We start from the raw sequence: 72,089 nt of genomic DNA, 5'->3' as shown, positions 1-72,089 counted from the left end.
TGAGTCAAGCAATTCTAAACCTTAGGTCAACCCTAAGATGATTAAAAAGATTGGCAAAGTTCTATAGTAAAAATAAATACAGGTGCAACAGAATAGGGAAGACCCTATCACAGCGTTCGGCGACAGAGTTATTTCTTGGTGCTAGAGATCTCAGCAACGACAGAGCTCAAAGCCTCTCAGAAAGGTGATTTCGACCTCATACAACAATTTCGGGTTCCTTGGTACGCCAGTTAGCCCCTATAAGCAATTTGACATGATTAAGTAGTCAATTTGATTACAATCACAATAAGTGGTCGACCTGATGAAAGATCGTCTCAGTTAGCTTACAGCGCCTAAGAATTGGCTCATCACGGAGACACCGACATACTGGTTTTAGCGGAAGCAAAGTTCAGGCGAGCTTTAGAGATCGACAAACGTTGGTCTTCGGAAATTTTTTCTTCAAAATATTATCGCAACAAAGATTCAATCATCAAAGCTCTTTGCTCCAGAGACGCGTGGACATATTATTCAAGCTCTTTTGTTAAAAGACGCGTGAACATCTCCATTCAAGCTCTTTGCTCTAGAGACGCGTGGGCATATTATTCAAGCTCTTTGTTCAGAGACGCGTGAACATTTCCATCAAGCTCCTTTGCTCCAGAGATGCGTGGGCATATCATTCAAAAGCTCTTTGTTCGGAGACGCGTGGACATATCATCAAAGATCTCCTATTTACAAGCTCTTTCGCTCAGAGACGCGTGGGCATCCTATTATCAAGCTCTTCATTCAGAGATACGTGGACACATCATTCAGAAGATCATATAAAAAGGAAGCTCTTTGTTTAGAGGCGCGTGAACATATCAAAAAGAAGCTCTTTGTTCAGAGACGAGTGAACATCGAAACAGCAAGGTGGCGTTCCGTAGATTGTGGAGAGTTGTCACAATCAACTGAGGATTGTTTCAAGAGAAGCAATCTTCGATAGTATTCCCTTGGATTTGGAATATTATCAAAGCGGAAGAGGATCGTTTCAGGCGATGCAATCTTCTATATTGGAAGCAGTTACAAGCGTAGCGGTTTTCAAGCGGGATGGCATTCTCTAGCTTGCAGGAGGTCATCAAAACAACGGAAAGCGACAACAATCGATTACTTTCAGAGACGTGTGCTCGACGGTGCAATATACGCGCTTCTTAACTCTTTTATCTATATAACTAACGCTAGTTTGCAGGTATCGGCGTTACAAGAGTGGTTTAGGATCGCATAAAGTTCTGAATCATTCTCCGCCCCTATCGATACTTTGACTTTTGTTTTCGAAACTCGCGTTTCTCCAAACTCAGTCAAAGTGGAGGCTTCTGTAGACACCCATTTGTGTCTCCCCAAAACCAAATCCAGTGATGAGTACCTTTCACGTCAAATCATAATCGAATGAATCCAAAGTGTGGAAAGTTTAGTGTTGCGGATAGTTTTAATTTCTTTTCTCTTCTCTAAATTTCTGAAAAATTATTTTAAGAAAACATCCAATCCAGTTTGGTTGGTCCATGATATGGGTCCAATAGTAGTATAGTTGGATGGGGCTTGATAAGAGCTTTCCAACGATATATTATAAGATCAATTCCGATGAATATTGAGGAAGTTATGGCCAATTTACTAAACTGGGCCCAGTTTGAGCCTTATGTGCGGCCCAATGATCTAGGATAGGGCCTAATATAATTTATCATTCCTAATGCAATTAGGAATGGTTTTAGTCTTCTAGATTCTTCTAGAAGGTTCTTTTCATTCCTAATTCAATTAGCATTGATAAATTGACTTTTATTGACTTTTCAGAGTTTTAATTAAAATCAAAGAGCATTTTCGAGGAAAATATACGATTTTATCCTCCTGAACGGCAAAATTTATCTGATTTTCGAAAACGCGTTAAAAACAAGCCTGACACCTGACTCCTGGCATTGGCGCCTTGAGCTAGGCCTGCCATTGGCGCCTGGCGCTAGTGTTGGCGCCTGACTCCAGTTAGCCAGGGTTGGCGCCACCTTTGTTTTGCGTGCGCCAGGACTCTGTTTTGTTAATTTATCTTTTTGGCTGATTTTCTCAATAAATAACTTATTAAAAACTCCGTTTTCGATAACCAGATTTCATCAATTCTTATTTCAATTCACCAATTCTCATCAACAATCAGTTTTCAATTATATTCACCTACAATCAATTTTTATTCATTAATTCTCTCTCATTCTATTCTATAATCAATTATATTCACATACAAAATTCCGCATTGGCAAGATCTAGAAACACCTAGCCATATTCGAATTTGCCTTCTCCCTAGACGTGAAAGGTTTTAATTTCTGTGGGTTTGGTCCTAAATCTCTATTTCAATTATTTAATTTAATTGTTTGATTATTATTTTCATTGAAGTTACTAACGTGCGTATTTTGTTATTAGAAAGTGGTACGAGGCATCAAAGTAAGTACTTTAACGATTTTTAATTGATGTTATGATGTAGAAATCATGTTTAAATTGCTTTTTATGATATTCCTAGTATCATGTCTAGGGTAATTTTGATATTAAATACGATTGTTACGATGCTTCCTATTTTCTTCCTAATATTTATGATCGTTAGTATCATGTTAGGGTTAAAGATTTGATTTTTATTGCTTTGTGACATGCTAGGGTTTGTTATTATTCTTGTTAGTATCATGCCTAGGATCTTGCTATTATTATTATGCTTTAATATTAACATGAACATGATTATGATTATAATTGTTATAATTTATGATGATTATGAATATTATTATTATTATTCATATTTTGATGATGATTATTTCATTATGATGATTATTATAATTATTCTAATGAACATGATTATTGTTATAATTTTATTGTCATGATTATTATTATTTATTATGTTGCTTGATATATTTATTTGTTATTGCTTGATCACACCTTTTATGCATGTTTAAAGGGAATTGGTACTTGTAATCACGCTTAATAAGATATTTAATAATCTTGTTTAGGGTTAATTTGATTATAACTCAAGTGATCGCCAATAAAAATTTATTTGTGCATTAATATTCAACCAACATAGATAAATAGGTTTAGGGTTAAACCTATTGATTGCATGTTAATTAGAAAGCGCACATGAATACGATCAGAATAAAGTAGAGGCCTATTATTAGGGCAGGTTCAATCTCTATTAGGTTTGATTTGTACCATCATCCCCGAACCCTTATTTGGTTCAAGACCTTATGGAGTTGACGATCTCTTGGATCGTTAAGGGGTGTAACCTTCACCCCTTGAACGGTTTACAAGTTCCTAAAACTTGTTGGCGACTCTTTTGCTCTCTCTTCTTCCCTTTTGGACGCCACCGTACTTTAGTGTATGATCACAGTAGGGTTCAAGCAAGGGGATTAACGCTTAAAAAATATTCCCTACACCCGTTAAATCTTTTTTAAAAATAAACCTATAACATTGAACAACAATAAAATATTAAATGTAAATTCAAAGCCACAAGTGCTGCTGCATAGTTAATAGTATCATACAAATTAATAACAATAAAAAATTAAAACGTTCAGAATTCTAAAGTTCAAATCCAGGTTTAAGCTAAGTGTTTTTCTTCTTTGATGTATTCATTTCATGATATTCAGCAACTTCATCATCTGATCGTTTCTTCGGAATCAGCATGTTTAATGGGTTTAGGAGGAACAGGGCTATAAGCCATCTGTTGATTAAGAATAAATTAGATAAATCGTGAAAAAAATCTCATAATTAGACTACTAATACTAAATTCAAACTCATTATCTGACTCAAAATAAGATGAAGAAATCAATTAAATCACATAATCTCAGTCATAAACTCTGAGAACTGAGGTAAAATACAAGTAATCTTGATAGGAATGATATCTTTCGAACAAGCTAATTATTCCGATAGAGGCTTCGAAATTATTAGAAAGCTAATTATTCAGTGAGTTAAAGTGATTGGAGTGTCTGGTAAAGAAATATTACTGTATAATTAATATTATAGCTTAATCTTAACTGAACCCTTCGAATCACACCCAAGCAAACTAACGATCCGTCACGGCAAATTAATCCAAAAAAAATCAATTAGTTGCTCGAGTATTATGAACATAGACGTCAGAAAATAAGCTAGCAGCATCGAGACCGAGTGTCTCAAGTTGAGCCAAATAAATAAAAGACGAGATGATAAAAATCAATTAATCAACAATTACCAAAATACCCCTATCATCGAAATGCCCCGAGCAAACCGAGTGCTAGGGGCAGGTGGTGTTAGCATTGCAACTAGCATGCACACCGCACCATGCAAGGCTGATGGCATTGCTGGCTAGTTTTTGGTGCAGCTGATAGGAATGGTGTCCTTCGAACAAGTTTATTATTCCGGTAGAGGGTTTTGAGCTATTGAAAAAAAAGCTATTCATTTAGTAAGTTCAAGTGATTGGAATGCCTAGGTGAAGGTCGTTTCCGATCTATAATATTAATAATCGACTGAACCATTTGAGTCACACCCAAACAACTAACGATCCGACACGACGAATTAATTCGGAAGGAATTAATGAGTCGCTCAAGTAATAAATATTAAGACGTCGGAAATCGACCTAGGAGCGTCAAAACTGAGCGTCGCAAGTCGAGTAGAATCAATAAAAGATGAGGTGGTAAAATCAAACTAATTAATCGAGAATTAGAAAATACCCCTGGCATCGGAATGCCCCGAGCAAACTGAGTGCTAGGGGTAAATTGTGCTAAGTGCACGTGGCTAGCATGCACCAAGCCACACACATATCAGCAACATCTCGCATATGCTTGTGTGGCTTGCTGCACATATATGCGGAACAGGTATGTTAGGCCATCGCTGCTGGCGTGCCAAGCAAAATACACCCAGCAGCATTTGTGCACGTGGATTGCTGGGCGGAGGCAGCACACACTCCACCAAGAAGCTAAGGCACAAGGCTGCCAGCTGGGCGCACCTTTGTGCCTAAGGTCAAGGTGTCATGTGGCAGCAGCCGATTTGAGGAAATAGGACATGTGCCCGGTTATGGGGAAGCGTTGGGGATCAAGTTTTGTCCTTCCCTAGTGATCTTTACCTAACCTCTTCTCTTAGTGTGCCACTTGTTGGTTAATTAGTTGTTGACTATTTTCTTTTATTGTTGATTTAAAAATAAAAGGAGAAAATTAATTTTACCAACTTTCCCACATTGACGGGAAAGTGGATTTCTCACTTGAGTTTCCTTATAAATACCCAACTTGGGATATGGGAAACCTCACTTGAGTAAGAGCTCAATTAGGTATCTCAACTTGAGAGAAAACCTATAAGCTCGTTAATTAATCGGGTAGTCTTTTAGGTTGGACTTGGCTAACTTTCAAGTATTTGACCGGTCAGGTCGAGTTGCGGGTGGACTTTCGTTGGAGGTCCTTGCCATTTGTGAGGCTCGGCTTCTCTCAAGTAAGAGCTCTGTCCGCGTTAGAGAAGCACGCTACCAGGGTAATTTAGTCTTTTCTCTATTCTTGTTATTTATGCATTTTGTTAAATTAATTGTGAGTTTAATCTAGGGCTCGGTTTTAATTTCCGCGATGAGTCGGACTCATCGAAACCTAACAGTGGTATCATAGCCTTGCTCATTTCATTTTATAACAAATAATTTTCAAGGTGTTTTAATTATTTTTTTTCTTGTTGATGTTGCTAATTAGATTAGTAGCTTGGTTTTATTAATTTTAAACCCATTTTAAAGCTAATTATGGCTCTAGAACCCTGAATTTCTCCCAAAATGGTGAATTTTTTGTGGAAACAACGTTCGGGAATTTTTTTTACCCATTTAGGGCTGTAAAAAAGGCCAAATTTGACAAGAAATACCTTTTTTCGCGGGTTTTTCGTTTTGACGATTTTTTTTATGATGATTACGTTTACGATTCATTTCTTAATGTTTTTGCAACTTTTGACCCCTTTAAGCATGGTTACTTTGCAATAATTAGTGCTTGAAAGATTGGTTAAATTTTCACCTAATTGCAAATCTATTGCATTAAGTGTGAAAAATTTATTCTTTGAGAGTTCAAAGTATTAAAGATCAAATCTTTAATTGTTTGAGGTTGTTGGAACTTTGAGTTACTAAACTCCATGAATTTTTGGTTGAACTTTTGATTTAATATTGTCTTAAATTGATTGGAATCATAACATTTGAATCTTGTGATGGAAATTTCACTTATCTTCATATTTGAAGATATAATTTTTCAAGGATTCAAAAGTTATAGTAGGAATCTTTATTTGAATTTTTTGTTCATGATTCCAACTCCCCCTTATTTTGTCAAATCTCATGATTAATTTAAATTAGTAAAATTATTATTGAGTATTGCCCTTATTTTTTATTTCACCAAATCAAACCAATTTTATTAAAGAATAGTTATTGGGAATAATTTTAGTTGTGTGCACTTTGATGATTTTTTATTTAATTTGAACTTGTTATAATTTTTCATTTTCACTCTTTAAACTAATTCTAAAATCAATTTAGAATTAATTAATTAATTAAAATCACGCAAAAACTTAGATTTAATCCCGAGAGTGTGGACGCAAACCAAGGCATATCACCCTCGGCCAGCCAGGCTGCCAAGCAACCCTCATGTGTTTTCCAAGGGGGTTGGTGCGCTTGGTACATGCCACACACCTCAAGGTGCAGCTGTTGCCTGCTGACAAATAGCATGGCACATCATGGCCAGCTAGCAAGCGCAGCCCATCATAGCGCACTGCTTTGCGTGCATGGGTGTGCATGGCTTTGCTAGGTGCGTGTTGCTGCTGTGTTGTGGGGAGTGAGGGTTATGTGTGTGCATTTTTGGTGCGTTGCAAAAGGGCAAACAATCTTGTACGTGCTGCCTTGCACCTTAAAACTCATAGCAAACGCTTCTAGGCTTGGCCTAACACGCACTGCATGGGGTGGTGCGGGAGCACCCACCAAGCCACATTCCCCAACGGGTGCTAGGCACCCTTGGCTAGCAATGGTGCACACCTAGCTAATCTAGGTGGGGAAACCAATTGTGTGCGGTAGACTACGTCTTTGCTAATTTTTCCGTTTTAGTTATTCTAATTAATTTAATTATATTTGGTTTTAATTATTTTAATTAAATTTTAAGGCTAGGCCTCGGTTTATAACACATTGGAAAAATTTTATTTTGGCAAAATTTGGTGTTGACCGGTTTAATCAATTAGATTTATTAAGATAGATGCGGAATTTAGTGGGAGCTTCAATTTTAATTTCACTGAATTACATAATCGGTTAAATCACTTTGACTAGTTTTAATAAGGCGCGTTAATCGAATTAACAACCTAAATTAGTTACTAGTTTACACGTATTTGTTCATTGTTACTTGGTTATCGTTGTAAAATGCATGTGTCATTCAAATATAGTGAATGGATGAATGGAATGTATATTCTATCGCAAATTTTATAAGTATGGCAACTAGTGGGACCCGATTACGATAGAGAATACAGACTGCGTTCTATCTCGCATTTTTGTAAATCTAGATACGGCCTGCGAACCGTTGAGTATTTTTGTACCTTAATATTTAGATTAGTCTTAATCGTGGATACTGCATAATTTTGTTTATGTCTTAAAGATGGAGGTTCTTGGAAGACGAAGCCATGAAGTTGCAAATGACGACCCTTGAAGACATGAAGACCCAAGGGGTCATGCTAGTTGCCAATCAAATGCATTATTATTTATGTTTTCAATATATATTTATGATTATATATATGAATTATATGTTAGATGCTTGTTTTGGATTTCGAATGTTGGGATGATTAATTAAGCCCCCTTAAATCAACCAACATAGAAACCCTAGGTCCCTAAAATATTGAGTAAAATTGTCATTCCAAAACAGCACTGATCGACCTATTGAGAGTAGCGATAGGCTACGCCAAAATAAGGCATCTCTATTATTCCATATGATAGGTAAGGCATACTGGGTATGCGAGTTAGTTTTTGTTATACTCAATGATATGAGTGATGAAGTCCTAACATGTCGTGGCAAAGTGGATAAGTTGTTGAGAGAGCATTAGATGCCATGAATTATGTAACCAAGAGTGGCTTGGAGCCATTAACAAAGAATTTCTTACCTTAGAATATTGAGTGTGAAGACAAGCCAAAGAATGCTTAACTACTCATTGTTTCTTTGGATCTTGGAATCGACTTATTCTCACCAAATGGGGAAAATTTAATGTGTGAATAAGACGTTTAAATACGTTGGTTAATATGCATGATTTCAATCTTATTTAACTTTTATGAATGGATCTTTATTTCAAATTCTTTCAATTATAGAATCATGTCTTCAACTAACGACTATAACAACCTAATGTTCCCGGAACTTCCCAAAAAGCTACCATTTTGCTTGAACTTGGTGAACTTTAAGGAGAGTGAAGATAAACTCTGTAAAAACCTCCGAAATTGCTACCTAGAACACATTCTTGACATACCCATCCTGACTTTCTACTGAAAAGGGGTTAGAGCGATGAGGCTCATGAGTAATGAAGTTGTGATTGCAAAAAAGTCTCACGACTTATGGAAAACTATGATTGTCTCGTGGAGGAAGTGATTAGGTCACTCTCTAACATGAAGATCAAGCCACCTCAAGAGGGGTGCCTAGACAAGGAGAGGCAAGAGGTATGGGCATCAGTCTACAATGCTAGACTAAGACCCAGAATGTCACTTCGTGCCCACGTGATTTGAACGACAAGGCTAGTCACTCACTTGGCACTCATTGGCAAGCTAGTGGAGGATGAGCAAATTGCTCTCATGCTATTGAGTTCTCTCCACTTGGGCTATGTCGCATTTAATATGAGGCTAACTGCTAATCTTGAAAAACACACTTTGATGGAGGTTGTCAATGAGCTTCAAATGGTCAATCCTTGCAGAAGTGATAGACTCGAGCTTTCTCTAAAAGCAAAGAAGAAGGAGTTCAAGAACAAGGAAAGAATGCGATGCTTCTACTATAATAGGCGGGGCGACTACAAGAGAGAACGCAGCATGTACCTGGAAGATGAGGATAAGGGAAGAGAAATATCCACCTCAACTATTTTCTTTATAAACTACACTTGAATACAAGCAATTCATAAGGTATTAAATACTATGAATGACTCACTATATGCTCCTATTTTAGGAACCAAGTTAGAAGGCCTTACTAAGTGGATTTGGATGTACAAGCGGAAGAAGAAGTTAATCTTTTTGGAAGGCTTGTAATCCCATATTTTGTCTTGACACAGAATTTGTATAAGTTTTTTTTATCAAGCATACATTGGTCTTTTGACGTTGGACGTCATGGTTTTATTTTGATCTCGAAAATATAGTTTAAAAATTATTGATGTTTATGGTATGACATATTTTATCTAAAATGTGTGCTTTCAATAGAAAAACAAGTTTATAATGTAAATAATATCGCTAAGAAAGCTATGACCAGGGAGTCAAATCAAACATACTTGTTGCATTGTCGTCTTAGCCACATGAACATCAAACGCATCAAGAAAGTAGTACAGGAGGATGTTCTATACTCATTCGATTTGATATAATTTGAGAATTTTGAAGGATGTTTATAAAGCAACAATTCACAAAACTAGGAGAAAGGGAAGGTAACTTGTTTTGCCTAATATACACTGATGTATGTGGACCAATGAGCTCCACCACAAGAAACGGGCATCGATATTTTATCACCTTCACACACAACTATAATAGGTATTTTATTGTTATGTCTTCCTTATGTCGCATAATTGTAAATAGTTTTAAAAGTTGAAAGAATTTCAGAGTGAAGATGAAAATTAGCTTGGCAAGAAATTCAAAGCCCTTTGATTAGATCACGTGGTGAATACTTGAGCCAATAATTCGATGACCATCTGAAAGAAAAAGGTATACTTTCAAAATTGACACCTCCAAGAACTCCACATTAGAAGCGATTATCCAAACAGAGAATTCGAACCTTATTGGACATGGTACGATCAACAATGGGTCTTAGTGATCTTCTTATCTCTTTCTAGGGACACGCACACACTTCTATCTATGGAACTAACACTGAACCATGGTCCATCAAAAGCTATTGAAAAGAATCCATACGAGCTATGGACGAAGAAACCTCCTAGGTTTTCTTTTGTAAAGATATTGGGATGCAAAGCATATGTCAAGAAATTAATTTCTGACAAGATTCACCCCAAATCTGACAAGGTTTACTTTGTGGGCTACCCAAAAGAAACCAAAGGGTATTATTTCTACAATAAATGCGAGAATAAAGTATTTGTTGCTCTCAATGGTGTCTTTTTAGAGAAGGAACACCTTTCCAAAATGACAAGTGGGAGGAAAATCGAACTCGATGAAGTTCTAGAGGACGAGCAATAAAATCAAATTGACAGTAAAAGTGCTCAAACAACATCTGTTGACGCTGGCTAAAATTTGCAAAGTCAAATCGACAATGCAAATGATCAGTTCGTTACCCTGCGTAAGTCGTAGAGGTCGTGCTCTTAACCTGATAGGTATCTTGGTATTGTATAAACCAAGAATCAGGACATACTGGTAATGGATGGAGACGAATCGGTAACCTACAAGCAAGCGATGACAAGCACTGACTTGTCTAAATGGCAAGAGGTTATGAGGTTGGAAATGGATTCCATGTTTAAAAATCAAGTCTGGAACTTGGTTGACTTACCCGACGGTTGCCCGCCCATCGAATGTAAGTGGATTTTCAAATTGAAAACCAACAAAGGTGAAAAATGTAGGAAATATTTCATGCATCTAAAACTTGAGTCCCACTGTGATGATACACTTAAGCATGGTGGCGTCTAAAGGGAAGTAAGCTAGAGTAAAAGAGTCGTCAACAAGTTTTAGCAACTTGTAAACCGTTCACAGGGTGTAAGTTACACCCCTTAAAAATCCATGTGATCGTTAACTCTAATAGGTCTGGAACCATGAGTGGAAGTTCGAGTATGAATGTACAAATCAAACCTAAAAGAGATTGAATTTTCCCTAAAAATAAGCCTCCACTTTATTCTTCTAGTATTCATGTGCGCTATCCAAAACATGATTATTAATTATCTTATTAAGCGTGATTACAAGTACAAATTCCCTTAAAACATGCATAAAAGGCATGATCTAGCAATAACGATATTAATATATATCAAGCAACAATAACAATAACAATCATCATTTTAATAATCTTAATAAAGCATAATAATAATAACAAGACCCTAGGCATGATGCTAACAAGATAAATAACAAACCCTAGCATGTCACTAAACATTAAAGAGCAAAGCTTTAGCCCTAGCATGATTCTAACATGATATTAGGAAAGAAATAGGAAGCGTCATAAGCATACATAATATCGTAAATATTAGTCAACCCTAAACATGATCCTAGGAAGCAATAAAACATCTTAACATGATACTAGGAATCAAATAAATGATTTAAGCATGATTTCTATAACAAAAGATCAATAAAGTAATTAAATTACTTACTTCGATGCCTCGTACCTATTTCTAATTACACATACGTTAGTAAATTCAAGGAAAATAATAAATCAAACAATTAAATTAAATAATTGAAATAGGGATTTTGGACCAAACCCTTAGAAAGTATCAACATTTCACGTCTAGGGCGAAGGCAACTTCGAACTTGGCTAGATGTGTCTAGAACTAATGAATGTGGAATTTTTTGAGAAGGAAGGTTTAGAAAAAGAATAGAGAGAGAAAGATTCTAGCTTTTAGAGAGAGAGATGATGATAGTGAATAATGATTGTGAATGAATAAAAATATGGAGATATGATAGAGGAATAAACTAGTACAAGTATAGGTAAGTATAGGGTCGAACCCAAAGGAGTTAGTTGGTGTTATCTTTAGCCTAAATCAAGCTATTTCGGAGATTGAAGTGAGAAAATGGTTGGTGTTATGATAGCAAAATTAGACTAATCAAGTAATTCAATAAGCTAAATGCTAGGGATATTGGTTCCACATGCTAATTCAATAATCGTGCAAATCGACAATTTCTTCGTTTGATTCAAGCATTGCAAAGGACAAACAATAGTAGCAATCAAGAGCGTTCAAGAGCTATCTCCTAGAGGCCAAAGTAGGGGTCACTATGAATGGCTAATCAAGGAAATTCACAATCAAACTCAATCAATTAAAGCAATTCTCAAATTGATGGGTCATGTCATTAAGAAATGCAATGCAATCTAGATTAATCTTATAGGTTGATCATTCCTAATCTAATAATCACATGCAAAACTATGTCAACCAATTTAATTGCAACAAATCAATCAATCAAAGATCATCAACTAGCACAAATTATCAATCAAGCATGCTTCCCCTTCTCCCTAGCAACTAATCTACTCACTAATCATGGTGTAACTCAAGAACAAATCACTAGAATAAGCATTGATTATCATTCTAAATCAAAATAAAGAGAAAGCAATATCAACTACAATATCCAATTCAATCCAAGCAATACAAACAATCAAAGTTGAAACTAAATCAATCAAGTAAGATATGAACTAGAAGAAGAAAATCTTACTAACATTAATGATTGAAAATGAAGAAATCCAAGCACAATTGATCCAATGTTGAAATACAAATCCAATACCAAGAAATTCTCTCTAACTTCTCTCTCTAAAATTAAGCTAATTAAAATTATCTAAAAGTTATCTTCAAAAAGGAATTACAAGTGTATTTATAGGCAAAGAAGAAAAACGGGATTCCCGCGCCCTCTCCAACAAACCCCGCGCCCGCGGAAAACTGGTATGGAACCCATTAAAAACTCCGCGGGCTTTCTGGGCAACACCCGCGCCTGCGGGTCTTCTAGCCCGCGCCCTCGGCAAAAGCGTGGCGAATCCCCTACTCCCAAAGGGTGATTAGAGGGTCGCGGTCTCTTTGGTCGAAATCTGCCAATTTGGTGCATATGAGCCCACGCCCGCGGCAGACTGGCAGGGCTTGATACCCTCTCTATGCCGATTATTTCCTCCTTGCTTAGTTAATATAGCCCATCTTGATTCCCTTGCAAAGACAAATCCTAGGTACCTACAAGAACAAACAACGAAAAGGAATAAAAGGGAAAAAGAACCAAATAAAAGGAAAACACGAAAAACACAAGGAATGAAATAAAGGAGTTAAAGGAAAAAGGACCAAAAATAAGATAAGAAAGCATAAAAAGGAAGATGAAATCATCCGAAAATACTACCCTATGAGTGCCATAAAAGACATGCCATTTAAACCCCTAGATTGCTCTAAAGGACGCGTAATGCTCTTGTAAAGGTTTCCTAGAGATAACCTATAACTCTTATTAAACAAAAAAAAGAAGGAAAAAATGAGGCAAAATACAAGAATAAAGAGTAAATAAAGAAAAACAAAATAAAAATAAAAATATTTGTGAAATGGACTTTACAAAGTGACTATAGTTCAAATGAATAACAACCTTTCTAAAGTAAGTAATGGTATGCACGTTATAAGATAACTAAGGTTTATTTAAACATAAATATGCTAAGCATAGGAACTAGTTGTTATACTCCACTTTCATCCCAAACGATTTTACCACGTTCCCCCTACTAATCTCATATCTCCCCTTAGTGAGCGTCTCATAGATTCCACGAAGGAACAGGAAAAAGATCAAATTTTTGGCTTACTCTACATCTTGACTTCGCATCCCCTTTCCTTAGGCTATAACCCATGATTCCCTCCACCGATGAATGACTCAACCCCTAGGTCAAAAGGTCTTCCCAAAGGTTGTAACGTAAGGCAAAAAGGGTTAAGGTAGGCTAAATTTAATATTTGGTGGTTTACCTAAATTGTGAAGCAAAGATTGGCCAAATCTTAACACCAAAATCGAGTAATCACCAAACAAAAACATATTAACACCCCCAAGCATATTCAAAGCAACAATCTACAAACATAAGAACAAAAAGCGCAAACGCTTTCCCCCCAAGCTAAAAGGAGCATTGTCCTTAATGCATAAAAGGGAGAAAGACACTTGAATTTTTATGGTTTTTTTTTTTTTTTTGAATTTTATCTTACTTTATCAAAGCACTAGTCCTTACCTTTTTATTTGGGATGGCTTTTACTTAGTCAATTTCCATTATTTTCCAAATATAAAAAACTCAACCTTGGTCACCAAATTGCACCAAAATCCAAACTTATACACCACAATCTTCAAGAATTCTAAATATGTGGCTCGAAAAGAGGGAAAAATGGTTCAAAGGGGTAGCAAGAAGGCAAATGTTTCCCTAAACCCAAAAGTAAAAATAAGAAAACTATCCTAGAAAAAGGAAAAATACCTCCCCAAAAAGATTCCTTTGTCCTCCCTAGGTGGTTCGGTCTTTGGAATCATACGTTAAGATTCAAGATTAAGTTTGCGAAAGTCAAGGATCCATGCCGCTCATGCAAGAATATGATGAAAGCTTGAAAAAGGATGAATCTCACATGGTTGTAGCAAAAACTCACTAAGGTTGTCAAATCAAAGATAGGGAGCAACTACCAACATGCCACAAACAAGTAGAATCCGGCTTCATGATCCCCTTAGTTCTAGACAACTACCTTAGCATGCTTTATCCTAGAATCAACCAAACGTATTCTCAAACCGTGCAAACCATGACCACCTAGTAAGGTTATTATCCAAAAGAAAGAGTCCATTGTTTACAAATCCAAGTCAAAAAAGAATGAAAGAGTGAAAAATAAAGCCTTAAAAATCTATGTACAAAACCAAGAACAAAAAGAAGAGAAAAGAAAATAAAATATGGAAAACTAAGATAAAGGAAAAGTAGGAGAACAAAGAAAAGGACAAAGATGCACTCATAACACGTATATCCCAATCGACAAAAAAGCGGTCAAACGGCCACATCGCCAAAGACCCCAAACACACTAGGTGTTATAATCATACATCCTCAAACCGTTCATCTCTCCTAAAACTAATCCTAATCTAAGCAACCAAGAAAAGTAAAGGAAGAAAAGTAAAGAGATAAAACAAGAAAGGCCTCACCAAGCGTCCATGCTATGCTACAATAATAAAGGAGCAAGAACGACCTCCTCTAAGAAGCTTCGAAGACCAAAGCAGTGGCTATGAGCAAGGTGAGAAAAAGAAAAGAAAAGGACTATATACAAAATAAAATTGTTATTAACTTCCAAACAAAAGCAAACAAAAGTAAACTTACGCGAAAACAATGTACAAAGAAGCAGAGAAACCATCATCATCATCATCAATAGAAGGGACCACAAAACATCATCATTAAAAACCAAGACAACAAGATAAACAACATACCAACGAGACTACCAAGAGCGAACCAAGAGAAATCTATCAAAGCCCTTTCAAACACATCCCCAAGAGTCCAAGGTTCCTCCCCAAAAACCTACCCTAAAACATCCTAATTGATTTCCCCCATACAAAATAAGGGCATCGACCACGATGCTTAAAAACATGCAAAGCTAAAAGGGAGGAAACAAAAAGGGAATCAAACAACCAAGGGGGAAACTATTGGCAACTAGGGAAGGCACCTCCATCATCCACATCCCAACCTCCAAGTCGGGGTCACCCCGATAATCACTCCCCCCCCGAGACCCGGTAATCATAATGATCGGACTCATCTGGGAAGTCACGCCTTGGCCCATCAGGGTTCGCAACCCCGGGACAATATGGGTACGTGGGGAGGTTGTCACCACCCCAAGATCGCACCGACCCTTGTTGGGGCGGCACATAAAGGTAGTTCACCAGAGGAGTGACCTCCCCGCTACGCACACTAGCGTCATATAGGGTGCTAGTTTGAAAAGACAAAGTTTGATTGTTTGAATACATACCTTCCATGCTCAATTGCATGCGCTCCATATGCTCACGCATAGCCTCCATCTCTAGGAGATATGCATCTCCTTGGTTGTCTTGTTGGTGATGTTGTTGTCTTCTTCTTCCTCTTTGTTGCGGTTGTTGTTGTTGTTCATGCTGAAATTGCCATGGGTGTTGTTGTTGCTCTTCTTCATCTTCTTCATCTTCACCACCTTCTTCTTCTTCACCTTCACCATCATTCCCATCATCATCATCATCGTCCTCATCACCAGCATCCTCCTTTATAACATTCTTAACCCTCCCATCATCCTCGGGAATCTTCGAAACAATCCTAGCCTCTCGAGTGATTAAGGTGGCAGCCGGGTTTGGGAGCAAACACTGGTGCACATTACGCACTAGCCAAGAGTACCCACCGTTTCCCTTAGTCTTAGAAATGAAGCGCAAGGTGTTAAGTTGCTTGATATCCAAATACATGTCTTCACTTTTCACAAGCGCACTTTAGGGCGCGCTTTAGAGCATATTTTAGGATGATTTTGGATGTATTTGGGGCCGCTTTGGCCGGTTATTACCTTGTTATGCTTACGTTCCCCATATTACTTGCTTCACGGGTTTTCGGTTTGTTTTTGATGTGTTTTCAGGTAATATCAACCGAGTTTAACCGGATCCCGAGCCCTTGATGCATAACCGAGCTAGCCTTGACCGGAGTCCGAGGAGTTAAGGAAGTTCAAGTGTCGTGCATTGATTACATAGCACAGGCAGCACGGCCGTGTTACCATAGGCACACCCGTGCTGGCCTATAAGCAAGCAACCCCAGGCAAGGCAGCACGGCCGTGCAAGCCAATAGCACGGCCGTGTCAGTATCCACGCACCCGCACGGCCGTGCAGGCCATTAGCACGGCCGTGCCAGATGTTGCCCGTGCCCGTGTCAGCTTCAGTATGAGCCCCGTGCTAGAGCATATTCAGCACGGCCGTGTCATTGTTAGCACGGTCGTGCTAGGAAGCTGCACGGCCGTGCCATATATAGCACGGCCGTGCCAATTTGAAGAAGAAATCTGGTTTACTTACTAACAAGCTAGCACGGCCGTGCCAAATACAGCACGGTCGTGCTGATCCAGGGTTAACTGCGCGCTTGACTTCTCCGCATTAGAAGACGTATATAAGGCCCAACTTTAAGTGGATTCCTCAGACAGTTTGAGAGATAGTTTTTGAGAGCCTTTGTAGAGAGTTATTGGAGAACGTTCTTAGTATTAGAGATTCATTAGTTTTCTTAGAGATATTTCTAGAGATTTTAGTTTTCTTGGATTGATTTGAAGCAAGATTTGAGAAGATTCTTTGTATTATTCATTGACGACGGATATCAAAATTATGAACTTTTCCATTGATTCGCATCAATACAATTGGTATTATTCATTATTATTCCTTAATCAGAATTCATGTTTATATCTATTATGCTTTTGGAATTCATTATTGCTTTGATTATGAATATGTGTGAGTAGTCTCCTAGCTAGGGTTTTGGGATGAAACCCGGCCTAGGTAATCTATGTAATTGAGGATTGATTTTGATAAACGGATTGTGATTAAATTGATTATATGCGATTGCATGTTAATTCATTATAATAGGAGTAGCTAACCTAGAATCTTGAATTTGATTGCATGATATTCTTGATTTGAACAAGAGATTGTGAATTGAGTATTTCATTATTGAATGTGGTTTGATTATGTATCGAGTAATGTTAAGTGCATGAGAAATCCAAGCTTAGTATTGACCGTTGTCTTCCTATCACATGATATTGATCAGACTTATAGTCTTTGCAAATCCCGTTTGTCTCTGTGATTCCTTGTTGCTTAGTTACCAATGGTTAGGCGGATTCCCGTTCTCCCTAGTGTCTTAGTTTATTGATTTATTCCATCTTATTAGTAGTATTTTAGAACACTATTTTCCAATTATTTCGAACTAGCTTAGCTTTAAGATTGATTTGCAATTACTCTCGTTCCTCGTGGACCGAACCTTTATTTGCCATTGTACTTGGTTATAGGGTGTTCGTATAAGTATTGTTTGATTGAGAGTTAGATTGTAGCGACCGATTTAACCCTCGTCAAAATGGCGCCGTTGCCGGGGAGCGGTGTTTGTTAATTCCTTTTTGAATTCTTGAGTCTAGTTCATCATAAAAAAAAAAAAGCACAAAAAGATTTTTCCCTTTTGGCTACACTTGTAGCCCTGCTATTTAATTGGTTTGGTTAGTGTGTATGCGCAGGTCTAAACATAGAGAATCGTAAATCTCGATTGACGTCATCAAACTCTCAAGGAAAGGAACACAACACACAACAGGTTCCAATGGAAGACATACCGCGCCAACCCAATTGGCCAGCACCACGACCCCTTAAGGAGTTGGGAACTCCTGGGGCGTATAGAGCTTCAAGTGGGATTGCTCCACCCACTACTGAGGCCAATGATTTCGAGATCCGGCCGGCTATGATCACCCTCATCGAGAGAAGGCAGTTTAGTGGTGCCAAGCATGAGAGTCCTTTGGCTCATTTGAACGAATTTGAGAAGTACTGCAATACCATCAAGGTTAATGGGGTGAATCAAGAGTTCGTGAGATTGAAGCTTTTCCCCTTTTCACTTATTGGGAGAGCTCTCGAATGGTTAGAGAAGGAGGTGAAGCCGAACTCTCTACACACTTGGGATGATGTCACGACAGCATTCTTGGGAAGATTTTATTCCCAAAAGAAGACGACCGATGCTAGGGCTTTGATCTAGGGATTTCGGCAAAGGAGTGGGGAGTCAATCTACGAAGCATGGGAAAGGTACAAGGAGTATCAAAAAGAGTGCCCACACCACAGAATCCCAACATATCAAGTTTTACAGATTTTCTATGGAGGATTGAGTCCTCAAGGGAAGCCCAGTTTGGATGCGGGAGCAGGTGGCCCCATTATGAACAAAACCGAAGAAGAAGTCATTGATATCATAGAAGATGTGGTACGACGCCACATGGATTGGCAAGATGGAGAGCGAGAGGCCACGAGCAAGAGTGGAGGAGCGGTCTATTCGGTAGACCATCTTAATGCAATCGGGAATTTGACATCGCAAAATGTAAATCTAGGTAAGGAAATGTCAATTATCAAAGAGAAGCTCAACGCTCCACCGCATCAAAATCTTCCATCCTATTCTAAGGGAGCAGGTATGCACTCTAACTCTAATAATATGCCTGCTGGATGTATATTCTGCGAAAACTGCGGGTCTTATGACCATGATACCTCTGCCTGTAACGTAGATTCCCAATTTCAATCCAACTATAATGATGGTAATGAGTGTGATAATGAACAAGTCAATGCCTTGTCTTATGATAATAGACCCGGGATGGACAATAACAGATATTTACCACCTAATCAAAGAGGGAACAATTATAATCAACAGGGTAATAATTCTGACTACCAACAGCAAAACCAGTGGGGAAACAGGAACCAAAGGGACCAAAATCCCCAAGGGTCTTATAATCAACATGGTAATTTTGGTAATCAGAATAATTACCAACAAAATGCAGGTAATCAAGGGAAATACAATCAGAACATGAATGCCAATAACAGGGGAAATTGGAATAACAATGGTAACAGGAACAACTTCCAAAATCAAAATCCCCAACAGTCTAATGCGCGTGGCTCCCGAGCCTCTAATGACAACTACAATGCTCAAGGACCATCTCAAAGGACTAGTTTGGAGGAGATGATGGAAGCACAGACCAAAATGTTCAACACTTTCATGGCCACTAGTGACAAAAAGTTTAATGAAGTGATGACACATAATAAAATGCTTGAAACCCAGATTTCTCAGTTGGCTAGTGCTATAAAGGATGGGGTTGGAGTGTCAAAACTCCCACCTCAAGGTATTGACCCTAAAAACTTTGTAAATGCTATCACCACTAGGAGTGGAAAGACATTGAGGGGGAGCGATGAAGTAGTACCCCCTAGGAGTCAATCTGTGACTACACCTACCACTGATACTGTTATAGAGAGTGAGGAGGAGAGGACCGGAGAGAATGATAAAACTGTAGAGGTCCTAAATGAAAAGGAAGTAACACAAGTCAAAGAACCCAATCTATTGCAAAAACTTCCTTACCCCCATAAGTTTGTGAGACATAAGTTGGATGTTCAATTCGGTAAGTTTTTAGATACTTTGAACAAATTCACCTTTCCATACCATTCACCGACGCTATAAAACAAATGCCTAACTATGCTAGGTTTTTGAAAGATATTTTGAATGGCAGGAGGAATTGTGATGGGGTGGAAACTGTTAACCTCACCGCGAATTGTAGTGCAATCATCATGAACAAGATGCCTCCCAAATTGGGAGACCCAGGTAATTTCTCAATCCCTTGTGCTATTAATAAAATGAAAATTGATAATGCATTATGTGATCTTGGGGCTAGTGTTAGTCTTATGCCATATTCTGTATATCAAAGATTAGGGGTAGGATAACTTCTTCCTACCAACATTACCCTACAGTTAGCTGATCGTTCGATCAAATTTCCTAAGGGTAAGGTATAAGATGTTCCCCTACGAGTTGGGAAATTTGTGATACCTTTGGATTTTGTAGTTTTGGAAATGGATGAAGATAATCATATACCTATTATTCTTGGGCGACCTTTCCTAGCTACCTCTGGTGCTCTCATTGATGTGAAGAGTGCCAAGATTTCTTTAAAGGTAGGAGAGGAGGTCCTTGAATTTGATCTGAACAAAAGCATGCAATATCCTTTGTCTACTTCCGAAAACTGCATGATGATTAACACTATTGATTCGATTGTCTCTAGTATGCATACACTATTGCTTTCTACTAACCATGATCTTGAGCCAAGTGATACCGATGAGAGCAGGTACATAGAGGAGCAAATGCTAGAGGAAGATGATGGTGATAACGGTTTCAAGGAAATTACAACCATGTATGCACTTGCTAAGGCCACCACAAAAGAGGTAAACGAGGCCCCTAAGGTAGAATTGAAACCTCTACCATCACATCTAAGGTACGAATTTCTTGGCCCTGATTCAACCTATCCTGTCATTGTGAATTCTTCTTTAGATGCGGATCAAACTCGGAAGTTGTGTGATGTATTGAGAGAGCATCAAAGTGCCATAGGCTATACCATTGATAACCTCAAGGGTATTAGCCCCGCTATATGTATGCATCACATAACTCTCGAGGATGGTGCGAGGCCCTCTATTGAGAGGCAGAGGAAACTCAATCCTCAAATGGGGGAGGTGGTGAAGAAAGAGATCACCAAACTTCTTGATGCAGGTATCATCTTCCCCATTTCAAGCTCTAGATGGGTTTCCCCTGTGCATGTTGTCCCTAAGAAGGGGGGAATGACTGTAGTTGAGAATGAGAATGGTGAGCTCATCTCAACTAGAACGGTGACCGGTTGGCGGATGTGCATAGACTATAGACGTCTAAACGCATCTACCAAAAAGGACCATTTTCCCCTCCCTTTTATTTATCAAATGCTCGAAACACTAACTAGGCACAAGTATTATTGCTTTCTTGACGATTATTCGGGGTTTTTCCAAATACCTATAAACCCGGATGACCAAGAGAAGACGACTTTTACTTGTCCATATGGTACTTTTGCCTACAGGAGAATGCCTTTTGGACTTTGCAATGCACCGGACACCTTTCAACGGTGTATGATGAGCATTTTTAGGGACATGTTGCAGGCCGAGATGGAGGTTTTCATGGACGATTTTTCTGTTGGAGGAGCCTCCTTTGATGATTGCCTAGTGAACTTGGGGAAGTGCCTACAACGGTGTGAGAGAGTGAATTTAGTCCTGAACTGGGAGAAGTGTCACTTCATGGTTGAAGAAGGTATTGTCCTCGGTCACAAGATCTCAAATGCAGGCATAGAGGTGGACAAAGCAAAGGTTGAAGTTATAGCAAAGCTACTACCACCGGTCAATGCAAAAGGGGTAAGACAATTCCTAGGGCATGCGGGGTTCTACCGGCGATTCATAAAAGATTTCTCTCTTATAGCCAAGCCTTTGACTGCCTTATTGAAAAAGGAAGTCGACTTCAAGTTCGACAAAGAGTGCCTACAAGCTTTTAACACACTTAAGAAAGCTTTGATTTCGTCACCGATTATGCAAGGACCACGGTGGGATCTACCTTTTGAGTTGATGTGCGATGCTAGTGATACGGCTATTGGAGGTGTTCTTGGGAAACGAGTTGAGAAGAGGGTTCACGTGATCTATTACATGTCCAAGACCTTAAATGAAGCACAAAGGAACTACACCACTACAGAGAAAGAGTTCCTAGCCATTGTTCATGCATTTGAGAAATTTTGGGACTACCTCATTGGTACCAAAACGATTGTTTATACCAACCATGCTGCGATCAAGTACCTAATTTCGAAGAAGGAATCCAAACCACGCCTCCTCCGATGGGTCCTCTCTTTACAACAATTTCATGTGGAGATCCGGGACAAGAAGGGAGCCGAGAATGTGGTTGCGGATCACCTTTCGCGCATGGAGAGGGAGCAACAAGAAGATGATGGGCTGCCCATTTGTGATGAGTTGAAGGATGATGTTTTATACCTCCTCAAGGAGAAGATTCTACCATGGTTTGCGGATTTGGTAAACTACTTGGCTTGTGAGGAGTTTCCCCCCGATTACTCCAAGAACCAACGGAAGAAGATTAGGAGAAATGCAAGGCATTACATATGGGATGATCCAATTTTGTTCAAGAGAGGTGTAGATGGTCTCCTAAGAAGGTGCGTTCCGGAGGAAGAAGTTCATAGTGTGCTGAAAATGTGCCACTCCGACCCTTGCGAAGGTCACATGGGGGCTAATAAGACAGCCCAAAAGGTTTTGCAATGTGGGCTATGGTGGCCCCATATCTTTAGGGACGCGTGGGAATTTGTGAAGACTTGCGATGCTTGGCAACGGAGTGGAAACATTTCCAAGAAGAATGAAATGCCTCAAAAACCCATACTTGAACTTGAGATCTTTGATGTGTGGGGCATTGACTTCATGGGACCCTTCCCTTCCTCCCGTGGGAACAAATACATACTTGTGGCTGTGGATTACGTGTCTAAGTGGGTGGAAGCAATTGCCTCCCCTACAAATGATCACAAGGTGGTGGTGAAACTCTTCAAGAAGATTATATTTCCAAGGTTCGGGGTTCCTAGGGCGGTTATAAGTGACAACGGGTCACACTTTGTGCATGGGGCCTTTCAAAGGATGCTTCGAAAGAATGGAGTACATCAAAGGTTCGGGACAACCTATCACCCTCAATCTAGTGGGCAAGCGGAAGTCTCCAATCGACAGATAAAGTCCATCCTTGAGAAGACAGTGGCGAAGAATAGGAAAGATTGATCCGATAAGCTTGATGATGCACTTTGGGCATACCGGACTGCTTTCAAGACCCTAATAGGCACCACCCCATACCGCTTGGTCTACGGGAAAGCATGTCACCTCCCGGTCGAACTAGAGCACCGCGCTCAATGGGCTATCAAGAAGATAAATTTTGATCTAGCAAGCGCGGGAGAGCAACGGATGTTGGACCTTCATGAATTGGAGGAGCTTCGGATGGACGCATATGACAGTGCGAACCTATACAAGTCCCGATCTATGGAGTTCCATGACCGGAAGATAGAGCGGAAGGTGTTCAATGTTGGTGACAAAGCCCTCTTATATAACTCTAGGATGAAGCTCTTCCCCGGTAAGTTGATGTCAAGATAGAGGGGTCCATTCACTGTCAAAGATGTTTTCCCTTCCGGTGCAGTTGAGCTTTATGATTCTAGTGGGTTGCAATCCTTCGTGGTTAATGGGCAAAGGTTGAAGACATACTATGAGGGAGCCCATGTTGGTGTGATAGATGTGTTCGAATGCGGTCACAAGAGTTGAATGTGACCACGTCAAGCTATCGACGTTAAACTTAGCGCTTCCGGGAGGCAACCCGATTTTCTTGCTTTTACTAGAGTAGTTTCTTTTGTTTTGTAGTTGGTTTAGCTCCTAATTTGTGTGAGTTTTGTGTGCTCTTGTGTGTTTTGTGCAGGTAGAAGATTGGTTAGAAGTCGGAATGAAGAGAGTGATGCGTGCCTTGAAGGAAAAGAAAACCTGCAGACTGTAGCAGACAACACGGCCGTGCCAGAATCTAGCACGGCCGTGCCAAAATCTGCACGGTCGTGCCAAATCTCAAAAGCCCACTGCCATTCTAGCACGGCCGTGCCATTTTTAGCACGGCCGTGTCAAGTAATAGCACGGCCGTGCTAATTCTAGCACGGCCGTGCCATCTGAAATTCAATTTCGCAAAAAGCCTGCCAAGCCAACACGGCCGTGCCAAATTTGGCACGGCCGTGCCAATCCTCAGCACGGTCGTGCCAGTTATAGCACGACCGTGCAGCGCGCCTTCCGGATAGTTTTTCGTGTTTTTTAAAAACGATTTCACTCACACTCTCTCATTATTCCCCAACTCTCTAACACTCTTTCCTACCCTTTTTCTCTCTAAACTAACCCAAACCCCCAACCTCCTCCCTCAATTCCTCAAATCAAACCCTAATTCCCCATATTCTTCTTTTAAGATCTCGGCACCCTCCTTGCATTGGAGCATTTTTCAAGTGATTGGACGCAAAATTCGGCCCTCTTTGAGCTCGCCACAACTCCACTTCGTGGAGTCCTCGGTGAATTCGTTCTTAAACTCATTGATTTTCGCAATTTTTGTCCAATTTCATTAGTTTTATTGAATATTTGTTGTTGAATTGTGCTTTATTGTTGCAAGTTTGGGTGAACTAGTAGTGTTAGGGTAGTACATTGCATGCTAGGATAGTTTCTTGCTTGTTAATTGGTATATTGTGCTTAATTTCTTGAATCAAACATGCCTAGAACAAAGACATCGACTAGGAGACCGGGTCGGGACGATGCATCCTCATCCATGGTTCCACCCACGGTGGACACCATGGGTATTGTTTTTAATAACCCGTCCTTTCTGGACAAATTTGTAGGATTATCCCACCGACCGATCCGGCCTACCAAGTTCTACGACCCTTTAGCCGCTAGGGCTCTAGGGATCGAAAGCGACATGGTTCAACTATTTTCATTTACCAACTTTGATTCTTTCCTTACCATGCATGCTCTCACTTACAAGAGGCTTACCCTCGAATTTTTGTCTTCTTTGTACGTGCATCGAGATGAGAATAACTCACCCCGGTACTTGTCCTTTCAACTAATGAACTCGGGCACCATTCAAATGTCGGTGGCCCAAGTTAATGCTGCCTTTGGGTGGACTTCCGACCTGAAATATGGTCCTAAGGATGGCCACTCAAAACACTACAACTCCGGGTTGTTTTGGCGGCAAATCACGGGGAAAATGGATAGAGATCCCCGTAGGGATAAGGCGACTTCCATCGTCAATCCCGCCTTTCGGTTGTCCCACAGGACCTTCTCCTCTACTATCTTGTCTAGAGGAGATAGTTCGGGTGTAGTCTCCATTAGGGAGTTACAGTTTATTTGGCACCTCACCCGTGGGGACGGGCGTCTAGACATGGAGCATGGTTACGAGACCACCTCGACGGTGTAGCCCGGGGTAGGGGTGATATTACTATCGGTGGCATGATCACCATTCTTGCGCAATATAATGGGATTGATTTTTCTGAATTGCAAACTATCCCAGGCACTACGAGGCTTGATATGCGCACCTTGAGAGCCATGCAGTGGCTTGAAGGGACATCCTAGCCGGATTGCTATTTGTGGCTCGTAGCAGGCAAGCCATACGCCTACTTGCCCGATCCGGAGAGGACGGTGGTTTACAACAAAGACAACTGGATCTTCGACCCCGACTTCGCCTGGCACGAGGACGGAGGCACGAAGTTTGTAGACCGCAGTCCCCAGCCTCACCAGGGGATGAGCAGGCCCACGGGGGCCAAGGAGGTGACGATGCTGATGATGATGATGATGACGAGGAGGGTGGCCCGGATGCGGCCCAGCAGATCCTGGCGCAAGACTTCGCCTGGCTCCGCCAAGGAATGGAAGATTTGAAGCTCGAGGTAGCGGATTTGCGCCGGTCGAACGAGGATATGACCTCCGCCTTCAGTGACCTGAAGAGGAGTGTTGATGATATGGCCTCCCGTTTCCCTTATGGCCCGGGCGGGCCTAGCTCGTGATCCCTTTCCCTTTCCCTTTAGTTACCTCCCTCTCCTTACTATTGTAAGTCCTTGATGTATAAACATTGAGGACAATGTTTGATTCTAGCTTGGGGGGGGGGGTCTTACTTGTATTCATTCTAAAAAAAAAAAAAAAGATTTATTCTAGCTTGAGGACAATGTTTGATTCCCTTTCCTTTTTGCAGATTGGGAACATTCGAGACGCGGCATGAGTTTGAAGAACGATGCTATGGCCGTTAATTGGAGCTCCCGGGAAGCAAATTTGGTGAGATCTTTTCCTTTTTTTTCTGTGCTTAGGATAGTTTAGTTTAGGAAGAAGTTGAATGGTTCGAGGATGTTTGATCGGTTCTAAGGAACCTGGGATCGTTGATGTTGATATCATTCGATCACTTGTTTGTCGATTGGGATTTTATGTGATTTTTATGCCTCGTTATGTGTCTTTCAACTTATTCAGTTGGCTTAGTTGTACATATGTTTGTGTTAGATAGGAAAATCTTCTATTATGAGGATGTGTAGTCTAGTTTATATGATTTGCCTTATAGTCTTTTCCTATATTTTTGGATCGTGATAAACTTGTCTAATTGCATAAACATTTGGAATAATGCTCATATTTGGATTCGAAACGTGAATGAATGTGTGTGGAATATCTATTTCTACTTAAGCCAGTGATGAATACACAGTTTGAGTCTATTGTTGATCAATGTAGACGAGTCTAGGCGAAGGTAGTTGGTTAGAACACTTTTGTCATGTGAAACTCTATGCCTTTGGGCTGTGGTAAGATGGAGTCGCTTCCCATTTGTGGATTTGATCCCCTTAATTGGTAGTTGCTTTGTTTTTGAATCCCGTGAGGTTTTATTGTTCTAGCCTTCATCATTCTTCTTGAGTGGCATATTTGGATCCTTGATTACGCATGTTTCGATCTTTGTGTTGACTTGTAGCTCCCAAGACCGACTTGACACTTTTAAGGGAGGAACAGGGCACCTTTTTCATTTTTCTTATTCTTGTTCCTTTTGTTTTGTTACAAATTAATTTTCTTTTTACATCATCTTACTTGCTAACCATGTTGAGCCTTTAATTCCATTCTTGGTTACCCATGTTACAAACCCGATGGCCGATGTTTTACCAACCCTTAGTTGTGAAGCGTTTACCTCGCAAGGTTTGTTTGAGCTTATTGTGTATAAATCAAGAATAATGATCGATAGTTGGTTTGAGCAAGTTTGAAAGTGAGCTTAATTGTAAAGATGTAATATGAAAATTTGTTTTTGAAAAAAAAAAGAAAAGAAAAAAAAAAAAAAAAGAGAAAAGTCGTTCGAATTGTGAAAAAGGCGAGGACATATGAATAAAAGCTTTGAAGTTTGAAAAAGGTGATTTGAGTGTGTATAACATAGAGAGTTTGGGATGTGTAAAAGTGTGATCAATGTTTATTGTGGAATGTGAATTGCATCTTTTGAACTATTGTTTATGAGAATTGTGATTCTTGCGCTTCATTTAGGAATTAACCCCATTTTTAAAATTGTTTTCACCTACCTTACCCATTGCCAATACATTACAACCCTTTAAGACCCTTAGACTTTAGAGGTGTTCGGTTCTCAAACGGTGGAGGGAGATACCTTTCAACCTTATGGAAAGATTATGCGTAATCGAGATGTCGGGTTACCTTTGTTATTTCCTCAAAACATCACTTCTTCCGGTTCCTTCGAGGAATCACGAGGGGCCAATTAGGGTGGTGATTTGAAGCAAAAGGGGAGGAGGTGGCCAGTTTGGTCGGGTTTAGAGGGAAGCATGATTTCTTTGTTCTCTATGCTTGGTTTAGGTTTTGTTTGCATTTTGATCAACGATACCTTGGATTGTGTGTCTCGTTGCTTGTTTGAGTGAGTTTTCCTTCCGTGCATGGTTGTTCTAAGTAGGATCCATTGATTTCATTCCGTGCTTAATTTGATTTGTTCGCAATGGCATAGTTTATTTGATCTTGTGTGTGTTTCCCTTGGTTTTTGCTCGAGGACTAGCAAAAGTGTAGCTTGGGGGGTTTTGACAAGCGCACTTTAGGGTGCGCTTTAGAGCATATTTTAGGATGATTTTGGATGTATTTGGGGCCGCTTTGGCCGATTATTACCTTGTTATGCTTACGTTCCCCATATTACGTGCTTTACGGGTTTTCGGTTTGTTTTTGATGTGTTTTCAGGTCATATCAACCGAGTTTAATCGGATCCCGAGCCCTTTATGCGTAACCGAGCTAGCCTTGACCGGAGTCCGAGGAGTTAAGGAAGTTCAAGTGCCGTGCATTGATTACATAGCACAGGAAGCACGGTCGTGTTACCATAGGCACACCCGTGCTGGCCTATAAGCAAGCAACCCCAGGCAAGGCAGCACGGCCATGCAAGCCAATAGCACGGCCGTGTCAGTATCCACGCACCCGCACGGCCGTGCAGGCCATTAGCACGGCCGTGCCAGATGTTGCCCGTGCCCGTGTCAGCTTTAGTATGAGCCCCGTGCTAGAGCATATTCAGCACGGCCGTGTCATTGTTAGCACGGCCGTGCTAGGAAGCTGCACGGCCGTGCCATATATAGCACGGTCGTGCCATATATAGCACGGCCGTGCCAATTTGAAGAAGAAATCTGGTTTATTTACTGACAAGCTAGCACGGCCGTGCCAAATACAGCACGGCCGTGCTGATCCAGGGTTAACTGCGCGCTTGACTTCTCCGCATTAGAAGACGTATATAAGGCCCAACTTTAAGAGGATTCCTCAGACAGTTTGAGAGATAGTTTTTGAGAGCCTTTGTAGAGAGTTATTGGAGAACGTTCTTAGTATTAGAGATTCATTAGTTTTCTTAGAGATATTTCTAGAGATTTTAGTTTTCTTGGATTGATTTGAAGCAAGATTTGCGAAGATTCTTTGTATTATTCATTGACGACGGATATCAAAGTTCTGAACTTTTCCATTGATTCGCATCAATACAATTGGTATTATTCATTATTATTCCTTAATCAGAATTCATGTTTATATCTATTATGCTTTTGGAATTCATTATTGCTTTGATTATGAATATGTGTGAGTAGTCTCCTAGCTAGGGTTTCGGGATGAAACCCGGCCTAGGTAATCTATGTAATTGAGGATTGATTTTGATAAACGGATTGTGATTAAATTGATTATATGCGATTGCATGTTAATTCATTATAATAGGAGTAGCTAACCTAGAATCTTGAATTTGATTGCATGATATTCTTGATTTGAACAATAGATTGTGAATTGAGTATTTCATTATTGAATGTGGTTTGATTATGTATCGAGTAATGTTAAGTGCATGAGAAATCCAAGCTTAGTATTGCCCGTTGTCTTCCTATCACATGATATTGATCAAACTTATAGTCTTTGCATATCCCGTTTGTCTCTGTGATTCCTTGTTGCTTAGTTACCAATGGTTAGGCGGATTCCCGATCTCCCTAGTGTCTTAGTTTATTGATTTATTCCATCTTATTAGTAGTATTTTAGAACACCATTTTCCATTGATTTCGAACTAGCTTAGGTTTAAGATTGATTTGCAATTACTCTCGTTCCTCGTGGACCGAACCTTTATTTGCCATTGTACTTGGTTATAGGGTGTTCGTATAAGTATTGTTTGATTGAGAGTTAGATTGTAGCGACCGATTCAACCCTCGTCAACTTTTTCCAATCGGAATGCAAGACCTCAAGAAACGCTCTTGTTTGAAATAATGCATCAATCTAGTAATCATACCACCACAATGAATCTCACCCGTCTTCTTCCCATTAGTGATCAATTTACAACAATTCACGAAAAGATACCCAAAATTCAACCTTGGCCCCAAATCCGGCCTTGTAGCCATCCAAAGCACCAAGATCTCCTCCCTCGAAAGCTTCCCAAGATCTTGCTTACTAAACACTGAATACCCAATAATCCGATGGAGAAGACGAAGAACAGGGTGGATAATCTCGCTAGCAAGCGATTCCTTAGAGTCAAATGACTTCTTCCTAGATATGGCTCTCCACCAAGCAACCTCATTGTATTCGGTCTTGTGAAGGGCAACCAAGGGCTCAAAGATGTCGGTATTTGGGTTGAAACCAAGGGCTTTATTGAATTCCGCAAGGTTCATGGTATGCTTGGAATTGAAAAGTTTAAAAGAGATGATATAGTCGGTATCCCCCGTCATATTAAACTCAAACGCGGAGAAAAATTCAATGCATGGTTCCAAATAAGTTCGGGGGGATGACTTTACAAACTCAACCAAACCAAGATTACATAGCAAAAGTTAAGATCGACATCAACACCCAACTTTTCCATATCCTCGGGAAAATAGTTGCGGGACGGTCTAAATTTCCGGGATTTCATTTTATTATAGATAAGGGTGTGTTTTGCCCGATTATGAAATTTGAGAGCGGGTAAAGGAGAAGGTTGGGCATTATCTTAAGTAGTTTGGTTTTGAGGGGGTTCGGTGTTTGAAGGTTGGCCATGAGAGGATTGGCTGGGGATTGGTTTGAACTTCTCTTGCTACTCTTAACTCTCCTTAACAAATCCATAGTTTCAAGTTCAACCAACACAATGAATCATAATAAACATCCAAATTTAACACTACCACCAAAGTGAACAAACCTCCGTTCACAAGACCACCCAAAACCACCACAAACTACAAAGTACTTGTTACAAGCAACAAACAACCAAAAATCCAACAACAACCAACAATATTAACAATCTATCACAAAAAGAAGCACAAAAACATCCAAAATAATTCCAAAACCACCAAACAAACAACCAAAAACACCATACTCAAGCTTAATCAAGGCCACCCACAACCAATGCATAAAAATCAATTGAAATTGACAAAATTAAAACAAAGGTGAGAAGTATACCAAGATTGAAGACTCAAATTAAGCACAAAACCGAGTAGACTCGAAATTCCCGAAGAAAACCACGAGAAAGAAGAGCAAACTTGATGAAAATGGAGTATTAAGGAAGTTTGGATGGAAATTTAAGAGAAAACAAGGGTGAATTTGAGTAAAATTGAGTGAAAGAGATGTTTTGGGGGTTAGAGTTTGAGAGGAGGAAGAGAGAGAATGGGGAAAATTAAGAGTGAAAGGGAAAATAAGAGAGGAGAGAGAAAGAGAGGGGAACCGGGTCTATTAAAAACAAAGATCCCCGCGCCCTCTCTAGACAAAGCCGCGCCCGCTCCAATATTGTCGCGCCCGCGGAGAGACCTCGGGGCAACCACGAAGAGTTTCTGGAAAAATCCGGAAATTTCATACCTGACCATGTGTCGCTCCCTCTCTAATTCGCCCGCGCCCGCTCAAAAATTGTCGTGCCCGCAGAGAGACTGCGGAGAGTTCCTGATCCAATTTTTAGAAAATGAGTCGCGCCCTCTCTGAATTTTCCCTGCGCTCTCTCTAAGGCACCCGCGCCCGTGGAGAGCCCGCGGATAGACCGCGGAGAGCTACTGATCCGATTTCCACTTGTTGAAAGCAAGGGCACCTGAGGCCTCTCCAAGCCCGCGGGGTGCCCTCTCCCCTACACTCTAAAACCTCTTATCACCCTGAACAAACACATTTAGTCCATATATGTTGAATGAAGGCATCCTACAAAATAAACTAAAAACACAAGGAAGGGTAAGAGCAAAAATCAACAAAAAAACCAAAAATAAAAGAAAGGAAAGAAAAGAGAGTAAAGGTGAGAATCCAGGTTGCCTCTCGTAAGCGCTTTTGTTTAACGTCATTAGCTCGACGTTTACCACTCCACTAAGGTGGTTTGAAAAGAATCATTTTAGGAATAAGACCAACAAACACTCCTTCAAAATATTTCTTAAGCCGATGACTATTAACCTTGAAAGAAGATGAGGAATCCAAAGCAGAAATCTCCACGGTGCCATTAGCAAAAACATCCTTCACCAAGAAAGGACCACTCCATTTTGACATGAGCTTTTCGGGAAATAACTTCATTCTCGAGAGGTAGAGGAGGACTTTATCACCCACACAAAACACCTTTTTCTCAATAAGCTTATTATGAGCTTCTTTGGAACGAGTTTTGTAGGTGCTAGCACAGTCATAAGCTTCAAGTTTAAGCTCCTCTAGCTCATGAAGATCCAACCACCTTTTCTCCCCCGCACTTTCTAAATTAAAGTTTATCTTTTTGATTGCCCATAAAGCACGGTGTTCAAGCTCCACCGGGAGATGGCAAGACTTGCCATAGAAAAGGCGATATGGAGTGGTACCAATAGGCGTCTTGAAAGCCGTCCAATAAGCCCAAAGAGCATCATCTAACTTGTCCGACCAATCCTTTCTATTCCTTGCAACTGTCTTCTCAAGAATGAGCTTTATTTGACGATTGGAGACCTCGACTTGGCCACTCGATTGAGGATGATATGGGAATCCGAACCGTTGATGCACTCCATGTTTCCTCAACATCTTTTGGAAGGCGTTGTGAACAAAATGAGATCCATTATCGCTTATCACTGCCTTAGGCACGCCAAACCTTGGGAAGATGATTTTGTTGAACAACTTCAACCCTACTTTGTGGTCATTAGTAGGGGAGGCAATGGCCTCAACCCATTTAGAAACATATTCCACAGCCACAAGTATGAATTGATTACCATATGAATATGGGAATGGTCCCCTGAAGTCAATCCCCCAAACATCGAACACCTCTAATTCAAGAATAAGTTGTTGAGGCATCTCATTCCTCTTGGAGATATTCCCAACCCTTTGACATCGGTCGCATGACTTTACAAAGCCCCATGAATCTTTAAAGAGATGCGGCCACCACAAACCACGTTGAAGAACCTTAGTGGCGGTTTTTGAAACGCCCATATGACCGCCACTTGGATCCTAATGGCACATCTTTAGAACACTTGGCACCTCTTCATTCGGGACACAACACCAAAGCAAGCCATCCACCCCGCGTATATACAAGATTGGTTCATCCCACAAGTAATGTCTTGCCTCCCTCTTGAGCTTCTTCTTTTGGTTCTTGGAGAAATAAGGTGGAAACTCCCCACATGCTAGAAAGTTCACCAAGTCGGCATACCATGGGATATCCTTAACCTTAATGGCATACAATACATCATCAAGCATTCTATCTTCAATTGGTAGACCATCATCATGAATTTGATCACCCTCAAGGAGAGAAAGATGGTCCGCCACAACATTTTCCGCACCTTTCTTATCCCTAATCTCTATTTCAAAAGTTTGTAATTCAAGCACCCAACGAATCAACCTTGGCTTGGACTTTTTCTTGGCAAAGAGATACGTGAGAGTCGCATGATCTGTGAAGACAATGGTCTTGGAACCTAACAAATAACACCAAAATATCTCGAAAGAGTGGACAATGGCCAAGAATTCTTTTTCCGTTGTTGTGTAATTCTTTTGGGCCACATTTAGTGTCTTGGACATATAGTAAATCACATAAAGCTTCTTGTCCACACGTTGTCCCAAAACACCTCCAATTGCCCAATCACTAGCGTCACACATCAATTCAAAGGGTAAATCCCATCTTGGGGCTTAAACAATGGGGGTAGAGATTAGGGCCTTCTTTAATCTATTAAATGCTTCCAAGCATTTATCATAAAAAACGAACTCAACATCTTTTTTGAAGAAGATCATTAAGGGGCTTGGCAATGAGTGAGAAATCCTTGATGAATCTTCTATAGAAACCCGCATGAGCTAAAAATGATCTCACTCCCTTGACAATCACCGGAGGTGGAAGCTTCTCAATAACCTCAATTTTGGCCTTATCCACATCTATTCCTTTATGAGAGTTCTTATGCCCAAGCACTATCCCCTCCTCCACCATGAAATGGCATTTCTCCCAATTAAAGACAAGATTAACCTTTACACACCGAGCAAAACATTTCTTAAGATTAACTAGGCACTATTCAAATGAAACCCCACCTAGGGAGAAATCATCCATAAATACCTCCATTTCTTCCTCCAACATGTCTCCAAAAATGCTCATCATGCACCTTTGGAAAGTTGCGGGGGCATTACAAAGGCCAAAGGGCATTCTCCTATAGGCAAAGGTCCCATAGGGGCATGTAAATGTTGTCTTCTCTTGATATTCGGGGTGGATTGGAATTTGGAAAAATCCCGAATAGCCATCAAGGAAGCAATAGAACTTGTGCCTTGTTAGTCTCTCTAACATTTGATCAATGAATGGAAGGGGAAAGTGATCCTTTTAGGTGGATGTATTTAGACGTCTATAGTCTTTACACATCCTCCAACCGGTGACCGTCCTAGTTGGAATGAGCTCACAAATCTCATTCTTCACTACCGTCATACCCCCCTTCTTAGGAACGACATGAACGGGAGAAACCCACCTAGAGCTTGAGAAGGGGAATATGATTCCCGTATCCAAGAGCTTGGTGATTTCTTTTTTCACCACCTTTCCCGTTTGAGGGTGTAGCTTTCTTTGTCGTTCAATAGAAGGAAGGGTGCCTTCTGTTGGAGTTTGGTTAGTCCGACTCACCGCGGGAACAAACCCTAAAACAAGACCGCACTCACAAGATTAAGATAAGCTAATTACCTTTGCCGCGTGCTTCGCTCCAAAATGAGCTCTTACTTGAAAGCTTCAAGTCCCGCTCACACAGAGACCTCCAACGAAGACCACCCGCACCGACAAAACCGACTAGGTCCAATGTCTTGGGGTTAGCAAGACCCGACCAATAAAACCCGAGTAATTATATTGAGTTCAAAGGTTTTCACTAATTGTGATGCCTTTTTCAACTCTTACTCAAGCATCATTCCCAATGCCCATACTTGGGTATTTATAGGAAATAATGGGAGTATCATTTACTCTCCCATCAATGTGGGATAGTATGATTTTTCCATTTTATTTTAAAACTAAAATAAAATCAATAATCAAGCTAGTAATAAATCAACAAGTGGCAAGCTCATGTGAGTGGTTAGGTGAGCACCACTTGGAGAAGGGGGGGACCAAACTTGCTCCCCACTCCCTCTCCCATAATCGGCCACCTCACTCCACACACACTCAAGGACCACTAGCCACATGACACCCACCCTTGGGCACTAAGGCAGCCAAGGTGGGCTGCCATGTGCTGATGTACGTGGCAACCACGCCCAGCAAGCCCAGAACTCGCATGCGGGCTGTCAGGCGCTGCTGGCCAGCAAGCCCAGCATGCTTGTGCGGGCAGCTGCTGGCCTTGTGCCTTGGCCAGCGCTGCTAGGCAGCAAGCAATGGCCTAGCCATGCTGCTGCTAGCTGTGGAGAGCTGGCGCGCCTAACGTGCTAGCTGCTGCAGCTTGTTGCGGCATGGCTTACTAGCCATTGCGCGCACAAGGCTGTGCCTAGCATGCTAGCACGCACTAGGCAGCGCCTAGCCTTGCGATGCTAGCATGGGTGCGCTAGCACGTACCAGCCAGCCTAGGATTGGCTTGGTGCGCATGCTAGCCACCATGCTTGGCCATTCGCCCTTAGCACTCGGTTTGCTTGGGCATTCCGATGCTAGGGGTATTTTGGTCTTTTGTTGATTTATTACTATTTCTCGTTCGTCTTTCACTATTTTTCGACTCGACTTCCGACGCTCGGTTTCGACGGTCTAAGCTTGAATTTCCGACATCTAAATAAATATTACTCGGTCGACTCATTAATTCTTTCCGAATTAATTCGTTGGTTCGGTTTGTTGAATGCTTGGGTGTGACCCGAAGGGTTCAGTCAAGATTAAGCTGTAATATTAATTATTCATTAATATTACTGATCGGAAGCGGCCTCCACCCAAGCATTCCGATCGCTTGACCTCACTGAATATATATTAGCTTTCTAATAATTCTGAATCCACTAACGGAATAGTACACTTGTTCGAAGGACACCATTCCTTTCAATCTCCCACTTGTCCTTCCGGACAAGTGCGCATTTTGTGTACAGCCTTTTTCCAATGTCGCTTAATGTCTCTTCATGAACTATAAGGTAAGATTTATTTTGTCATCCTTATTACGTCCAGAAGTGTTTCCCGATTCCGAGTCCGATTGTCAATAAACAAATGATTTCCAAAATCCATCCGAGCACGACCATGCATTTTACAGTCTCGCTCTATGAGAGGCCTTGTATACAACAAAGACATCTTCCCTATTTTAGTAGGGGGACATTCCCAGTCTTGTAATGTAGCTCCTCTTACTGAGAGGACCTAGTCGCCCGAGTGTTTCCGTTATAATCCCCTATTACGGCAGTCGTTTGACAACATCAAAGTGAACTAGTACTCAAACAAGAGAACTAACAATACTCATGGTCGAGGAAATAGGTTCCGATAGCCATAATGAGAAGTATACTTATGACAAATTTTTTAATTTCTTAAAGTATTCTCATAGGTCGATCCAGTATGGTTCTAAATCAATACCTGTGCAATGATTTATGACAATCATGTCCTTGTAGCACATGAAATGGTGCTATAAATCAAACTACACACTAATCTCAATCGGTCATTAATCGTCCATCGTTTAAATGACCTTGATTAGGGATAATTTTCGATTATAATATTCAATGTTCACTTAATAGGTGTTTCCTTACCAAGACTGGTCTTGATACCCTATTTTGAATATTCTCATAATCGAATGGACTCATTATTTAATCCTAAATCAAATTAAATATCATAACGGAGTAATAAAGTATTGCATGAAATTTTATATTACTCCAAAACTTGAATGGTTTTCCTTAGCGTCTTACATTAATTTTTCTCAAAATTAACTAAAACACTAAACAAGGAAATCAAAGCCAGTCTCTTACATGCTTGATTCCCATTGCCTCAACCTGCTTGTTGTGCTTCACTTGAGGCAAAGGTTTAGTAAGTGGATCGGCTATATTGTCATCCGTTCTAACTTTGCAATTTCTGATTTCACCCTCTGATTTCCATTCTCAAATCATGTGAAATCACCGCTTGACATGTTTGACCTTCTGATGTTCCCTAGGCTCTCTGGCCTGAGCAATGGCTCCATTGCTGTCATAATAGAGGGCTATTGGACCCTTTATAGAGGGTACAACATCAAGTTCACCAAGGAACTTACGAATCCAAACAGCCTCCTTAGCTGCTTCAGCAGTTGCTAATTATTCGGCTTTAGTTGTAGAATCTGCAGTTGTACTCTACTTTGCGCTCTTCCAACCAAACGCCCCTCAATTTAGACAGAACACATACCCAGATTGCGATTTGAAATCGTCTCTGTCTGTCTGGAAGCTTGCGTCGGTATAACCTTCCACAACTAATACCTCTACACCACCATACACCAAGAATTTATCCTTGTTCCTTTTCAGGTACTTTAGGATATTTTTGGCCACAGTCCAATGCGACTCTCTTGAGTCTGATTTGTAACGGCTTGTAGCACTCAAGGCATACGATACATCTGGCCTAGTACATATCATGGCATACATGATCGATCCAATAAGCGAAGCATATGGAATCTGATTCATTCTTACCCGCTCATCAAGTGTCTGTGGACACTGCTTCTTGCTTAGGGTTATGCCATGTGACATTGGAAGGTGAGCTCTCTTGGCCTCCTCCATGCCAAATCGAGCAAGTACCTTATCAATATAAGTACTCTGAATCAATCCAATTATCCTTTTAGATTTATCCTTATAGATCTTGATGCCTAGTATGTACTAAGTCTTTCATTGAGAAGCACTTTCCAAGCCAGGCCTTCACAGACTCTAACAACAGAATACTGTTTCCAATGAGCAATATGTCATCGACATATAAGACTAGGAAGGCGATGTCACTCCCACTGACCCTCTTGTAAATACAAGATTCATCTGGATTCTTGATAAAATCAAACTTACTGATGGCTTCATCGAATTGCAGATTCCAACTTCTTCTTGCTTAATTTAATCCATAAATGGACTTCTTAAACTTACAAACTTTCCTAGCATTGTTTTGGTCTACAAAACCTTCAGGCTGTGTCATATACACAGTTTCTTCCAAATAACCATTAAGGAAGGCGGTTTTGACGTCCATCTGCCATATTTCATAATTGTAATATGTAGCAATCGCTAGGAGGATCCGAACGGATTTAAGCATTGCGACTGGTGAAAAGGTTTCATCGTAATCAATACCATGAACTTCTCTGTAACCTTTTGCCACCAATCTAGCTTTTTAAATGAATACATTTCGATCTTTGTCGGTTTTCAACTTGAAAATCCATTTACATCCGATAGGTGTATAACCTTCGGGTAAGTCAACCAAGTCCAAGACTTGATTTTCAAACATGGAATCCATTTCAGATCTCATGGCCTCTTGCCATTTAGCAGAGTCGGTGCTTGCCATCGCTTGCTTGTAGGTTGCCGGTTCATCTCCATCCATAATATGGATGTCCTGATTCTTGGTTAATACTAAACCAAGATATCTATCAGGTTGAGATCTCGGCCTCTGAGACCTACGTAGGGTAATGGATTGAGCATTTGCATTGTTGGTTTGACTTTGCACATTTTGATCATTTTGACCTGCGTCAACAGATGCTGTTTGAGCACTTTGACTGTCGTTATGATTTTGTTGCTCATCCTCACGAACTTCGTCGAGTTCGATTTTCCTCCCACTTGTCATTTTGGAAAGATGCTTCCTCTCCAAAAAGACACCATCGCGAGCAACAAACACTTTGTTCTCCGATTTGTTGTAGAAATAATACCCATTGGTTTCTTTTGGGTAGCCCACAAAGTAAACCTTGTCTGATTTGGGATGAAGTTTGTGAGAAATCAATTTCTTGACATATGCTTCGCATCCCCATATCTTTAGAAAAGATAACCTAGGAGGTTTCTTCGTCCATAATTCATATGGAGTCTTTTCTACATCTTTTGATGGATCACGGTTCAGTGTTAGTGACGTAGTTAGAAGTGCGTGTCCCCAGAAAGAGATAGGAAGATCACTAAGACCCATTGTTGATCGTACCATGTCTAACAAGGTCCGATTTCTCCTTTCAGATACTCCGTTCCATTGTGGAGTTCCTAGAGGTGTCAATTCTAAAAATATACCCTTTTCTTTCAGATGGTCATCGAATTCTTGGCTCAGGTATTCACCACCTCGATCCGATCGAAGGGCTTTGATTTTATTGCCAAGATGATTTTCAAATTCACTCTGAAATTCTTTGAACTTTTCAAATGATTCAGATTTATGCGACATGAGGTTGAAATAGCCATATCTACCATAGTCGTCTGTGAAAGTGATGAAATATCGATGTCCATTTCTTGTGGTTGAGCTCATTGGTCCACATACATCGGTATGTATAAGACCCAATAAGTCACTTGCCCTTTCTACAATGGTTGTTTAATCATATTTCCTAATAGACATCCCTCGCAATTCTCAAACAATTCTAAATCGAAAGAGTCAAGAACACCTTCTTGTAGAAGTTTCTTGATGCGTTTGATGTTGATGTGGCCAAGACGACAATGCCACAAGTAAGTCTGATTTGACTCTATGGTCTTAGCTCTTTTGGTATCATTATAAACAATTTGTCCAAAGACACAAACGTGTCATTCCATAAATTTAAACAAGATGATATGTCTTGTAATCAAGTTCAAAATAACATCCAACGCCACAAGATCAAAATATGGTAAATAAAACTAAACACGTTTTAAATCAAGACAAAATATGAGATTACAAGCTTTCTTTGAAAGATTATCTTCTTCTTCCACTTGTGTACTCATATCCACTTGAAAAGCACTCCTCACTTTGTTCCTGAAACAGGAGCATATAGTGAGCCAATTTTCCGGTATCTAATACCTTATAAATGGCTTATGTTCAAGTGTAAAGATGATACCTGAGATTAAGGTTACTTTTCTTTTCGCCTCATCTTCTAGATACTTGCTACATTCTCTTTTGTAGTGTCCGGGTCTACTACAATAGATGTAGCGCATCTTAGCTTTGTTCTTGAACTCCTTCTTCTTTGGTCTCAGAGCAACCTTAGCCTTCATGCAAGAATAGGTTTTCTGGAGCTCTTGAACGACATCCATCAAGGACAGTTTGTTTCGCTTTGCCGTAAGTTGCATCTTTAATGCAACATACCCCGAATAGAGTGAGCTTAGTAGCATGAGAGCCGCTTGCTCATCGTCCACTGGTTTGCCAATTAGCTCCGGATGGGTGAATAGCCTTGTCATGTTGAGCACATGAGGTTGAAGTGGCATCCCGGGTCTAAGTCTTGCATTATAGACCTTAGCCCATACTTCTTGTCTCTCTTTCGTGAGACACCCATCTTGCGGTTGCTTGATCCTCATGTTCGAGAGTGACCTAGTCACATCTTCCACAAGTCCATCATAGTTGCCTCTGGTACTTTCGGTGACTCTCAAATTGACTACATCTTCTAGAGCTTCGAGCATCATGTCCGGAAAATAGTTGGAGAACTTCCCCTTCCATTGTATCGGGATGGAGTTTGCCATGAGTCTGGAAACTCTTTTACAATCCACACTTGTAGGGAATATTTTCAAGCCTTTAAAAATCCCACTTGCTTGAACCCCACTGTGATCATACACTAAAGTACGGTGGCGTCCAAAAGGGAAGAAGATAGAGCAAAAGAGTCGCCAACAAGTTTTTAAGGAACTTTTAAACCGTTCACGAGGTGAAGGTTACACCCCTTAACGATCCAAGAGATCGTCAACTCCATAAGGTCATGAACCAAAATAGGGTTCGGGGATGATGGTACAAATCCAACCTAAAAGAGATTGAACCTGCCCTAATAATAGGCCTCTACTTTATTCTGCTTGTATTCATGTGCGCTTTCTGACTAACATACAAACAATAGGATTAACCCTAAACATGTTTAATCTATGTTGGTTGAATTTAATGCACAAACAAACTATTATTGGCAATCACTTGAATTATAATCACAATTAACCTAACAAGATTATTAATTATCTTATTAAGCGTGGTTGGAATACCAATTCCCTTTAACCTGCAATAAAAGGTGATCAAGCAATAACAATATTATAATAATATGCATATCAAGCAACATAATAAATAATCATCATCAATTATAATCATAAATATTAGAAAGAAGATAGGAAGCATCATATTCTTAATCACGCTTAATATTAAAAACACCCTATACATGATACTAGGAACAATAAAAATAATATAAACATGATATCTACATCATGAAATCAATTAGTCAATAAAGTACTTACTTGGATGCCTCGTACCTCTTTCTAATTACAAAATACACGCGTTAGTAACTTCAAGGAAAATAATAAACAAAGCAATTAAATTAAATAATTGAAATAGAGATTTGGGACCAAACCCTCAGAAATTAAAACCTTTCACGTCTAGGGCGAAGGCAACTTCGAATATGGCTAGGTGTATCAAGATCTTGTGAATGCGGAATTTTGTGTTAAAGAATAAAGTTTAGAAAGAAAGAACGAAAGATGATGAAAATTGAAGAAAAGAGATGAGTGAAAAGGATTATTTGACAGTAGACGAATGTTAATTGGTGAATGATGAAGATAGTTGATGAAGACTTAAGAATAAAGAGAATTGGTGAATGATAGATGTAAATCCGTCCTCCAAAACGGAGTTTTTAATACGATATTTATAGAGAAAATCGGCCAAAAAGATAATTTATCACAACAGAGTCTGAAGATCGCAAAAACAACTTGGCGCCAGCCCTAGCTCATTGGCGCCAGGACCAATGGCTAGCGCCAGGCGCCAATGGCTGGCGTCTGGCGCCAATCCTGGTTCCAGGCGCCAAGGCCTGGGGTTGGACGCCAAATCGGATTTTAACACGTTTTCATAAATCTGATAATTTTACCGTACTGGAAGATAAAATAATATAATTTCAGTCGAAAATGCTATTTGATCTAATTAAAACTCTAAAGAATCATAATTGAATTAAGAATGATAAGAACCTTCTAGAATGTTCTAGAAGACCAAAACCATTCCTAATTACATTAGGAATGATAAATCATATTAGGCCCTCCCCTAGATCATTGGGCCGTACTTAAAACTCAAACCGGGCCCAGTTTAGTAAATTCGCCATAAATTCCTCAATATTTATCGGAATTGGGCTTATAATATATCGTTGGAAAGGTCTTTGCAAGCCCCATCCAACTACAACATTATTGGACCCATATCATGGACCAACCAAACTTTATTGGCTGTTTTCCTTAAAATAAAGTTTTCAAAAACAGAGAGAAGAGAAAAGAAAAGAAATAAAACTTTCCGCAACACTAGACCTTTCCACACTTTCGTTTCATTCGATTATGATTCGACGTGAAAGGCACTCTTCATTGGGTTTAGTTTTGGGGAGACACAAATGGGTGTCTACAACACTCCATACCTCATGTGCCTCATCACTCATAATCCCCTTTGAGTAGAAACTCGGGATTTGAGTGTCTAGAATGTGCTCTAGGTAGCAATTTCGGAGGGTCTTTTGGAGTTCCTCTTCCCATTCTTTAAATTTTACCCAATTTCGGAGAAATTGGCAACTTTTCGGGCAATTCTGGGAGCATAAGGTCGTTGACATTAGTTGAAGACATGATTCTACAATTGAAAGAATTTGAAATAAAAAACCATTCATTATACTTAAATAAGATTTGAATTCATGCATTTTAATCAAACTTCTTTAAAACGTCTTATTCACACATTAAAGATTGTCCCCATTTTAGGTGAGAATAAGTCAATTCCAAGATCCAAAGAAACAAAGAGTTGTTAAGCATGCTTTGGCTAGTCTTAACACTCAATCTCCTAAGGTAAGCAATGCTTTGCTAATGGCTCCAAGCCACTCTTGGTTGAATAAATCGTCGCATCCAAAGCTCTCTAAACAATTTATTCACTTTGCCACGACATGTTAGGACTCCATCACTCATATCGTTGAGTATAACCAAAACTACCTTGCATACCCGGTATGCGTACCCCACCACTACCCTCGTTTGGTTGGTAAGTGTGTTTTGGACTGGCGAGTTTTACTCAATATTTTAGGGACCTAGGGTTTCTATGTTGGTTGATTTAAGTGAACTTAATTAAACATCTCAACATTCGAAATCCTAAACATGCATCTAACATATAATTCATATATATATAAACATAAATATATATCGAAAACATAAATAGAGATGCATTTGGCAACTAGCATGACCCCTTGAGATCTTCAAGTCTTCAAAAGGTTTTCATTTGCAACTTCATGGCTTTGTCTTCTAAGAACCCCGTCTTCAAGACTTGACCAAAATATTACAATTGCTAGTATCTACGATTAGGACTAATCTAAATATTAAGGTACAAAAATACTCAACGGTTCGCAGACCGTATTTAGATTTACAAAATTACATCACGGATCACATTTCGTATTTTCTATCCTAATCGGGCCCCACTAGTTGCCATTTCATAAAACCTGTGAGAGAATTTTACATTCCATTCATCCATTCACTATTTGTGAGGCCATGCATTTTACAACGATAAACAAGTAACAATGCATAAAACGCGCGAGAACTAGTAACTAATCTAGGTGGTTAATCCAATTAACACGCCTAATTAAACTAGTCAAAGTTGTTTTAACCGGTTATGGTAATAACTTAGAGACGCTCCCACTAAATTCCGCATCCAACTTTACTAATCCAATTAATTAATTCGGTGAACCCAAATGTTTGCCAAAATTAATTTTGCAAATGTCGCTCAAAACCCGAGGCCTAGCCTCCAAAATTTTTAATTAAATAAACAAAATAATTAAAATAATTAAAACGACAATTTACGCAAAATACGTATTCCAAAATGTCTAAGTGCCTAGCACTAAGACTTGGAGTCCAAAAATTACCTTTACTTACATATTAAGCAACGCTAAAATTAACTTTAAAATAGCATCGCCTTAATAACTCGGGGTTATTGTGCCAATTATTGGATTGTACGTACCGTACAACAAGCACGTAGTATGCTCATGCGCACCCCCGCAACACCAAGCATGCATGTGGGCCGGTTGTGCTCGCATGCGCTACGCCCAGCCCAACCAAGCGTAGCAGCACGCACAGCGCGCACAGCATTATGCTGCTGCTGCGCCATGCTGCTGCTTGCTGCTGGCTGGCGCGCTATGCTGCTGGCAGCGACCAGCAGCCCACGCCCTTCCTCGCACACACACACGCACAGCACCAAGCACCTAAGAACGAAGTGCCCAGCAGCCTCGGCAGCCACATATGGGTTGCGTGAGCAGCCCAGCTGGCCGAGAGCTAGCTCGGGGCTCTTAGGCCTCGTGTTGCGTGCTAATGCTTCGACAATTATCGATTTTTTTGTGTGACATTATAAATCAATTCTAAATTAATTTTAGAATCAATTTTGAGGAAAAATGAAAAATAACAAGTCCAACATAAATAATTCATCCAATTGCAATTAACCAAATTTATTTCCAAGAACCATTCTTTAATAAAATTGGTTTAACTTGGTGTAATAAAATAAATTAGGGCAATTCTCACTATTAATTTAATCACTTTAAATTAATCTTGAGATTTTGACAAAATAAAAGGGAGTTGGAAAAATGAACATAAGTTCAATAAAGACTCCAACTTTAATACTTGTGACTCCATGAAAAAATTATATCTTCCAATATAAGGATAAACCAATTTCAATCACAAGTTTTAAACTTTATGATTCCAATCAACTGAAAAATGATTAAATCAACAAAGTTTAACCAAAATTCATGGAATTTAGTAACTCGAAGTTTCAATCACTTATCATAAATAAAGATTGAATCTTTAGTACTTGGAAGCAACAAAGAACAACTATTTCTGGTCGTTTTTTGGCTAAAAACCGAACCCTAAAAGGATAAAACCATTTCCAGAACGCCTTTTTGACAAGCGCACATTAGGGCACGCTTTAAGGCATATAAATGGGTGATTTTGGATGTATTTAGGCCCGTTTTGGTCGTTTATTGCCTTGTTACACTCGTTTCCTTCATATTACGTGCTTCACGGGTTTCAGTCTGTTTTTGGTGTGTTAACAGGTATAGTTGACCAAGTTATGTCGAGTCCCAAACCATTGGTGCGTAATCAGGCTATTATCGATCCTAGTCCACCAAGCTAAGGCTTTGTTGCGGTTCTCAAGGCCTTGAAAGGCAAGTTAAGTAGCAGGCAAGGCAGAACAGTTCACAAATATGACACCTGTTCACTATTTTTCTCACAACTTTCGGTATAAAAATGATAATGGAGTGATTTTAATTGCATTGGAAAGTATACTTGAAGATCTTTCCAACGATATATTGCACGCCTCAAACGGAGCTCTGGATAAGAAGTTGTGACTGTTTTAAGAAGACCAAAGTGACTGCAACCTTCCTGCCTATGCTGCACGGCCGTGCCACTTTTAGCACGGTCGTGCCAGGCATTAGCACGGCCGTTCCAGGCCTTAGCACGGCCTTGCCAATCCAATTTCCATGCCCGTTCTAGTGCCAGATTCAGCACGGCCGTGCCAGATTCAGCACGGTCGTGCCAGACATTAGCACAGCTGTGCCAGATTCAGCACGGCCGTGCCAGGCATTAGCACGGCCGTGCCAAATTCAGCACGGTCGTGCCATAATTGAAGATATTGCGGATCAGCTACTGCCATGCTTGCACGGCCGTGCCACTTCCAGCACGGCCGTGCCGATTCACGAAGGGCAGCCTGCGATTTACTTTCCGATTTAAAACATATAAATATATAGCCCGATTGTAAGGATTTAGAGAGACAGTTCTAGAGATAGTTTTTGAGAGCCTTTGTAAAGAGTTATTGGAGAACGTTCTTAGTATTAGAGATTCATTAGTTTTCTTAGAGATTATTCTAGCGATTTTAGTTTTCTTGGATTGATTTGAAACAAGATTTGTTAAGATTCTTTGGATTATTCATTGACGACGGACATCAAAGTTCTGAACTTTTCCATTGATTCGCATCAATACAATTGGTTTTATTCATTCTTGTTTATTAATCAAGCTTTATTATTCCTTAATCAGAATTCATGTTTATATCTATTATGCTTTTGGAATTCATTATTGCTTTGATTATGAATATGTGTGAGTAGTCTCCTAGCTAGGGTTTCGGGATGAAACCCGACCTAGGTAACCTATGTAATTAAGGATTGATTTTGATAAACGGATTGTGATTAAATTGATTATATGTGATTGCATGTTAATTCATTATAATAGGAGTAGCTAACCTAGAATCTTGAATTTGATTGCATGATATCCTTGATTTGAACAAGAGATTGTGAGTTGAGTATTTCATTGTTGAATGTGGTTTGATTATGTATCGAGTAATGTTAAGTGCATGAGAAATCCAAGCTTAATATTGCCCGTTGTCTTCCTACCTCATGATATTGATCAGACATATAGTCTTTGCATGTCCCGTTTGTCTCTGTGATTCCTTGTTGCGTAGTTACCGATGGTTTGGTGAATTCCTGTCCTCCCTAGTGTCTTAGTTTGTCTGGTTTATCCCATCTTATTAGTAGTATTTTAGAACACCATTTTCCATTGATTTCGAACTAGCTTAGGTTTAAGATTGATTTGCAATTACTCTCGTTCCTCGTGGACCGAACCTTTATTTGCCATTGTACTTGGTTATAGGGTGTTCGTATAAGTATTGTTTGATTGAGAGTTAGATTGTAGCGACCGATTTAACCCTCGTCAAAATGGTGCCGTTGCCGGGGAGCGGTGTTTGTTAATTGCCTTTTGATTTCTTGAGTCTAGTTCATCATAAAAAAAAAAGCACAAAAAGATTTTTCCCTTTTGGCTACACTTGTAGCCCTGCTATTTAATTGGTTTGGTTAGTGTGTATGCGCAGGTCTAAACAGAGAGAATTAATACCCTTCGATCCAGAAATCGAAAGAACTTTGAAGAGAAATCGTAAATCTCGATTGACATCATCAAACTCTCAAGGAAAGGAACACAACACACAACAGGTTCCAATGGAAGACATACCGCGCCAACCTAATCGGCCAGCACCACGACCCCTTAAGGAGTTGGGAACTCCTAGGGCGTATAGAGCTTCAAGTGGGATTGCTCCACCCACTACTAAGGCCAATGATTTCGAGATCCGGCCAGCTATGATCACCCTCATCGAGAGAAGGCAGTTTAGTGGTGCCAAGCATGAGAGCCCTTTGGCTCATTTGAACGAATTTGAGAAGTACTGCAATACCATCAAGGTTAATGGGGTGAATCAAGAGTTCGTGAGATTGAAGCTTTTCCCCTTTTCACTTATTGGGAGAGCTCTCGAATGGTTAGAGAAGGAGGTGAAGCCGAACTCTCTACACACTTGGGATGATGTCACGACAGCATTTTTAGGAAGATTCTATTCTCAAAAGAAGACGGCCGATGCTAGAGCCTTGATTCAAGGGTTTCGGCAAAGGAGTGGGGAGTCGATCTATGAAGCATGGGAAAGGTACAAGGACTACCAAAGAGAGTGCCCACACCACGGAATCCCAACATATCAAGTTTTACAGATTTTCTATGGAGGATTGAATCCTCAAGGGAAGACCAGTTTGGATGCGGGAGCAGGTGGCCCAATAATGAACAAAACTGAAGAGCAAGTCATAGATATTATAGAAGATGTGGTACAACACCACATGGATTGGCAAGACGGCGAGCGAGATGCTGTGAACAAGAGTGGAGGAGCGGTCTATTCAGTGGACCACCTCAATGCCATTAGCAACCTGACATCACAAATTACGAACCTCGGGAAGGAGATGTCAGTGATTAAAGCCAAGCTCGATTCCGTGCCATTGCAAGATCTTCCCTCCCAATCTAAGGGGAGAGGTATGAATCCTAATCCTTCCGTTTCTAATATGCCTGTAGGATGTATTTTCTGTGAAAACTGTGGGTCTTATGATCATTATACTAATGCTTGTAATTTTGATCCCTCATATGATCCTAATAATAATGATGGTAATAGATATAATAATGAACAGGTCAATGTTATGTCTTATGATATCGGACCTAGGAATGACAATAATAGATATCTGCCACCTAATCAAAGAGGGAACAATTATAATCAGGGAGGTAATGATTTTGATTATCAAAACCAGTGGGGAAATAGGGGCCAAAGGGACCAAAATTCCCAAGGACCCTATAATCAACATGGTGGTTTTGGAAATCAAAACCAATACCAACAGGGTAATCAAATGAATCATAATTCCCAAGGGCAATTCAATCAAGGGGGAAACAGCATTAATAACAGGGGAAACTGGAATAATAATAAGGGGTACTCTAATCAAAATCCCCAACAATCTAATGTGCGTGGTTCCCAAGCTACAAATGATAATTATTATGCTCATGGACCACCACAGAGATCTAGCTTGGAGGAAATGATGGAGTCCTAGGCCAAAATGTTCAACACTTTTATGTCCACCACTGATAAAAATTTTAGTGAAGTGATGACACATAATAAGATGCTTGAAACCCAGATTTCTCAGTTGGCTAGTGCTATAAAAGATGGGGTTGGAGTTTCAAAACTACCGCCTCAAGGTATTGACCCTAAAATCTCTGTAAATGCTATCACCACTAGGAGTGGAAAGACATTGAGGGGGAGCGATGAAGTAGTACCCCCTAGGAGTCAACCTGTGACTCCACCTATCACTGATAATGTTGTAGGAAGTGAGGATGAGAGGACTAGAGAAAAAGATAAAATTAATGAGGTCCCAAAGGAACAGGTGGGAGCACAAACCAATGAACCCGACCTATTACATAGACTCCCCTACCCCCAAAATTATGTGAGACATAAGATAGATGCCCAATTCGGGAAGTTTTTAGAGACCTTGAGAGAAGTCCACCTTTCTATACCATTCACTGATGCTATCAAGCAAATGCCTAACTATGCTAGGTTTTTAAAAGATATATTGAGTGGTAGAAGAAACTGTGAAGGGGTAGAAACTATTAACCTCACTGAACACTGTAGTGCTATAATAATGAACAAAATGCCTCCTAAGTTAGGAGATCCGGGTAGCTTTTCAATCCCTTGTGCTATAAACAAAATGAATATTGATAATGCTTTGTGTGATCTTGGAGCTAGTGTTAGTCTCATGCCATATTCTGTTTATCAACGATTAAATATAGGAGAACTTCTTCCCACTAACATATCCCTTCAATTAGCCGATCGATCGATCAAATTTCCAAAGGGTAAAGTGGAAGATGTTCCCTTAAGGGTGGGGAAGTTTGTCATACCTATTGACTTTGTGGTCCTAGATATGGATGAGGATGTTCATATACCTATAATTCTAGGACGTCCTTTCCTAGCTACTTTGGGGACCCTTATTGATGTAAAGGGTGCCAAGATTTCATTGAAAGTAGGAAAGGAGGTTTTAGATTTTGATTTAAATAAAACTATGAAATATCCTTGTTCTAATTATGATAATTGCATGATGGTTGACACTGTTGATTCCATTGTCTCTGATTTGCGTAACGAATTATTCTATACTAATCATGATTTTGAGTTGAATGAGAACAAGGAAAACAGGGACATGGAGGAGCAATTTCTAGATGCATTAGATGTGGCCACTGCAAAGGAGGATAATGAAGCACCAAAGGTAAAGCTTAAACCCCTTCCAACACATCAAGGAAGGGTTTCCCCTGTGTTTGTAGTACCTAAGAAAGGGGCGGTGACTATTGTCAAGAATAAGAATGGTGAGCTTATCTCCACTGCAATGGCAAGTATTGATTATGGGTAACCTGTAATCCATGTGTTGCGTCAAGCTAATGACGTTAAAGAAGCGCTTCCGGGAGGCAACCCGAGACCCAGTCAATGAGGTACTTTTCTCTTTCCCTTTTTGCCTTCTAGGTATTCTCTCGATGCCTGACATTGAGGACAATATCTATACTAGCTTGGGGGGGGGTGAATGGTTTCCTTGTTTATTTTCCCTTGTTTTTCTTCATATTCCTATAAAAAATAAAAAAAAACGAGTTTCTTTTGGTTTCGTTTTGGTTTGTTTCTATCTAACCTGTGCAGATATGAAGACTCATGGAGGTAGCATTAGGAGCTTCGCCGCATCTCATGTTGTCTTAGTGTGTTTTCAAGAAGCATTTGGTGAAATCTTTCCCTTTTTCCTTTAGTTTTTTTTTTGTTTTTGTGTGCAATATAGGAAAAGCTTCTGTTATGAGAATGTGTAGTCTAGTTTATATGATTTGCCTCATAGTCTTTTCCTATATTTTTGGATCGTGATAAACTTGTCTAATTGCATAAACTTTTGGAATAATGCTCATATTTGGATTCGAAACGTGAATGAATGTGTGTGGAATATCTATTTCTACTTAAGCCAGTGATGAATACACAGTTTGAGTCTATTGTTGATCAATGTAGACGAGTCTAGGCGAAGGTAGTTGGTTAGAACACTTTTGTCATGTGAAACTCTATGCCTTTGGGCTGCGGTAAGATGAAGTCGCTTCCCATTTGTGGATTTGATCCCCTTAATTGGTAGTTGCTTTGTTTTTGAATCCCGTGAGGTTTTATTGTTCTAGCCTTCATCATTCTTCTTGAGTGGCATATTTGGATCCTTGATTACGCATGTTTCGATCTTTGTGTTGACTTGTAGCTCCCAAGACCGACTTGACACTTTTAAGGGAGGAAGAGGCCACCTTTTCATTTTTCTTATTCTTGTTCCTTTTGTTTTGTTACAAATTAATTTTCTTTTTACATCATCTTACTTGCTAACCATGTTGAGCCTTTAATTCCATTCTTGGTTACCCATGTTACAAACCCGATGGCCGATGTTTTACCAACCCTTAGTTGTGAAGCGTTTACCTCGCAAGGTTTGTTTGAGCTTATTGTGTATAAATCAAGAATAATGATCGATAGTTGGTTTGAGCAAGTTTGAAAGTGAGCTTAATTGTAAAGATGTAATATGAAAATTTGTTTTTGAAAAAAAAAGAAAAAAAAAGAAAAGAAAATCAAAATAAAAAAAAAGGAGAAAAGTCGTCCGAATTGTGAAAAAGGCGAGGACATATGAATAAAAGCTTTGAAGTTTGAAAAAGGTGATTTGAGTGTGTATAACATAGAGAGTTTGGGATGTGTAAAAGTGTGATCAATGTTTATTGTAGAATGTGAATTGCATCTTTTGAACTATTGTTTTTTAGAATTGTGATTCTTGCGCTTCATTTAGGAATTAACCCCATTTTTTAAATTGTTTTCACCTACCTTACCCATTGCCAATACATTACAACCCTTTAAGACCCTTAGACTTTAGAGGTGTTCGGTTCTCAAACGGTGGAGGGAGATACCTTTCAACCCTATGGAATGATTATGCGTAATCGAGATGTCGGGATACCTTTGTTATTTCCTCAAAATATCACTTTTTCCGGTTCCTTCGAGGAATCACGAGGGGCCAATTAGGGTGGTGATTTGAAGCAAAAGGGGAGGACGTGGCCGGTTTGGTTGGGTTTAGAGGGAAGCATGACTTCTTTGTTCTCTATGCTTGGTTTAGGTTTTGTTTGCATTTTGATCAACGATACCTTGGATTGTGTGTCTCGTTGCTTGTTTGAGTGAGTTTTCATTCCGTGCATGGTTGTTCTAAGTAGGATCAATTGACTTCATTCCGTGCTAAATTGGATTTATATGTAATGGCAATAGTTTATTTGATCCTGTGTGTGTGTGTATCCCTTAGTTTTGCTCGAGGACTAGTAAAAGCGTAGCTTGGGGGATTTTGACAAGCGCACATTAGGGCGCGCTTTAAAGCATATAAATGGGTGATTTTGGATGTATTTAGGCCCGTTTTGGTCGTTTATTGCCTTGTTACACTCGTTTCCTTCATATTACGTGCTTCACGGGTTTCGGTCTGTTTTTGGTATGTTAACAGGTATAGTTGACCAAGTTATGTCGAGTCCCGAACCATTGGTGCGTAATCAGGCTACTATCGATCCTAGTCCACCAAGCTAAGGCTTTGCTGCAGTTCTCAAGGCCTTGAAAGGCAAGTTAAGTAGCAGGCAAGGCAGAACAGATCACAAATATGACACCTGTTCACTATTTTTCTCACAACTTTCGGTATACAAATGATAATGGAGTGATTCTAATTGCATTGGAAAGTTGTGACTATTTTAAGAAGACCAAAGTGCCTGCAACCTTCCTGGCTATGCTGCACGGCCGTGCCACTTTTAGCACGGCCGTGCCAGGCATTAGCACGGCCGTGCCAAGCCAATTTCCATGCCCGTGCCAGTGCCAGATTCAGCACGGCCGTGCCAGATTCAGCATGGCCGTGCCAAGCATTAGCACGGTCGTGCCAGATTCAGCACGGCCGTGCCAGGCATTAGCACGGCCGTGCCAAATTCAGCACGGCCGTGCCATAATTGAAGATATTGCGGATCAGCTACTGCCATGCTTGCACGGCCGTGCCACTTCCAGCACGGCCGTGCCGATTCACGAAGGACAGCCTGCGATTTACTTTCCGATTTAAAACATATATATATATAGCCCGATTGTAAGGATTTAGAGAGACAGTTTTTGAGATAGTTTTTGAGAGCCTTTGTAGAGAGTTATTGGAGAACGTTCTTAGTATTAGAGATTCATTAGTTTTCTTAGAGATTATTCTAGAGATTTTAGTTTTCTTGGATTGATTTGAAGCAAGATTTGTTAAGATTCTTTGTATTATTCATTGACGACGGACATCAAAGTTCTCAACTTTTCCATTGATTCGCATCAATACAATTGGTATTATTCATTCTTGTTTATTAATCAAGCTTTATTATTCCTTAATCAGAATTCATGTTTATATCTATTATGCTTTTGGAATTCATTATTGCTTTGATTATGAATATGTGTGAGTAGTCTCCTAGGTAGGGTTTCGGGATGAAACCCGCCCTAGGTAACCCATATAATTGAGGATTGATTTTGATAAACGGATTGTGATTAAATTGATTATATGCGATTGCATGTTAATTCATTATAATAGGAGTAGCTAACCTAGAATCTTGAATTTGATTGCATGATATCCTTGATTTGAACAAGAGATTGTGAATTGAGTATTTCATTGGTGAATGTGGTTTGATTATGTATCGAGTAATGTTAAGTGCACGAGAAATCCAAGCTTAATATTGCCCGTTGTCTTCCTTTCTCATGATATTGATCAGACATATAGTCTTTGCATGTCCCGTTTGTCTCTGTGATTCCTTGTTGCGTAGTTACCGATGGTTTGGTGAATTCCTGTCTTCCCTAGTGTCTTAGTTTATCTGGTTTATCCCATCTTATTAGTAGTATTTTAGAACACCATTTTCCATTGATTTCGAACTAGCTTGGGTTTATGATTGATTTGCAATTACTCTCGTTCCTCGTGGACCGAACCTTTATTTTCCATTGTACTTGGTTATAGGGTGTTCGTATAAGTATTGTTTGATTGAGAGTTAGATTGTAGCGACCGATTTAACCCTCGTCACTTTTTCACCCAAAATTCACTATTTTTGGGTCGAAATCCGGGTTCGGGAGCTGAAGACAACTCTAATACGAGGTAAAAACTGGAAAAACGAGTTACTAATCTAATTAGCAACTTAAAACCAGAAAAATTAATCCATAAAAACACCTTGAAAATATTATGATTTTAAAAACAAACGAGCGAGGCTCTGAAACCGCTGTTGGGGTTTGGTGAGTCTGACTCACCGCGGAAACAAACCCCAAAAACAAGACCGCACTCGCAATAAATAAAACCATAAACATAATTATATTAATCACAAGATTAAGATAAGCTAATTACCTTTGACGCGTGCTTCGCTCCAAAATGAGCTCTTACTTGAAAGCTTAAAGTCCCGCTCACACGGAGACCTCCAACGAAGTCCACCCGCACCAACAAAACCGACTAGGTCCAATGTCTTGGGGTTAGCAAGACCCGACCAATAAAACCCGAGTAATTATATTGAGTTCAAAGGTTTTCACTAATTGTGATGCCTTTTTCAACTCTTACTCAAGCATCATTCCCAATGCCCATACTTGGGTATTTATAGGAAATGATGGGAGTATCATTTACTCTCCCATCAATGTGGGATAGTATGATTTTTCCATTTTATTTTAAAGCTAAAATAAAATCAATAATCAAGCTAGTTATAAATCAACAAGTGGTTAGGTGAGGACCACTTGGAGAAGGGGGGGACCAAACTTGCTCCCCACTCCCTCTCCCATAACCGGCCACCTCACTCCACCATGCTGCTGCTAGCTATGGCGAGCTGGCGTGCCTAACGTGCTAGTTGCTGCAGCTTGTTGCGGCATGGCTTGCTAGCCATTGCGCGCACAAGGCTGTGCCTAGCATGCTAGCACGCATTAGGCAGTGCCTAGCCTTGCGATGCTAGCATAGGTGCGCTAGCACCTACCAGCCAGCCTAGGCTCGGCTTGGTGCGCATACTAGCCACCATGCTAGGCCATTCTCCCTTAGCACTCGGTTTGCTTGGGCATTCCAATGCTAAGGGTATTTTGGTCTTTTGTTGATTTATTATTATTTCTCGTCTCGTCTTTCACTATTTTTCGACTCGACTTCCGACGCTCGGTTTCGACGCTCTAAGCTCGAATTCTCGACGTCTAAATAAGTATTACTCGGTCGACTCATTAATTCCTTCCGAATTAATTCGTCGGTTCGGTTTGTTGAATGCTTGGGTGTGTCCCGAAGGGTTCAGTCAAGATTAAGCTGTAATATTAATTATTCATTAATATTACTGATCGGAAACGGCCTCTACCCAGGCATTCCGATCACTTGACCTCACTGAATATATTAGCTTACTAATAATTCTGAACCCACTAACGGAATAGTACACTTGTTCGAAGGACACCATTCCTTTCACCTTCCTCAAGCTTTATGTGGTGCGTACACAAAGTGGGGCTTATACCTTTAAGATCATGGATAGTATAGCCCAAAGCACCATTGTGCTTTCTCAAGACACAACATAACGCTTGAGCTTGGCTCTCGCTGAAGGATGCACTAACAATTACAGGGTAAGTGGAATTTGGGCCTAAGAATTCATACCTAAGGTGTGATGGTAGAGGTTTGAGCTCTACCATAGGCACACCATTACCTTCTTTTGTTGCGGCCGCTTGCAAAGCTTCATGGCTTGAGATCTTCAAGCACAATTGTTCATCCACTTCCTCCATGCTTCCATTAAGCAATTCCTCATACAATGCTACCTCCTTGCATGGTACGCCTAGCTTTTCTTTGTTCAACAAAACATTCTCAAGAGCATCATTAGAGGTGAGAAAGTGCTCATGCATGGAAGACACAACATGATCAAGAGAGTTAATCATCATGCAATTTTCAAGAGAAGAACTTGGATATTTCATGCTTTCATTCAAATCGAATTCTATGACCTCATCTCCTACCTTAAGGGAAATCTTTGCACACTTTACATCTATCATAGCACCCGAGGTAGCAAGAAAGGGTCTACCTAGAATAATTGGAATGGTAGCATCTTCATCCATTTCTAAAACAACAAAATCCACTGGGAACACAAATTTCCCAACCCTCAATGGAACATCTTCCACTTTACCTTTTGGAAACTTGATTGACCTATCGGCTAGTTGCAAGGTAATGTTAGAAGGTAAGAGTTCCCCTAGATCAAGTCTTTGATAAACCGAATATGGAATTAAGATTACACTAGCTCTTAAGTCACATAAGGCGTTATCAAATTTCATCTTGTTAATAGCACAAGGGATAGAAAATGTTTTCGGGGTCTTTCAACTTGGGTGGCATTTTGTTCATGATGATCGCACTACAATTTTCAGTTAAATTGATTGTCTCCACAACATCACAAGTCCTCTTTTTGCTCAAAATGTATTTGAGGGATTTGGCATAATTAGGCATTTGGTTTATCACATCGGTGAAAGGTAAAGAAAGGTGAAGTTGTTTGAGCATATCAATAAATCTCCTAAATTGCTCAACCAATTTGTGTCTCATGAATTTTTGGGGATAAGGGAGCTTGGGTTTCACAATCTCTTTCTCTACTGTCACCTCTCTTGGTGTCTCAACCACAACCTCATCTAAAGATGCTCTACTTCCCTCATTCTAAAACCAAAACTTCCTTGGGGACCTCCTTATTATCACTCCTCCTAGGAAATCTTTCCTCAAGAACCTTACCACTCCTTTTAACAATAGCATTCACGGGTTTCTTGGGATCTAGGCCTTGGGAAGGTAAAGAAGAAGGGCTTGCTTGGTCTTTCAAAGCACTACAAGATGAGAAATTTGGTTTTTGAGCATGTTGTTGTGGGTCATCATTTCATTGAACTTCTTGTCACTAACTGCCATATATGTGTTCAACAACTTGGTTTAATTTTCAATTATTTCCTCCAAATTGGTCCTAGAAGAAGAAGATTGTGAATAGGAATTTTCACCTTGAGTCTTTAGAACAAATCCGGGTGGGGGACCTCTTTGATAATTATTTTGAAAATTGTCCCTACCTTGACTGTACCAATTACCCCTATTTTGATTTTGACCATAACCTTGTTTAGCGTTTCCACTACCTTGGTTATGATTTCCATAACTTTGGTTTTGATTACCATAATTTTGGTTTTGATTTTGACTACTATAACCTTGATTGTTATAGTTTCCACGAGAACTTTGGTTCCCTTGGTTCCTATAATCACCACCTTGGTTATAGTTGTCAAAATTACCTTGGTTTTGGTATTTCCTATTCCATTGACCTCTTTGATTATCAAACCTTTGCACATTATTATTTGACACATAATTCACATGCTCACTCTCACTATTATCAAAATCATCACCACATTCCGGAGAAGCATGAGGACAATTACAAGAGTCATGATCATAAGATCCACGTGCATCACAAAACAAGCAAGCACTAGGCATATTATTTGAAGAGGGAGGGGGTTGAGAGTTAAAAAAGGTACCTCTCCCCTTAAATTGGGAGGGAGAATTCGAAGCTTGAAAAGAAAAGGAGCCTTCCAACTTGGCCTTGATCGCGGTCATTTCTTTCCCCAACTTTGTCATTTGTGAGGATAAGTTGTTGATCGCATTTAGATGGTCTATAGAGTACACCGAAGAGCCACTCTTGCTAGTTGAATCCCTCTCATTATCTTTCCAATCTCTATAGTACTTAACCACGTCCTCTATAATGTCCACCACTTTCTCTTCCGTCCGATTCATTATGGGACCTCCGGCACCCCCATCAAGGCATGATTTTCCTTGAGGACTTAAGCCACCATAGAAAATTTGAATGACTTTATAGGTTGGAATTCCGTGGTGGGGACATTCCCTTTGGTACTCTTTATACCTCTCCCATTCTTTGTAGAGGCTTTCATTAGGTCTTTGCTTGAACCATTGAATCAAAGCTCTAGCCTCCGCCGTTTTCTTTTGTAGGTAGAATTGGGACAAGAATTTCTTGGTGACTTCGTCCCATGTTCGAAGGGAATTTGACTTTACCTCCTTATCCAACCACGCCAAGGCTCAGCCTATGAGAGAAAATGGAAACAACTTTAGCGAGATGAATTCTTGAGAAACTCCATTCACTTTGATAGTGTTGCAATACTTTTCGAACTCCTTGAGATGGTTCAACGGACTCCCATTCTTAGTTCCGCTATATTGTCTCCTTTCGATCAAAGTGATCATAGCCGGCCTAATTTCGAAGTCATTCGCCGGTGTTGTAGGTGGAGCAATTCCACTCTCGAACTTGTACGCACCAGGAATTCCCAATTCTTTCAAAGCAAATCTTGGTTGATCTCCCATGCCTAGTTCCTCTTCAAATCCTTCTTCGCTTGAAGAACTAAATTCAAAGGATCGACTAGCAATTCTTATCCTTGAAAGAGTCATTTCGATTTCCGGGTCAAAAGGCACAATGGACCGATCACGAGCTCTATGCTTGAAAAACTCAATTAAAATATTAGTAGCACGGCTACAAATGTAGCCTTAAGAAACAAAATCTTTTTGTATATTTTTTTCAATTAAAATGAAATAGACTCAACAACTAAAGCTAAGCACCAATTTCACTCCCCGACAACGGCGCGATTTTGATAGAGGAATAAACTAGTCGTTAATTTCCTATCCCAAAATCAAACACTATTTATAAAATCCTAAACCAACCTAAAACAAGTATATGTAATTATAGGGTCGAACCCAAAAGAGTTAGTTGGTGTTATTTTTAGCCTAAATCAAGCTATTTCGGAGATTAAAGTGAGAAAATGGTTGATGTTATGATAGCAAAATTAGACTAATCAAGTAATTCAATAAGCTAAATGCTAGGAATATTGGTTCCACATGCTAATTCAATAATTGTGCTAATCGACAATTTCTTCGTTTGATTCAAGCATTGCAAAGGACAAACAATAGTAGCAATCAAGAGAGTTCAAGAGCTATCTCCTAGAGGCCAAACAAGGGATCACTATGAATGGCTAATCAAGGAAATTCACAATCAAACTCAATTAATTAAAGCAATTCTCAAATTGATTGGTCATGTCATTAAGAAATGCAATGCAATCTAGATTAATCTTATAGGTTGATCATTCCTAATCTAATTAATCACATGAAAAACTATGTCAACCAATTTAATTTCAACAAATCAATCAATCAAAGATCATCAACTAGCACAAATTATCAATCAAGCATGCTTCCCTTCTCCCTAGCAACTAATCTACTCACTAATCACGGTGTAACTCAAGAACAAATCAATAGAATAAGCATTGATCATCATTCTAAATCAAAAACAAGAGAAAGAAATATCAACTACAATATCAAATTCAAATCCAAGCAATACAAACAATCAAAGATGAAACTAAATCAATCAAGTAAGATATGAACTAGAAGAAGAAAATCTTACTAACATTAATGATTGAAAATGAAGAAATCCAAGCAAAATTGATCCAATGTTGAAATACAAATCCAATACCAAGAACTTCTCTCTAACTTCTCAATCTAAAATTAAGCTAATGAAAATTATCTAAAAGTTATCTTCAAAAAGGAATTACAAGTGTATTTATAGGCAAAGAAGAAAAACGGGATTCCCGCGCCCTCTCCAATAAACCCCGCGCCCGCGGAAAAACTGGTACGAAACCCATTAAAAACTCCGCGGGCTTTCTGGGCAACACCCGCGCCCGCGGGTCTTCTAGCCCGCGCCCGCGGCAAAAGCGCGGCGAATCCCCTACTCCCAAAGGGTGATCAGAGGGTCGCGGTCTATCTGGTACGAGCGGGCTCTCCAAACTAATTCAGAATTAAAACGCGCTTTGTACGCGAAATCATCTTCTTAATATGATTAATAAGCTAATTCCGCGTTGATCAGATTAAAATCATGTTTGTGACAATCACATATTTTATTCAAAATAAAACTCTTTAAAATGTAATTATTAATCCTAATCTTATTAGAATTTAAAAGAACCTTCTAAATAATTCTAGAAGATTAAAATCCATTGTAACAACTTTAAGAAAAATAATTAATAGGCCCTCCTCTATATCATTGGGCCACATAAAATCATTTGGGCCAAATCTAATTTAGTCCATAACTTCCTCATTATTCATCGGCATTGGGCTTATAATAATTGGAAAGCTCTTTTCAAGCCCAATCCAACTACGCTATTAATGGACCATTATCATAGACCTAACCAAATTGGACTGACTTTTTTCATAAATAGAGTTTTAAAAAATATTTTTTTGAAAACAGAAAGAGAGATATTTTAATAAAAACATCCGCATCACTAGAATTTTCACACTTTCACTTCGTTCGATAATCAAATGACGTGAAAGATATTCATCACTAGGTTTGGTTTTAGGGAGACACATTTGAGTGTCTACAGAAATGTATTCATTTACAAAGCTAGATTGGTAGACAAAGGTCACAGGCAAATTTATGGTATCGATTACGATGAAACCTTTTCTCTGGTCGCAATTCTTAAATCAATTCGGATCCTCCTAGCGATTATTGCATATTACAACTATGAAATATGGCGGATGGACGTCAAAACTGCCTTCCCAAAACGCGTATCTTGCACCGTCAAGCACACGTCTTTAGAGTAACCAATTTGTTGCTTCATTTGTTGGTGACGACCTCCATAGTGCCTTGTGAATGCCATCTGAAGGTAACAATGCCTTTCTATCTTAAGTTGCTTGTGGCAATCCTCCACAGTGCCTTAGGAACATCGTCGAAGGTAAATGTGCCTCGCCATCTTCAAGGTTTGTGGCAATACCTTGCCATGGATATGCCTCGCCGTTATAAACAATTTCCTCTCTACTTCAAAACAACATCGAAGGTGATTGTGCCTCGCCATCTTCAGGGTTTGTGGAAAAAACCTCGCGTCGGTTGTGCCTCGCCGCTATAAACAATCTCCTCTCTACTTCGGGATATCGTTGAAGACCGCTGCTTGTAGCTATCTTCAATTTCATAGTGTTAATCTTCCGAGGAAAATTATCGTAGACCATCGCTTGTTGATCCTTAGTACTTTGCTTCATAGATGTTGATTTCGATGTTATGCCTGTACCTTGTCGCATTTTGTGAATGAGCCGGTACCTTGGTGCTTGTGATTCTTTGTGAAACATTACTTCGGTGCCTACGATGAGCCAATACTTAGGCGCTTTAAGCTAAGTGATACGATTATTTGTCAGGTTGAGCACTTATTGCGATTGTAATTGAGCCGGATACTTAATCATGTCAAATTGCTTATAGGGGCTTACTGGTGTACCAAGGAACCCGAAATTACTGTATAAGGTCCGTATAACCATTTATGGGGGCCACGCATCCTGTCTCCACACCAGCGCACATTAATACGTGATGTCGAACGGATTTTTCTCTATCACCACGCAACATGCGTTAGCGCCTAGCAACAAGCTTGTCGTCTGGCGCTGATGTAGGGTTTTCCAAATAAAACCCCTTTCTTCTTCATTTTTCCATGGATGTTGTTGTTTGCTCGTGATTTCGCTTGAAAGTTCAACTGGCTCGTTCTCCTCTATCTCTCAACCAATTTTGCTCAAAGTTGTTTCAAATCAAAGCTTATTTCATCTAGTTTCCCAATCTATTTATGTTTTACTCAAACTTATCTCAGTTTTGACTGAATTTACGCATGTTTATTCGCTGGTTTTTGGGAAATTCGAACACAATTATGCTTAATTTGCCTTGTTCGTTGAATCTTATGGCATGAAATTGCTTGATTATGTTTATATATTGCCTTCAGAGTATTTTGAGACTTGTTTGACTCAATTTGGTGAAGAAATGAACGAACTACCAGCATTGCTGTACCTCTTGAGTTTGTGAGAATAACACGGCTTAATCTTTGCGTTTTTGCTAGCCATTCTTGTCCTATTTGTCACAATATTTGTCATAGTGTTACAAGAAATTGTTTAATTGCTGAAAAGTGCTATTTATTCATGTATTGAAATTATGCTCTGTTTTAGTACTACATACTCTATTTTTGGTAAACATAGTATCATGTGGCTAGGAGAACTTTAGATGCTATAGAACCTTAATTTACTGTCATTTTGCATAATATTACATGTCTAGACGACGCGGTTTCGGGTATTGTTCTAGGGAGGCTCTTGGGAGGACGATCCCGTTGATGCCACTGTAGGGACCTCTTCTCCTATAGGGGAGTTCGTAGAGTAGGACGAGCGCACTCTATATTTTGCGCTAGAGTTCCACATCTCAGAGCACGTTCGGCGTGGGATCCACAGTGGGAGAGTTTGTAGCCATGATTCTAGCAACGAGACTATCAGCTCCTTGTACGATACTTACTTTCGCGACCATGACAATTTGCGTCGCCGGTGGGAGTCTTGTGGCTTGACTCCTCTGTTGTTCGCCACTCGGATTCTTTCGCACAGAGCCGCTACGTGGTCCGAGCTTTAGTGGGGTTCTTTTGGGACAACACCAACACCTCCCACTTCTCTTAGGTGAAATGATTGTTACCTCTACTGACTTCAGTCTCATCACGGGGTTGGAGTTTCGTTCGGTCGCGCTTCCATTTAATAGAGAGATCACTGTCTTTTCTCAAGAGGTATTGGAGCTGTTGCGCCCTATTACTGTTTGGGGTCATAGTGAGGCTGAGCCGACGCATCTCAACTCTCGATGTATCCGCCGGTCCATGCTCATGGCAGCTTTTTAGGATAGTGTGACGACCTCATAGCAGCGGGTTCATATCTTTGCTCTTATCTTGCTGTCAGGGACCTTTTAACCTGATAGAGGTAGTCGAGTCCTACTCTACTACTTGCCTGCTCTTCGCGACCTTCACATGGTCGGGTCGTATGATTGGGCCATCTTGTCCAACGCGGACTTCCTAGTCGAATTGCGACTTTCTAGTCGTCATAGTTCCTTCGTGGGAGATATCGCGCTCCCCGACGTTTGGAGACTCGTAGAGGTATAATTTATCCCCTTTATTAAAGTCAGCTTTAGATCTGTATTAGCATTTGTTGGCACTTCTTTATTCTCGTAGATCTGGTTCTACGAGTATTTTCCATCTCTTGCGTCGGGAAGACCTTCACCTTGCGAGCTCCCCATTGTTGCCTATTGGGGGGTCGTCTCAATGATCAGGCTATTACCGATCGTGTTAAGGAGTTGATCCTTTCGGTATATTCCTCGAATACTTGCCTTTGATTACTTTTAGTAGGATTTTATATTATAAATATGTGTTTTGTAGGAGCAAGACGTAGAGTTTCGGCAATGCGCCGATTTCGACATTCTTGCGCTTGAAGCGCAGTACACTGCTCAGCATCGGTACTTTCAAGGGACGTATGACGCTGTGTATACCTAAGAGAGAGAGTACCTGTTCAACACTCCTAGCCTTTTCCGTTCCTGCTCGCCCTCCTTGACACATGTTTAATAAGAAGATATTTTGGACCTTGAGGAGTAGGTCACCAGCGAGCAAACATTGGTAGACTTATGCCCATTCGGAGCTATGCTATGAGGAGACGTTGCTGCCGTTTTTTACTCCATCACCTGTTTTGCAAGAGGGGGCAGGGGAGGTATTCCTCATTTTCTCTGTTTTCCTTTTGTATAGCCCCCAAGTATATATTAACTACTTGTATTTATTTTGTTAGGATGCACGTGCGGAGTTCGTTGCCCACCCATATCCATTACCTATAAGGGGATTAATGGTCCGGTTGAGGACATAATTCACCTGGCTCCTCCTGATCATTGCTTTACCAAGCGATCGATATTGGGTGAGTATAGGGAATATTTCAAGCATTTCCCCAAACTTGAACCCTACTGTGATCATACACTTAAGCATGGTGGCGTCCAAAGAGAAAGAAGTTAGAGCAAAAGAGTCGCCAACAAGTTTTAGGAACTTGTAAACCGTTCACATGGTGAAGGTTACACCCCTTAACGATCCAGGAGATCGTTAACTCCAATAGGTCTGGAACAAAGACTGTAAGTTAATTAGGGGATGAAGGTACAAATCCAACCTAAAAGAGATTGAACCTTCCCTAATAATAAGCCTCTACTTTATTCTGATCGTATTCATGTGCGCTTTCTGACTAACATACAAACAATAGGTTTACCCTAAACCTGTTTAATCTATGTAGGTTGAATATTAATGCACAAATAAAACTATTATTGGCGATCACTTGAATTATAATCAAATTAACCCTAACAAGATCATTAATTATCTTATTAAGCGTGATTACAAGTACCAATTCCCTTTAAACATGTATAAAAGATGTGATCAAGCAATAAAAATAAATAAATATCAAGCCACATAATAATAATTATAATCCAAAATAATTAAAATAATAAAAAAAATAATAACAATTATAAAAATAATCATGTTAAAGCATAATAATAGCAGGATCCTAGACATGATACTAAAAAGATTAATAACAAACCCTAGCATGTCACTATGCAATAAAAATCAAAGCTTTAGCCCTAACATGATACTAACACGAATATTAAGAAAGAAAATAGGAAGCATCGCAGGAATAAGCATATTAGGTATTATAACCTTTTCCCTAAACGTGATACTCGGAAGATCAAAACACCCTAACATGACATTAGGAATCAAAATAACAACCTAGACATGATTTCTATATCATAATAACAATGCAAACAATTAAAGCACTTACTTGGATGCCTCGTACGTCTTTCTAATAACAAAATACACACGTTAGTAACTTCAAGGAAAATAATAAAACAAACAATTAAATTAAATTATTAAAAGAGAGATTTTGGACCAAACCCTCAGAAATTAAACCTTTCACGTCTTGGGCGAAGGTAACATCGAATTTGGCTAGGTGTGTCTAGATCTTTTGAATGCGGAATTTTGTATTTGAGAAGCTAGTTTAAAAAAGAGAGAGAAAACATCATGAAAGTTGGTGATGAGAATTTGTGAAATTTTTTTATCGTTGATAGTTGATGATTCAAAACAGAATTTTAGGAACCTATTTATAGAGAAAATCAGCCGGATATGATAAAAAACGAATCAGAGTTTTGAAAAGAAAAAAACATGACGGTGTCGCCAAACACGCGCTTGTCGCCAGACGACAGGGGTGTCGCCAGACGCCAGACTTGTTGCCAGACGACAGGGTTGTCGCCAGGCGACAGACGTGTCGTACGGCGCTGCTATAAGTTTTTCCATGCGTTTTCATATTTTTATAAAATTTAAGCGTACGAGAGGGTAAAACTGTAACTTCCTTAAAACACTTCTTTATTTTAATTAAAACTCTTAAAAGTCAATTTATCAATGTTAATCAAATTAGGATTCAAATGAACCTTTTAGAAGATTCTAGAAGACTTTAATAAATCAAAATCGCATTACGAATGATAAATCAATAATAGGCCCTCCTCTATATCATTGGGCCGCATATAAATATCAAACCGAGCCCAGTTTAGTAATTTGGCCACAACTTCCTCATTTTTCACGGAATTAGGCTTATAATATATCGTTGGAAAGCTCTTTTCGAACCTGACCCAACTACACTATTATTGGACCCTTGCCATGGACCAAACCAAACTGGACTGGCTTTTTTCTCAAAATAGGTTTTCAAAAATAGAGAGAAAAAAAAGAAATAAAAACTAACCACAACACTAGACTTTTCACACTTCACTTCATTCAGTCACGATTCGACGTTAAAGGTACTGATCACTTGGTTTGGTTTTGGGGAGACAAAAATGGGTGTCTACAGAAGCCCCCGCTTTGACTGAGTTTGGAGAAATGCAAGTTTCAAAAACAAAATTCAAAGTAGCGATAGGGACGGATAATGATTCAGAACGTTCAGCGATCGTAAATCATTCTTGTAACGCCGATACTTGCAAAACTAGCGATAGTTAAAACAGATCAGAGAGTTAAGAAACGTGTATCTTTCACCGTCGAGCACACGTCTTTGGAAGTAACCAATTTGTGTTGCATTGCAGTTGTGACAACCATCCACAAGCTAGGGAACATCATCCTGCTGTTTTGATGTTCACTAGTCTCTGAACAATGGAGCTTTTTTGATATGTCCACGCGACTATGAACAAAGAGCTTTGAATGATATGCCCACGCGTCTCCGAGCAAAGAGCTTTCCTTTTTAATTTAACGCTCTTCCTCAAGTTAGGGGATATCTCCCAAAGACCGCTACGTCTGTAACTGCCTCCAATTTCCGCTGTGATAGTCTTCTGTAAGCTAAAGAATACTACCGAATATTGCTTCCCTTGAAACGAACTTCAGTTGTTGCGATAATATTCCGAAGAAAATTACTGAAGATCAACGCTTGTCGATCCTTGATGTTGCTTGAATTTTGTTGTTGATGTTTTTGGGTGATGACAATCCTCTTTTCTTTGGGAATAGTTGCCAACATAACTCTTGTATGATGTATGACAATACGGTTTAGGGAAAGTTGTCAATGCTTCTTAATATTCCATCCTTGGAAATGTTGCCACGATGAAGCGACAATCCGTATCTCGGAAAATTTGCCAAATTAAATTTTTGGGAAAAGTTGGCAATGCTTCGTAACAATCTGGTATAAGAACCTTGCTACGATCGACAATCAACATCCTGGAATATAACTCTCAAAAGCAATCCACCTTGTAAATTTGCCAACAATGCGACAATCCTTTAAGGAAAATATTGCAACTATTGACAATCCACGTCTTGGAACATTTGCAAAAAATAGTCGACCGACAATTCACTTCGGGAAAATTTGCAACTTACTGAAATGAATGACAATCCACGTTGAGGAATCCTTACCGAAAATTATGATGAGTAGGAACCCACGACAATCCTTTGGGAATTTTTTCCATAGGGAACCATGTGTATGACAATCTAATCTCGGAAAATTTGCTAGAGATGACAATTCAAACTTGGAAAAAAATTTCCAAACTGAGAAGGAGCACGACAATTTACACTTGGAAACTTTGCCAAATATAAAAGATAAAATCAGAGGCTACAAATCCATAGTTTTAATTACATAAAAATAATTTAATAAATAACCTATGACAAAAAAAAAGGTTGATGCTGGAGCAAAATACAAGAATAAAAATCCGGGTTGACTCAATAATTAATAAAACCTATGACTCAACTTAAAATGGAAGAAGGATGACTAAAAAATTTTGGTTATTATATTTAGACACCTTTACAAGAATCATTTCCACACAAAGGGTTAGTTTAATCACAAAAAAGCTATGCACAAGTAGTCAAGCAGTAACAACATAATGCAATGAGTTTGCAACCTAACTATAGCTCTACTTTGTTAAATTTTGAGGATTATGATGGTAAAAAATGGTCCATTTTTATGAGTCTGGATGCATCGCACAGAAGCCTTACCTTTGGAAGGGTTGGCATGTATGGATTGGACCCCGCAAGTTAAACTTGCTTCCATGGTTTGGTGAATTCAAAAACTCGGATGTACTCGTCGTTACACAGAGTGTTCGATTGGGTAGATGGAGCGTGAATTTTCTAGAGCCAATGCCATATGTAGAACACATATGGGGTTCAAAAAAGAAGAAAAAACTCAATTAGGAAGAAGAATAAGCGAGATAGTTCTAGAATCGGTTAGACTAGAAGGTAGATTTCTGGCTCGATGTTAGAAGAACTCGGTGCGATAAAACAGAGTCTATTGTGCAACGATGAAGCCAACAATTGGCGATGGTTATTGCTATCTCACAATAGTTCCTACACTTCGCGGCTATTTTTTATGTTCATAGAATATTCCTATTTTTCGTAGTATCTTTTCAATTCTTGTTGTGAAAGATATTTCTCAATTTTCCTATGTGAAAAATTCTTATGTTTTTGACGCATTACAGATGGTCTTTCCAATGCGGACCTTTTTATGCTTATGCCACAATGTTAATGAAAATTACGCACAATGAATATATAGCCGTTTCAAGTCTCATCACTTAATCTAAATCAATTACCAAAATAAGTTTTCATAATAGGAAATATTACAAATCCTCCCTAGAGGAGTCACAAAAAAACTGCAGGAAATATTGCAAACATCAAAATTTAGGCCTACTTTGATCCTACACTTAAGCATGGTGGCGTCCAAAGGGAAAGAAGATACAGCAAAAGAGTTGCCAAAAAGTTTTAGGAACTTGTAAACAGGTAACGGGTGTGAAGGTTACACCCCATTCACGATTACAATGATCTCTAACTCCAAAATGGTCCGCAACCATGACTATATATTCGGGGATGATAGTACAAATCCAACTTAAAAGAGATTGAACCCGCCCTAAATAGGCCTCTACTTTGTTATTATGATATTTATGTGCACTTTCCAATCAACATACAATTAATAAATTAATTATTAGAAAATTTAATCTACGTTAGTTGATTATTAATGCACAAGTAAATATATCATTGGCGACCACTTAAATTAAAATCATATTAGCCTAAACCAAATTAGTAATTATCTTATTATGCGAGATTTCAAGTACGAATTCCCTTTAAACCCGTAGAAAAGGCGTGATCAAACAACAACAATAAATCATAAATAATAAAGTAACATATAAGAGGAAGAAGACATATTAACAAATTATATATAAATTAGGAGATTTTGTCAACAATCTATACTAAGATATTAAAAGGCGTTCCTAAAAACGTCAATGTGCCACGTAGACACCTCATTGCGCTACGACATATACTCAATTTTTCAATGTGCCATGTCACCGACTCAATTCCTCAAAATGCCACGTCATCCATGCAACCAACAATAACACTATATATGATGCCTCAACTTAATTATAAAAATATGTGGATGGAGAGGTTCGAACACTCAATTTGTAAGAAGAAAAGTCATTGTTTAACCATCTAAGTAATTGTCAATTATGTTATAAACTTGCACACAAATTTATGTTATACTACAAAAGTATTAAAAACATATTCAATCCATTAAATGTCTTTTAAAAAATTAATTAATAGTTGCATAACTAAAAAAAAAGTAGCAACCCGGGGCATCGCCCATGCTATACACTAGTTACCAATTAAAACACGTGATTTGAAAACTTTTACTTAATTTTTTTATTTAAAAAAGAAATAGCAAAAATCTGTAAAAAGTTTAAGTAGCACTACCACTCTAACAATTTTGGCTACAATCTCTAGCAATTGGGTCTCACTTTTTTTTTTATCACTTTTTACCTTTATGAAGGGTAGGTTAGTCAATTTAGATAGAGATTTTATGAGGTAAAGGTAAAAAGTGGAACTTATATGTTGACTATTCTAGTTAGGCTTTTTTGTGGTATTGCTACATAAACTATTTACAACACTTTGTGGTAGATCTTTTTTAAAAAAATTATAATACGTACTTGTTTTCAAAACATGCGCTTTATTTGGTATTTCTTGACAAAATTTGCAATAACGTATTTCGTAAATTTACAAATTAAATTATGTAAGACTATATATATAATTTGACACAACGACCATCATCATTATCAAAATCCTTAAAGTATATAATTAGCAAGATCCTAAGCATGATACTAAACAAATTATTAACAAATTCAAGTATGTCAAAAAACTAATTAAGTAATCGAATTACTCACTTTGAAGCCTTGCACCTTTTTCTATCACAATAATATACAAATTAGTAAATTTCAAACACCCTACTTTGAGCCACACAGTGATCTATCACCCAAGCATGGTGGCATCCAAAGGTAAGGAATATAGAGCAAAGAGTCACCAACAAGTTTTAGAAACTTGTAAACAGTCGACAGGATTGAAGGTTACGCCCCATTTACAATCACAGTGATCGCTAACTCCATAGTGGTTCAGAACCATGCCTGGATATTCGGGGATGATGGTAAGAATACAACCCTTATTTATAGAGAAAAGACAACCGACAATGATTAAAAGAAGAGTCAGAATCTGACTCAGAGTAAAACGGGTTTCATCGCGATGAGATGGATTTCTCGCGTCGCGATGGATCTGATGCGTGAGACTCTTCAACATTTTACGTTACTTGATAATCAATGACGTGAAAGCTACTCATCAGTAGTAAATTTAAATGGTGATTTTATTAGATAAAGTTAAAGAGTGGAACCTACATGCCTAATATTTTAGTTGGAATTATTATGGTGGTAGTTCTACTTAAAATTTTTATAACTTTGTGATAGTTCTTTAAATAAAGGTAATATGTAGTTTTCAAAATACGAGCTTTAATTGGTTGTTCGTTCTTGAAAAAATTTCCCTGATTGAAATTTAAGCGAATAAAGATGTAATTAAAATAGGTAGATTAAGGAAAAAGGTAGTAGTACTAGACTTAATCTATTTTAGAGGTAGTAATTAATTACATTTTTTGTTTGTGTTAGTAATTTACAAAATCCCCTTTTTGACGTAGTATTTAACAACTTTTCCATCAAATACAAGTGGTTTATCCGATATAAATTTCTTAATCTTTATCTTGTCAAAAATATGTTAAATTAGAACCTACTAGAAGCATATAATAAATACTAATGGATTTAGGATTTAAAAAAACTTTCTTGATAATTTTAGAAACTTGTAATAAATTCTAATTGATTTAGGTAGGGCTGGCAAACGGGTCGGACCAGGTCAGGTTCAGGTTGACTTGTTTACATAAACAGGCCAGGACCCGCTAACCATAAACTGACTTGTTTACTTAAATAGGTCAACAAATTGAACCTGAACCCGACCTGGTTTTAAGAGGATTGACCTAAACCCTACCCGTCTTGACCTTTTTTTGAATAAAATAAAATAAAACTATTTTATTAAACTTGTAATCTTTTTGAATTAAGAAGTAGTTTTTTTTTTTTTAAAAAAAAAAAAACATGTTAATTCTTTTTTAAAAATAAACATATAACATTGAACAACATTAAAATATTTAATGTAAATTCAAAGCCACAAGTGCTGCTGCATAGTTAATAATATCATACAAATTAATAACAATAAAAAATTAAAACGTTCAGAATTTTAAAGTTCAAATCCAGGTTTAAGCTAAGTGTTTTTCTTCTTTGATGTATTCATTTCATGATATTCAGCAACTTCATCATCTGATCGTTTCTTCGGAATCAGCATGTTCAATGGGTTTAGGAGGAACAGGGCTATAAGCCATCTGTTGATTAAGAATAAATTAGATAAATCGGGAAAAAAATCTCATAATCAAACTTCTAATACTAAATTCAAACTCATGATCTGACTCAAAATAAGATGAAGAAATCAATTAAATCACATAATCTCAGTCATAAACTCTGAGAACTGAGGTAAAATACAAGTAATCTTGATAGGAATGATATCCTTCAAACAAGCTAAGTGTATTATTCCGATAGAGGGTTCGAAATTATTAGAAAGCTAATTATTCAGTGAGGTAAAGTGATTGTAGTGTCTGGTTGGAGTGTCTGGTAAAAAAATATTACTATATAATTAATATTATAGCTTAATCTTAACTGAACCCTTTGAATCACACCCAAGCAAACTAACGATCCGTCACGTCACGACGTATTATGAACATAGAAGTCAGAAAATAAGCTAGTATCATCGAGACCCCTATCATCGAAATGCCCCGAGCAAACCGAGTGCTAGGGGCAAGTGGTGCTAGCATTGCAACTAGCATGCACACCGCACCATGCAAGGCTGATAGCAGCACTGGCTAGTTCTTGGTGCAGCTGATAGGAATGGTGTCTTTCGAACAAGTATATTATTCCGGTAGAGGGTTTTGAGCTATTGAAAAAAAGCTATTCATTTAGTAAGTTCAAGTGATTGGAATGCCTAGGTGAAGGTCGTTTCCGATCCATTATATTAATACTCGACTGAACAATTTGAGTCACACCCAAACAACTAACGATCTGACACGACGAATTAATTCGGAAGGAATTAATGATTCGCTCAAGTAATAAATATTTAGACGCCTAGGAGCGTCAAAACTGAGCGTCGCAAGTCGGGTAGAATCAATAAAAGACGAGGTGGTAAAATCGAACTAATTAATCGAGAATTAGAAAATACCCCTGGCATCGGAATGCCCCGAGAAAACTGAGTGCTCGGGGTAAATTGTGCTAAGTGCACATGGCTAGCATGCACCAAGCCACACACATAGCAGCAACATCCCGCATATGCTTGTGTGGCTTGTTGCGCATATATGCGGAACAGGTGTGTTAGGCCATCGCTGCTGGCGTGCCGAGCACAATGCACCCAACAACATTTGTGCGCGTGGATTGCTGGGCCGAGGCAGCACACACTCCACCAAGAAGCTAAGGCACAAGGCTGCCAGCTGGGCGCACCTTTGTGCCTAAGGCTAGGGTGTCATGTGGCAGCAGCCAATTTGAGGAAATAGGACATGTGCCCGGTTATGGGGAAGCCTTGGGGATCAAGTTTTGGTTAATTAGTTGATGACTATTTTCTTTTATTGTTGATTTAAAAATAAAAGAAGAAAATTAATTTTACTAACTTTCCCACATTGACGGGAAAGTGGATTTCTCACTTGAGTTTCCTTATAAATACCCAAATTGGGATATGGGAAAACTCACTTGAGTAAGAGCTCAATTAGGCATCTCCACTTGAGAGAAAACCTATAAGCTCATTAATTAACCGGGTAGTCTTTTAGGTTGGACTTGGCTAACCTCCAAGTATTGGACCGATCGGGTCGAGTTGCGGGTGGACTTTCGTTGGAGGTCCTTGCCATTTGTGAGGCTCGGCTTCTCTCAAGTAAGAGCTCTGTCCGCGTTAGCGAAGCACGCTACCAGGGTAATTTAGTCCTTTCTTTATTCTTGTTATTTATGCATTTTGTTAAATTAATTGTGAGTTTATTCTAGGGCTCGGGTTTTATTTCCGCGATGAGTCGGAATCATCGAAACCTAATAGCGGTATAAGAGCCTTGCTCATTTCATTTTATAACAAATAATTTTCAAGGTGTTTTAATTAATTTTTTTCTTGTTTATGTTGCTAATTAGATTAGTAGCTTGGTTTTATTAATTTTAAACCCATTTTAAAACTAATTATGGCCCTAGAACCCAGAATTTCTCCCGAAATGGT

General features: G+C 39.3%; 1 protein-coding gene across 1 annotated transcript; it reads right to left on the bottom strand.

The window, feature by feature from the left end:
* Positions 1-33,476: 33,476 nt before the first annotated feature.
* LOC110686808 lies at positions 33,477-40,102 on the bottom strand. The gene is made up of 3 exons (XM_021863397.1): positions 39,612-40,102; positions 33,816-33,906; positions 33,477-33,728 (listed from the first exon to the last, which is right to left on the bottom strand). Exons 1-3 carry the CDS (start codon positions 40,100-40,102, stop codon positions 33,477-33,479), a joined length of 834 nt encoding a protein of 277 aa, XP_021719089.1.
* Positions 40,103-72,089: the final 31,987 nt, after the last annotated feature.

The sequence above is a fragment of the Chenopodium quinoa genome, unplaced genomic scaffold (genome assembly GCF_001683475.1).
Source record: "Chenopodium quinoa cultivar QQ74 unplaced genomic scaffold, ASM168347v1, whole genome shotgun sequence".
NCBI lineage: Eukaryota > Viridiplantae > Streptophyta > Magnoliopsida > Caryophyllales > Amaranthaceae > Chenopodium > Chenopodium quinoa.
The sequence above is the reverse complement of the archived record's forward strand: the minus strand, read 5'-3'. Positions and strand labels throughout refer to the sequence as shown.

Coding starts and splice junctions, on each gene's coding strand:
- LOC110686808 (XM_021863397.1), bottom strand. CDS start 40,102: ATGAGGATCAAGCAACCGCAAGATGGGTGTCTCACGAAAGAGAGACAA. Junction 33,907..39,611: donor GAACATAAGCCATTTATAAG/GTATTAGATACC, acceptor CTTTGCCTATAG/GAGAATGCCCTTTGGCCTTT. Junction 33,729..33,815: donor TGTTGGAGGAAGAAATGGAG/GTATTTATGGAT, acceptor CGGTGTGTAAAG/GTTAATCTTGTCTTTAATTG.